Genomic DNA, 61,711 nt, shown 5'->3' with positions numbered 1-61,711 from the left:
GCGACAGCAAATGTTGCCACCGCCCGGAGGGGCCGCAACACCCAACGCCGCAGACGGGGCAGCGCCTGGCACCCTCCCGGGAGTCTGGTGTCCAGTTCCACACTGAGGCATCAGATGCGACACTCCTGACACCCGCATCTCAAGACCCGGGATGTGGTGTTCCTGACCTGGGACTCACCCTCTGACTCGGGTTGCAGTGCTCCAGCCCCGGGTTTACTCACAGTCTGAGGTCTGACTCAGGGTGGCCTCCATTCGGCATTAGAGGGATGTCCCGAAGTCACATGGGCCCCGCGGCTTGACCCTCATGGGTGTGGGCACACACACATGTACACGCGGATGTGTATGGGCACATGTGCACATATGTACGCGTGCACACGGGTGTATGGCCATGTGAGCACACAGGCACACATGGCGTGTATGGGCACACACACCCCTACATATTGCCGGGTATGCACTGGGAGGAAACTCCCCTAAGTTTCGAGTTGGACTGGGCGCTCAGGGAAGACGTGGCAGGTCCCAGGGCCGTGGGCGACTCTGGTGAAGCACGGAGGGGCACAGGCCGCTGCTCTGGGCTCAGGAAGTGCCCCAAGGCTGGGGGCCACAGCACCCGGGCCACTTCTGCAGGCAGCCGTGGGCACCGTGGGGTCACCGGCTGCCTCCAGTGGCTTCTGGGGCCTCCTGAGAAGGCGGGTTTGGAGCCCTGCAGGAAGCTCTGCTCTGTTCAGTACCGTCAGGGCTTCCGGTTCAGGAGTGTGGAACCCCTGCCTGGCATGGGCTGTGCGCTGGAAGTAACAGTGCACGCTGGGGCCCGATGGTAAGTGGGGAGGGCGTCTGCCCTGCATGTGGCCAACAGGTTCAACCCCCAGAACCCCATATGGTCCCCCCAGCACAGCCAAGAGTGCAGAGCCAGAAGTGCGCCCTGAGCACGCTGGTGTGGCCCCAACCCAAACATTCCACCACCCCCCACTTTAGGTCTGTGCCAGCTGGGCCTGGAGATGGAGGCCCAGGTCTCCATTGAGGGGGTGCACAGCGACCCCCTCAAGGGGCCCCGGCTTCTTGGGGACTCCAGGGACGTGCAGGCTGAGCTGCGCAGGGGTCCTACCGGAGGGGCATCCTACCCGGGCAGCTGTTGCCAGGGTCTTCCTGCTCTGGTTCCCAGCGGGGTCAGAGGCTGCTCGGCTGGCCTGGAGGTTCCGTCTGTCTGTCTGCGTCTGTATCCTTTGGGGAGAGAGAGGCAGGGCGGGCTCCCGGTGAGGGAGGGTCTCGTCAGGTGCCTGGCTGCGGGGAGGGGGCTGTGGGTTCCTGCCCGTGATCCGCCCTCCGCCCCCCAGCTCGCTTCTGTTCTTGGGTTGTAATTTCTCGCCACCGCCAAGGGCATTCGGGATCCAGGAGCAGCTGGGGCCAGCGAGACCTGTCAGACACGAGCATGCGTGTTTTGGGGGTGGGGGAGGGGAGATGACACGGGGGAAAGTTCACATTCTCAGAAAGAAAACCCAGGGCCCGAGGGTCAGACCCCAGGAAGACACGCCAGGATCAATGTCCATAATCTTTATAGCTTTTATTTACATATAGAAATTAGTAAAACTTAAAACCAATGCAACTTGTACAGAAATCCTTTAATTTCCTTTATTTCCACACATTAAAAAATGAAACACACTATACAAATGGTTTCTCATAGCAGATTACGCGTGGGTCCGCCTGGGCGCGCTCCCCGGCTCGGGGCCGCCGCAGACCGCGGGCCGGAGCCGGTGGGTGGGTTGGAATGCGGCCACATGCAGCCCCGCGGGCCAGGCCGGTCTGAGGGCTGCGCGGGGCGGCCCGACAGCCGGACACGGGCCCCGCTCGGCCAGTCTCTGCAGGAGCTAACGGGCACGGTCAGCGCCTCCGCCAGCGCTAAGCCAAGTAACTGTAGGTGTCCTTCTCGCCGTCCACACGCTCCAAGTACTCCTTCTCAATCAGAATGTCAATGCATTTCTGGGCGTTTTTAAAGAGAAAAGGGAGAGTGGTCAAAAGCCCAGCCAGCAGCTTCCTGGCCCGGCCTCCTGCCCGCGGACAGCCCAGCCGGGGTGGGGTTGACGGCGGCGATGCCAGACTCCGTCTCACTACGTGTGGCACTGGAGTGGCACGGCCTGTCTGCCAGGGGTCTCCGCCACTGCCCCCAGGGTCTGCACGGGCCGGGCTACACGGGGCAGTTGGCACGACCGCGTGCACAGGCGCCAACCAGCGACTCGGGAATACCAGCACAGCTCAGGGGTGGGTGCTATGCCCCAATGTCAGCCCAGAGCCCTGGAGAAGTCAGGGAACCTTCTAGAAGGTTGGTCCCATCTAACTCAGACTCTAGAGCTGTTACTCATCGTGGGGGTCCTATGTCAGCCACGTTAAAAAAATCACCCCCTTCGGGGACAGGAACCCACACATGAACCAGTCAGGCTGCTTTGCGTGATCAGCCTGCTGCTCTCGTCTTTCCTTGTTCTCTTTTTCTGACTTCTGAGCCACATCCGGCGACCCTCCGGGATGACTCCTGGCTCCGTGGTGCTCGGGGGACTGACTAGACGGCAGGCCGGGGGTGGAGCCTGGGTCTGCCGGATCAAGGCAGGCGCCCGCCCCACACACGATGGCTCTGACCGCCGAGGCGGTTCTGTACCTTAATGACAGGAACCCGAGGCTTGAATCTGGAGGACAGCTGAGTGAGCACTTCCCCGAGGAGTTGCTGGTGTTTGAGAACCTTCCTCATCTTCATGATTCGCACGATCGCGGCCTGTGTCGCCAAGGAGGAAAAACGGGCATGTTCATCGATTTATTGTTTGGGTCACACGCGGTGACGCTCGGGGGTCACTCCTGCAGGGCAAACGCCCTCCCCGCTGGACTATCATGGCCGGAAGGGCCCGCAGAGGGCAGACCCCACCCAGCGGGGACAGGAAGTGAGGGTCTGCAGGGCCGCCGGCACCTGGATTAGCAGCTTGCGGTCCTCCTCGATGTTCTTGTGGGTGGTCTCCTGCTCCTGCTTCTGCTCCGTTTTCATCGGCACGTTGATGTTAACCCTTAATTTCTTACTGTCGGGACAAGAGGGACGCCTGTCACCGTAGTTTCAGGAAACGCCGCGGACACCCCATCCCCTGCCCGCTCGCACATCTCCCAGACGCCCATTCGTGCATCTCCCAGGCGCCCACTCCTGCCGGGAGCCGTAATGCCAAGACCCCGATGGCACGGAGAAGCAGGACCCGCTCCGCACCACCCTGTGACAACACGGGCCAGGCCAGGGATCGGGGCCAGGCCAGGGATCGGGGCCAGGTGGGAGCCGGGGTCCCCTCCTGATTAGGGGCCTTACTTTTTATAACCGAGATATAATTTTATTAAAGTATCTGGCTTCAATTCCACCTCGTCCACATTTGCATTTTCGTCTTCCAAGACCTAGAAGGACACGGCCGTCAGCTGACCCTCGGGAAGAGGTGGCCCGCGCGTGAGGGGCCCCGCAAACCTACCAGCAACTTGGACTTCAGCAGAATCTGCAGGACTTGGGCCAAGATGTCCTGTGGGCAAGAGAAGGGGTGAGTGGGGGCGAATGGCACTTCCCGTGGCGACGTCCGTCCCCATTCCCAGAGCAAAACCAGGCGCCTGGGGGACTGTGCCCGCAGGGAAGAGGGAGGGCTCCAGAGGGTCCCCGAACTGCTGATCCCAAGTACAGGCAGTCCTCGGCCTGGTGGCTGGGAGGGAAACGGGTCCTTCATCTCCCCTCACCCCTACTGGGCTCACACCATGAGGCCACAAGGTCAGGCCAGCCTCAGACCCGGGATGCAGGACCCCGTGTGGACACGTGCCACAGCTGAGACTGGGCCACTCAACATGGGTCTGGTCACTCCAGCCTCCTGGTCCGGGCCCGATGGAGGGAGGTGCACCAAGGCCTGAAGGCAAGTTCAGGAAGGACCAAGGCAATAACCCGGGGTTCCTGCAGCCCCCTGACATCTAAGGCACAAGGGAAGGAAAAGGGACGCCAAGGGATCTGTCTGCGACCCTTGCGGGGCTCCACAGAGAGCGGCAAACCCAGACAAGGAGACAGAAGAGGGGAGACGCGTGAGATAAACTTAAAGCAAAAACACTTTCCACGTTTGTTTCTGGGCTGCACCCAGGGGGGGCTCAGGACTTACTCTTGGCTCTGAGCCCGGGGATTATTCCTGGCAGGGCTTGGGGGACCATATGGGGTGCCGGTGATTGAACCAGGGTCGGCTGCCAGTAAGCAAAAGCCCTGCCACTGGACCACTGTTCTGGTCTCTACGACTTTTTACCAATGTTCTACTTTAGGACACTGAGGAAACCCCCTGGTTAACAACACACTTTACAGTGATGGAAGTTTCTCCCGAGCTCACAAACAGGACAAACTTCTGCCCAGCACTGTATGAAATCACAAGAAACTCCTCAAGAAAGACCTGGAGCGATAGCACAGCGGTAGGGCATTTGCCTTGCACGCAGCCAACATGGCCGACCCGAGTTCGATTCCTCCGCCCCTCTCGGAGAGCCCGGCAAGCTACCGAGAGTACTTGATATGCCAGACACAGTAACCAGAAGAAAGACCATGCAAGCAAAATAAGGAAAAGGCATTCATCCACCAGGGGGGCAAGGCCTGGGTAAAACCCGGAATCTGCAGGTCACTGTACATTCAAACATCCCCGAGGAATCCAGACCCAGACCAGGGCGTCCTCAGGCTGCGAGATCAACGATCTCCACGCAGTGACCCCTCGGCTGAGTTTCCCCTACTGGCACCGGACAGACAACTCCATTCGCAACAGTGTCAAAGCAACAACACCTCGGAGCAGATTCATTTAGCGGCGGAAGACGAAGAGTCTGAAGGTTACACAATGGCCGAAAGGTGCAATGACCCACGTAACGGAAGACACCCCACCCCGGGCTCATGTGCTGATGATTTAGTATGAAGACACCAAACCACCACCCCAGGAATCTAGAAGCCCAGGGCAACCTCCACCCCATGCCCAGCGCCTCTGCCTACAAGGTGCAGTGAACCGGGGCTCACGGAGGATCTGGCCGCAGCAAAGGACAGACGCGCAGATTACAAGAAGGGAACTGGACAACTGACCTCTAACATGTCTGCCAGGGTCATTCGAAAGGCAAAGGACCTCTGACCCTGACTTATGCAATGTTTCCTCGGATCAAGTACAACGAAAGGGGGAAAAATCACAGAAAATGTGTGAGACTGGTGACCCAGAGAACGGGAGAAAGGATCCACACGGCGTGTCTGCCATGGGGCAAGGGAAGGACACGAGGGGCTCTTCCCACACGGTAAGGACAAATAACCCAATTTAAAAATGAGCCAAGGAGCCGGAGGGCTAGTATAGCAGGCAGGGCGTGTACCTGCACACAGCGGACCCAGGTTCAATCCCCAGCACCCCGTACGGTCCCTCTGACCCGCACCAGGAGTGACCTCCGAGTGCAGAGCCAGGGTAAGCCCTGGGCACTGCTGGTATGACCCAAACCAAACCGAGCAAGCCTATGAACTGGCTTGTCCTGCCTACTTTTTGGGGGCCACACCCCAGTGCTCCTGAGTCTGGAGGATCAGGCAGTGTGAGTGATTGAACCTGGGACCCCCTTATGCATGTGTGCACTCTGAGCTCTATTTTCCCACCCCCGCAAAGGACACTTCTCCAAAGCTGACAGGGAGGGGCCGGTCAGCACACGGAAGGTCCTTGGACACCACACACGGACACCACAGAGAGGCCCGGCCCCCAGGGCGGCTGTGATGGGGGAGGTGGAGACCCCACGAAGCCCACACGGACACCCTTCTTCAGAGCTCACGGGACGCAGCAAACCCACCCTCGGGTTCACCCAAGAAAACTGAAAATTCAAATTGAAAACTCATATAATTTAAGTTAATGTGCACAGCAGTATTGCTAAAAAAAAGAAAGTAAAGGTAGGAACAATTCAAAAGTTCTTCAAATAAAAGCTAATACTAAATCCCAAAGACCCGGAGCATATCTCAGCCGCAGGAGTCCGAGACACGCTCCAGGGAGCAGAGCTGAACCTGACAACGGCCCTGCCCGAGAAGAGGCAGCTGAGGCCCCACCCGGCCCCCATCAGAGGGGAGAGGGCGGGGAGGAAGGTGCAGGAAATGCCGTGACCCGGGAGAGAGAGAGAGAGAGAGAGAGAGAGAGAGACACACACACACACACACACACACAGACAGACGGACAATCCTGTGACTCTCTTAAAACCGAGGTGAGAGTCTGTTCACGAAACACCCCAACCCAACCCAGAGTGGGAGGAACAATGCCCAGAGCCCCAGGCCGGGCAACGAGCGTGAGGGCACCCCTGGCCCACAGAAGGGGGCGTCACCCCGACCATGCAGGGACCAGCACAGATGTGTGAGATGGGCAAGGGCAGAAGCCCCTCAAAGAGGCGACAGGCAAGGTGCTGTGGCTGTCCCAGAGACACAGCAGGTCGGTGCCGGGGACTGAGCTTGAGTCCCCGCGTGGGAACAGGACTGACACAGAAGAGTGGGGGGCGCAGGGTGCGCGGAAGCGTCCCCCTGAGGAAGCACCTACTGCCCCTTCCGCGGGGCGGCAGAGGTCCAGCTGAGAGGTGGCCCCAGGCGGCCGGGTCCAGCGAACTGCCGGGCAGGCTCAGAGAGCTGCCAACACTGGGGGGAAGGCCCGACTAGCGGGGGGATGGCTAGGTCGCCACACTCGGATCAGAGGGGCGCCGGGGGAAGCGGGAGGGGAACGTGTGTGCCAGTGTGCTGCAGATCTGAGCGTTTGAAAAAGTCCTATTGAAGCTGCGAGAGCGCGAATGTTTCTACTAGGCACTGGGGGGCGACTCTCGCCCCGCCCCGCCCACTCTCCAGACCACGCCTCTCGCCACGGCCCCGCCCACTCCCCAGACCACGCCTCTCACCACGGCCCCACCCACTCTCCAGACCACGCCCCTTTCCCAGCCCCCTACAACCCAGACCACGCCCCCACTCTCCAGGCCACGCCCCTCGCCCCGCCCCCTACAACCCAGACCACGCCCCCACCCTTCAGACCACGCCACGCCACGCCCACTCTGGCCCCGCCCCTACCATTTTGATCTGGGTGCTGTCCGTGAGCTGCTGCACGGCGTAGGCGTCCTCCGTGTTGTACTGGAGCAGGATGGCCATCTGGAAGGTGGACGCCTTTGAGGTCCCCCACATGAAAGAGAGAAGCCAGCGTGAAACGCGCGGCCGGTGGGGTGCTCGGGGGAAGCCCTGCACCAGCGCCCCGGCTCCCCAGCCCTCCTGGTTTTCCTTCTCGCATGCGGTAAACACAAACGCTGAGCCCTAACGCGCATAAGGACAGATGCCCTCTCCATGTCTCTTCCTTTTTCTTTCTTTCCTTTTCTTTGGGGTCAAACCAGGCGATGCTCAGGGGTTACTCCTGGCTCTGCACTCAGGAATTACTCCAGGCGGTGCTTGGGGGACCATATGGGATGCTGGGGACCAAACTCGGGGCGGCCCCGTGCAAGGCAAATCAAGGCAAACGCGCCCCCCCACCCCATGGCTCTGGCCCTGTCCCTTCCTTTTTCAAATCAAATTTCTACTGAGCTTGGGCACCTTAAAAAAAATCAAATAAATAAATAGGACCGGGTCACACCCAGCGGTGCTCAGGAGCTACTCCTGGCTCTGTGCTCGGGAACCATTCCCGGCAGTGCTCTGGGCACCACATGTGATGCCGAGGATGTGTGTGTGCCAGGCACGACCGCTCCGGCCAGTGTCCTCTGCTTCTGGGCCTGCCTGAACCCGCGCGCGCTCCAACTCCGAGACCTGGCGCCTGTGCCCTAATCGTCCGTGTGCGTGGAGAGCAGCCACGCTCCTCCCCACCGGGGTCAGGCCGGAACCTGCCAGCGGCACGAGGAGAACAATGGGGGCAGGGGAAGCAGCAGGCTCCGAGCCACCCGGCTCTTCCAGGCCTCCCCGGGCCTCCCCCTGTGAGCCGGGTCTCTCCAGAGCAGATGCGAGGCTGTGGGGTCCGGCCGGCCTGTGCCCCCAGAACCTGACTCTCAACTCCACGGCAGGAGCCGCTGGGTTCTGCCTCCTGAGTGGTGGCGCGTGCCCCTCGCGGGCGGGAGCGTGTCGGCCAACGCGAAGGGGCCCCTACCTGCAGAGTGTATCTGTTCTTGAAGCAGTTGGTGACCAGCTCCCCTTTCGACAGCTGGTACAGCCACGTCAGCTTCCGGCCGCTGTGCCGACTGGCGTAGAAAGCCGTGAAGCGCTGGTAACTCCGCTCCAGCTGGGGGCGAGGAGAGCGTCAGGGGCCCCGCGAACGGACCCAGTGGCGTGGGAGGCTCTTGCGGAGCCCGGCGGGGAGGAGCAGTGCCCAGACGCACCCTCCCGGCAGGCGGCCGGGGCTGAGCGGTGCCCCGGGCCCTGCACAGGGCAGCCTGGGCTCCATCCCACGGCCGGGGATACTCCCCATTTTTTTTTTTTTTTTTTTGCTTTTTGGGTCACACCAGCCAATGCTCAGGGTTTACTCCTGACTCTGCACTCAGGGATCACTCCTGGAGGTGCTCAGGGTACCCTATGGGATGCCAGGGATCGAACCCAGGTTGGCCATACGCAGGGCAAACGCCCTCCCTGCTTGTGCTATCGCTCCAGACCCTTGACTTCCTTCCCTCCCTCCCTTCCTTTCTTTTTTGGTCATACCCAGCCGATGCTCAGGGTTTACTCCTGACTCTGCACTCAGGAATCACTCCTAGCGGTGCTTGGGGGACCATATGGAATACTAGGAATCGAACCTGGGTCGGCTGCGTGCATGGCACATGCCCTACCCGCTGTGCTATTGCTCCAGCCCCTGCTCCCCTAATTTTTTTTTAATGTAGGAGTACTGCTAATTATTCAGCCACTGATTGCTCCCAAGATTTTACAGCAAGAAAAAGACGACAAGCGAGTCTTTTCCTGCTGCCCGTCTTGGAGCAGACTGACCCCCTCGCAACACCCCCCACAGCAGCGGTGCTGCCGTCTTACCTCTGACGGCAACGCAAAGGTGCAGGACTGCTGAAAGGGCCACGACCCGGAACTCAGGACCTGGATACTGAAATCCACTGGGGGAGATGTAGAGTGTCACCCCAAAGCGGCTGCGCGTGACGGGCGCCCCCCGCAAGCTACTCCCCTAATGAAACGACCCCATTCAATTAAACCCCGACAGTGGTCAGTGTCGGAACCTTCCTCCAGGATGACTTTCCCCGTTGCACTTCAGTCAGAATTCATGCCCTTCCTCCAGCCTGTCAAGCTGGTGATTCCCCCAAACTCAAAAAACCCAAAACACAGCCCCCTCCCTCCCGGATCCAGCGGACTTTGCTGTGCGAGGCGCCCGACAGGGTGAGCCCCCTGAGGCCCAGCCCGCGGCCCCAGGACGGGCTGCGGCGGATCGTGGCTGTCTCCCCAGAGGCGGGAACCCCACCTTCGCCCAAAGTCTGCTGTGTCTGGGCAGTGACGCCCACCATGGCGTCGCCTTCACCTGCCCCACGCGGGCCCCAGGGTCTAAGCCATCCCGGCATCACCCGGAAACCCCCTCCAGGGCGTCAAGCTGAGGCCGCGGAAACTGGAGCCGACTGTGGGCAGCCCAGGTGGCCAGGCCAGGGCTCCTGGGGGGGCCTGCGGTGTGGCCCCGGCTGACGGCAACCCTCGCTCTGCCCCTGCCCGCGCGGGTGGCACTGGCTCGAGGCGGTCACGCCGCGCGTGGTACTCACGGTCCAGGGGCTCGGAATTGCTCAGGTGCTTTTTGAACTGCTCGTTCAGGTCTTTGCTTACTCCGATGTCCTGGAACATCCGCTGGAGTTTGGAGGTATACTCGAAGCCGCACGCTTGCTGAAATGGACAAGCGGGGGGCTGGCTCACGGGCTTCCGCGGGCACAGACGCGCCCGCACAGAAATCCAGGGCGCAAGGCACGCGCTCCCTCCTCGGATGCCGCTCGAAGTCCCTTCCGCCCAGCGCCTGCACGCACACGAGCACGGCAGAGGGGTGACAGACTCTGCGTCCCCAAGCCAACTGCGGTGGGGGGGTCGTCACTGAGGACAGGGAGTCCAGAGGATGGCGGGGGTGTGGGCTTGGACGGGGCACGCGGGAGAAGCGCCCAGAGAGAACGCAGAGCGAGTGCAGCGCGGGGAGGGGAGCCGTCGGCAGGCCGGGCAAGAAGAGCCGGGAGCTGTGGGGCGCCACGCCCGAGACAGAGCTGAGAGCCGGGGGCTCCCCCAGGGCCTCGCTCGCCCACCTTGAGCTTGGAGATCATGCTGGCCTCCGCGTCGTCGCTCGCACTGTTCTGGTGCACCAGGCGCTTGGCCAGCATCTTGGCGTAGAACTTCTGGAACACGTCCTTATCCTCGATGTACTTGAAGACCACCATCTGCAAACCCAGGAGCGCACGGTAGGTGCCCTGTGTGTGGGGGCACCCAGCACCCCCAGGGCCTGGTGCTGGCGGCTCATAGTCCTGCCCAGCGCTGACCAGCCCCAGGCAGCGGCACGTGGCCGGCGGGCATGCGGGGAAACGGGCACCAGTAAGCACCTTACCACTTGATTGAGCGTATCTTCCAGTTCAGCTTCTTCTGGGTTCTTGGAACTGGAAAAAAATGTTTCAAAAGGCACAATGTTTACAAACACATCAGCCTCTTGGCTTCCAGACCTTGGAGTGGGGAGAGGGAGGCCGCACCCCCCCCCCCCCCCCCCAGCACACACAGACAGACAGACAGACTGCCAAGGGGCCACAGGCGCCACCAGGCAAAAGCAACAGCAGACGATCATTAGATGCCACCCAGAGAATTCTTGTTTTTTTTTCTTTTGTTTTTTTGGGTCACACCCGGTGATGCTCAGGGGCTACTCCTGGCTCTGCACTTAGGAATTACCCCTGGCGGTGCCCGGGGGACCAGATGGGATGCTGGGAATCGAACCCAGGTCGGCCGTGTACAAGGCAAATGCCCCACCCGCTGTGCTATCACTCCAGCCTCCAGAGAATTCTAAAGAAGTTTTCTACCAAGAGATCACATGAAATGTAGGCAAACAAGACTGACTTTTCTAATTGATTGACCGTGAAAAAATAAAAAGGCACCGAGTTTACCTTCTATGGTTCCAACAGTCACAGTAGCTTCGAGAGGGTTTAGTCTATTGCCAACCAGTTCTGTCCGCAGTCAGAATCAGGGGAAGTCATGCGATTCGGGGGTGAAGGACCTCAAGGGCCCCTCACAAAGGCCCTTAAAAACCCACCTACAATGCCCCCACAGCTGAGCGAGCTCTGGCCGGGACGGGTTCCAGGCATGTCAGCGCCCAGCCCTGCACACCCTCCCCACAGGCCTGGGAAGAGCAGACAGGCTGGCCATGCTGGTGTGAAGCCGGGAGCCAGGGGTCGACCCCGGGCGAGGGACAACCCTTCTGGCGAAGGCGATCACACTGACCACTACCGACCATGACCCATAGAAACCAACTCTGGATGGAATCCCGAGGGCGCCAGGTTCTCAGAGGACACTGAGGGGACGGCTATCGGTGGCCTCAGAGACGTGGGCAGACATGTCTCCAACAGCCAGGGAGCAAAAGCACAAAGAAGTGACCGGGGCGCCTCTGAAGAGCCCCACGGGCCCAGGGCAGGGCCCTCCCCCGGGCCGGTCACTGAGAGGGAGTTCGTGCCCAGCAGACAACCCGGGGCTAAGAACCAAACCCAGGTGTGGAAAGAACAAACTCGTGAAAGTGACCCACAGAAAAGCAAATCCCCCGATTAAACATCGGGTGCAGGAACCGGGACCCACTTGTCTGAAGCAGACAGCCGGCGGGCGGACACGGCTCACCCCGACAGTTGGGGAAACGTGACCGGAGACGCACCCCCAGTACGTGACACGGCGCAGACCGGGATTCCACACGGAACTCCCCTGGAGTTGTCACCCCACCGTTGAAGAAGACACAGAGACGCTAATGTACCCTCCAACTGATCATGGCATTAGTCACAAAACTCAGAGGCCAGACACGCGAGACACTGCCCGGCCCGGGGAAGGAAAGAGGGAGCCAGCAGGGGTGGGAAAAGTGCCTATCAGGGATGGGCAGCGGTGAACGCGGAACCTGACGATCAGTGGCCACATAAACCGACTCATGGCCCCGTGGAACAGACACTGCGTCCAATGACCATGTACACCAACTCATGGCCCCTGTGGAATGGACACTGTGTCCATCGGCCGCATATACCAACTCGTGGGCCCCGTGGAACAGATACTGCATCCAATGACCACGTACATTGACTCACGGCCCCTGTGGAATGGACACTGTGTCCATCGGCCGCATATACGAACTCGTGGGCCCTGTGGAATGGACACTGTGTCCATCGGCCACTTACACCGACTTAAGAGCCCCATGGAACAGACGCTGCGTCCAACGGCAGCATATACCCACTCATGGGCCCTGTGGAAAGAACACTGCATCCATCGGCTGCATCTACCAATTCATGAGCCCCGTGGAACAGACACACAAGTTTATTCAATAAGAACATTTAAAAAATATTTTAAAGAGAGAGTGATAGTACGGCAGGGAGGGCACTTGCCTTCATGTGGCCGACCCAGGTTTGATCCCTGGCAAACCATACAGTTCCCTAAGCTTGCCAGGAATAATTCCTGACCAGAGAGCCAGGATCTAGTTTTATGTTCCGCACCTTAGCACAGCCAGGTGTGACACATGATACCAAAATAAGATAAAACAAGCTCCGAGGTACATACAGCCTGAGGTAATTTGTAATCTAGTCCACCAGGGAGACTGAGTCACAGGAGCGAACCATACCTTTTCTTCAACAGGGAGTCACAGTAGCGGGCCAGCAGCTCGGGGGACTTGCTAGACGACTGGGCCATCTTGGTGACCGCGTTGTTGTTGATGAAGCGCCCACAAGCCTGCAGGGCCACAAGTGCCGTTTGGGGTCACGCGCTGCCCCCCCCAGCCCCCCAGAGCCATGGCACCCACACACCCACCTTGTCGAGCGCGGCCACGAAGCCGGCATCGTTGTTGAAGGCTGACATGACCAGGGCGTTGTACTTCTTGTGCACGTCCAGCACCGTCTGCACGTACATTTTGGGATCCTGCGTGTGGGAACAGAAGCGAGGTCGGTTACAGCAGGGACCCAACAGGCCGTGACGCGCCCAGGCCGAGCAGCCCCTAAAGATGTAGGACCAGTGGACAGCGCCGGGGCCAGCAGCAGGGCACACAGGCCGCCCGGTCTGGGGTTGTCGAGAAGCACACTCTCCGCCTGGGCACAGAAAATGGCCCTCAGGCTTCCGTGGAGAGAGCCCCACGCAGAGCCCAGCACGGGGCCGAGAACACACACACTCAAGCCTGGTCACTGCAGCTGAACTCCTACTTTTGGCTTTGCTGGCCCTCTGGCTCGGGCAGACGACGGCTGTCCTTCAGCCCCAGTGACCCGCCATCTGCCTCCTCCCTCTCCCCCTTTAACTCCTTTCCTTCCGTCTGTCCTTGGCTCTGAGGCCCCAGCTCAGGGTAGTCTAGGCCTTCCCGCCTCGAGGCCCGCTTCCCTTTGTGTTGCTAGAATAACTGTATTGAACTCAGTTCACTGCACTGCCTCCAGCTTCACATTCCAAATCAGCTGCCCCCATCGGTGCGCTAACCCCCGACCTCAAAGCCAGCGGGCCCCAAGAGCAGCCTTCACTCAGAGGCCCCTTTGGTCACCCCACTTCCCTGAACCCTGTTTCCCAATGAGACGATTACATCACGCCCCGCCCCTACCTCCTGTCCGTGAGATCCCAGCACCCACAGGTCCCCCAAGCACCACGAGGCAGAAAGTTTGAATTGGACGACAGATACCGCAATGGGGCCCCGGGGTGGGGGTGTGACAAATGCCTCCCCTACGGGTCCCTGCCAGCCAAGGCGGCCGCCAACCCACGGCCAGAGAATGGCAGAGGGAGAGGAAAAGGGGGCCAGCGGCCTCCCGAAGGGTCCCGGGCCAGCAGCAGCCAGGCCCCAGGTGGCCTGTACCTGCAGACTCTCGCCCGGCGCCCTCCCGAGGCCCGACTCACATTCAGCGCAGCTTCTCCGCACTTCTCGATGGCCGCGAGGCCCTGATTGTGGATGTGTGTCTCCAGGAGCTTCTTCAGCTCCCCCAGGCCGTCCTGGATTCTGGACACCAGATTGTACATGCGGCCCAAATCTGCAAGGAGAAGGTGCGCCCGTTACTGTGTGCGCCGAGACAAGTGGCCCCCGTTCTGTGACCCCCCCCCGCCGCCCCCGAGTCACTGCACTTTGTGACAACCCAAGGCACCGACGACCATCGAGCACTTCCTATTTCCGTAGGGATTCCCGAAAGAAAGTGCACTCATGCTGCTAGAGGAGCTACTTTCCAAGGGAGAAATCCCTTTTGCAGGACCTTCATCTGAGACGCCCGACATTCTCTTGGACGTCTTTTGGGGGAGAAGGCGGTACACCTGGCAGTGCTCAGGGCTTACTCTGGCTCTGCACTCAGGAACTACTCCTGGCAGTGCTCGGAGAACCAAATGGGCTGGTGGGCACTGAACCCGGGCTCAGCTGCACGCTAGGCAAAAGCCCTACCAGTTCCGCTATCATTCGGCCCCAGCGTTCTCAAAACGGAGACATTCCTTGTGCCTGACACACGGGCACGAGTGTTTTTTGGTGGGGAAGGAGACACCCAAGCAGGGGGCCGAGGTGCTGTTCCCAGCGACACTCAGCCCAGAGCTGGGCTGGGCCTTTCCGGGCTGGGGCCGGGGCTGCTGAGCCCCGCGCTTCCCAGGGGGAACGCCACTTCCCAGGGCAGGCCAGAGCGCCAAGCCAGGAGCCAGCAACTGGGCACTAAATATCTTTTAAAAAGGAATTTAAGGAGATGAGAAATATCTAACCTGGTAAAACAGATGGATTATAAAAGGTCCCCAAACTCTTCATTTAATCTCTGTATGGCATACAATTTACGAGAGCCAAAGAAGAAAAATGCCAAATCTAAACATCCGTCTCTGGGGGTATGATGCTGCTAGTAGGTCAACCTGTACTTACGGGGGGGATGCATTAGCAGCCTGATAGTGCCTTCAGGCTTCTTGACACCCCCAAATTGCCACTGTGCCTTTGGCTGGATCCCAACAACTTGGGGTCTGGCCAAGTTTACCAAAAAATTAAACAACCGAAAGTGAGGAATGTGGGAGCCACACCCACAAACCACCTCCAGCTCAGCTATACAAGCTCATTGACTGGCCTTTCCTCAGAGACCCATAAATAAATCTCAGAAGAGATCACAAGCTGCAGTTAATCTTAGACCCTCGCATAGCGGAACAGACCAGGGTAAACTGGAGGGGGGCGGGTCAGCCTGGTGCCCGCCCAAGCAGAGCCCCTGGCAGCCACTTGCTCCAAAATCGCCGCCATAATCCCTGACCTGACTCCACCATCTCAGGATGGACCTCACCGAGATCTAATCTGCTGAAAATTCAGGTAATTGGGGCTTTGTGACTGAGATCTCCAGGCTTTCTCGGGATCGGGATGGGCTACCTCCCCCCACCTCCCTGTACTCCGGAAGCCTTGGCAGTCACATCCACACCCCAAAGCTGCCACCCAGTTAAAAAGCTATTCCAGTCTTACTGTCCTGATAAAAATACTGAGTGACCTGAACAAACACCATGACCTCTTAGTACCTGTATTGCAAACCACAATGCACGAAAGGAAAAGGAAAAGAGATCAAGAAGGAAAATGTCTCTGACGGAGGGAGGCCGGGGGTGGGTGTTGGGGGGGAAACGAGGGACATGGTGGTGAGAGATGTGCCCCGGTGGGGGGATGGGTGCTGGGTCACTGTGCGACTGAAACCCAACTATGAACAGCTCTGTAATGGTCTATCTCATGGATATTCAATTAAAAAAATGTAAAAAATAAAAGAAACGTCAAGTTCATGACCGCTTCAGCCAGCTTAGTCAATGGCTGAATAAACAGCAGTACTCCTACATTTAAAGTTAAAAAACAAACAAAAAACAAACCCCAAACCACCAATCTTATTTTATTTTGGTTAGCTGGGGGCAGAGGAGAGGAGCTGTCACTCTGGGGAGTCTGAGGGGCCTGGGGCCACCTGAGTCACATTTCTGCCCCCAACCATCGACCTTTTCTTCATTTCTGGGTTACACCTGACAGTCCTCTGGGCTTCCTCCTCACTCCTGTTGGCACTCGGGGGTTCACGTCGGGTGCTGGGCAGAACCTGGGCGGGCTGTGTGCAAGGCAAGTGCCCTCCCGCTGTGCTCACACTCCAGCACCCACCAGTCCTCTCCTGGGCTCCTCACACGGCCCACTGAAATGTGTGCGAATAAGGGGAACTGCGTCACAAACAGCCGCACCTCCAAGAACTCACACAGGCAAAGTTCACCTCTGGACGCCTGAAGCTAAACGCTCTCAGGTCAAGGAGAAGAGCTGAGCTATTCTCTCCACACAAACGCGTACACCACACACGGCAACTCGGAGTCCAGAACTTCACCTCACAGCACACACACCCTCACATAACACACACCAACACACACACACACACACACACACACACACACACACACACCCTCACATAACACACACACACACACACACACACACACACACACCCAGCCCCCCTTGGAGTCTAGAGCTTCACACGCAGCCAGGCAGCCAGGGCCGGGCTCGGGTGGGCCCACCTTCGTTCTTGTCGGCATCTAGCAGGTTCTGGAACTCGGTGTGAAAGATCTCCAGGTGCTTCTCGATGAGCACCTGCTCGCACTTCCGGGCCAGCTCGTCCTGCGTGCTCTCGTGCAGGTACACCTGCACCCGCCGTTGCTCCTCCAGCAGCCGGGCCTCGGCCTGGGGGGGCGAGGGAGAGGGGGGAGGAGCCCTTTGATTCTGGGGACAGCAGATGCCACCACCGCGGGTTCTTGTCCCACGGTTCCTGCTGCACGGGGGTCAGTGGCCCACCCAGCAATGATCCTCAGGGGTCACTCCCAGCTCTGCACTCAGGAATCACTCTTGGTGCTTGGGGGACCACAGGGGGTGCCGGGAACGGGACCCGAGTCTGCTGCGTGCAAAGCAAGCACCTCCCCACTGTGCCAGCACTTCAGCTCCGGCATTCAGAGACCCAGAGACCCCACGGCGCCTCTCCCACACAACACAGCGCTCGACGAAGACCCACGCTGACTGCCGCTCCCGCAGCCAGGGGCGCTGCGGTCCCCAGGAAGGGCTGCGCGAAAAGGTCGGCCACTAGATTTAACGAAGAGTCCAGGAACAGCTCGGCTCTCCCTTGCCCATCACTGAGCACGCGCACGGAGGGGCGCAGACAGGACAGTGGCCTTCTCCGCTTCGATGTCCGGCCCCACAGGGCCCCCTGAGCCGCGCCAAAGTGATCCTGAGCATTGCTGGGTGCGACCCCAATCAGTGGGTCAATCGATGGCTGGGGGCGGAAGGCTGTCAGGACAGGACACTGCTGCCCACCAACAGCGCAAGAACAGAGCCCCCTGGACAGCACATTGGGTGCCCCGAGCACGCCAGGACACAGCTGTCCCCATGAGGCCGGGCATGGGCGGCCCCAGGGCCTGTGCGGAAGCCGCCAAGAGCAGCCCCACCCCAATGCTGGAATCCCGCCAGGAAGGGCTGGGGAAGAGGCGGGCCCGTAGCCCGGTGGTGCCCACGAGCGGGCAGCCGGGCACCCCACACCAAGAGCCTCCCCGGAAGCTGCCTCTGATGCTGTGCTCCCACCCAACTCCCTGTCCCCAGGACCCTCGTCCGGCCGCACCTTCTTCATGTACTCCGTGACCGGGTTTTGCTGCAAGAACTCGGTGCTCTCTCTGGTGTAGAATCTCTCGGTGTCAGCCAGGAACTGTGACTCAAAGGACTCCTTATACACCGTTAACGTGGGGCCCTTGGCAAAGGCGTCATCTTCATTCAGCCCCAGCTCCACTGCAAAGACACAGGCGCTATCTTTCCATGACCCGGCTCTCGAACCCGGTCAACGAGGGGCCGTGTTCATGGTGGGGGAAGCAAGCCCCTCGCCCTGCCCAGCCGCCGGACAGCAGGGAACTCGGAGCTATGGCCAGCATGGGCCATGGTCCCTGCGACGCTCACGGAGGCTGTTTCATTCCTACACGCTTAAGGGTAACAAAATGACTTCAACTGAACTTGGAAAGGTCCTGGGGGGTGGGGTGGGGGGAAATGTGGCACCTGGGGACACTGGTGGTAGGAAATATACACCGGTGGAGGGGTGGGTGTTTGGAACATTGTATGACTGAAACCCAATCATGAACAACTTTGTAACTGTGTTATGTTAGTGGTGATTCAATTTAAAATAAAAAAAAATTGGGGCCAGTGCAGAGGGTAGGGTGTTCGCCTTGCACATGGCAGACCAGGGGTTGATCTCCGGCATCCCATATGGTCCCTGGGCACTGCCAGGAGTAATTCCTGAGTGCAGAGTCAGGGGTAAATCCTGAGTATCACTGGTTCGACCAAAAAAGAAAAGAAAAAGAAAAAAGAAGAGAATTTAAAAATCCTTAAACTTATGAAGAATTATAATGTTACCTATGTTCTCAAAATGTATCATTTTAATCCCCCCCTTCAAGCTGATACAGTTTACTGCTTAGCATCTGTCTCCATTAATGATACGATTATATGCCCAGTCATTTGGCATGAGACCTGAAAATAGTTTGAATGTATCAAAATCTCCTCAAAGGCACAAGAATCAGGCAAATTTAAAAAAACACATGAATAAAATCAAGCAGCATCACATTAGTGTAAAGAAAACGGAGTACCACATAGACTGACTGCATTCATTTGTGGAACGTAAAATACATGAGACTGACATCCAAGGACAGTAGACACAAGGGCCAGGAGTGTTGCCCCATAGTTGACTGCCTGCCTCCTGAGCTGGGGAGAAGGCAGCTGGAACAGAGAAGGGATCACTGAGTCAAGGATGGCTGGAGGGATGGTTGGGGATGGGAGATGTGTGCTGAAAGTAGATCAAGGACCAAACGGGATAGCCTCTCAGCATCTGCACTGGAAACCATAATGCCCCAAAGTGGAGGGAGTATGGGGGGAGATTGTCTGCCACAGGGGCAGGGGGAGGAGGAGGATGCGGGAGAATACTGGGACATTGGTGGTAGAGAACAGGCACTGGTGGAGGGATGGGGGTTCGATTATTGAATGACTGAAACTCAAACACGAAACCTTTGTAACTGTGTCTCACGGTGATTAAATTAAAAAAAAAAAAAGAATCCTAAAAAAAAAAAAGAAGAGAGAGAACCTAGCAGCTTTGCCCACGTGGCCCCTCAGGCCGGGCTCCCAGCCCCGCTTACCGTAGGACTGTACCACGCCACTGATGAGCCTGGTGTTGATGGTCTCGCCATTCCTCTCCTTTTCGATCAGCTTTAAAACAGCATTTGTGACCTTCGGCAAGGACAGAGAGGGAAGGCACATGGGTTACAGGATGTAGGACGTGTCGGTCAAACCCTTTGAATGTCTGCCCGCAGCCAGGGAGAGACTCGAGGAGACCGGAGCCCGACAGTGGGGCCGCGGGGGACACACACGCGGACAGTACCTGCTTGTTCAACGGCCTGAACAGACAGTCCCTCCAGGTCACCAAGGCCAGCTGGAGGGGAGAGAGAGAGAGAGAGAGAAGGGTGAGACGCCCACACGCTCTGGCGTCAACACTTCAGAGGACAACTTGGAGAAGATCAAGCATCAGACGAAGAAATCAGGGTCACTCTGATGTAACTCAAGCAGGACCCCAACCGCCTATCAGGTGCCACGCTGGCGGCGAGATGAGAGCCACGTGCATCCAGAGCCTCGCTGGGGGGCAACATGGGCTCCATCTGCACAAACGCTCTGTGGGGCTCATGGAACGGGGGGGAGGCTCTGCGGGCCTCAGGAGGGGCCCGAGCACTGCCGGGGGTGGTCCCAAGGAAAAGACAAAACGCTCTGGGGTCAAACACAGTCCGAGTCGGGGCTTGCCTGGCACCGAGAGGATTCCTCCCACAGCGACAGGCTCCTGCCCGGCCCAGGGCCGCGTGCGAGTGTCCACGTGGCAGAGCCGACACGGGGCGTGGGCGCAGGGGTGTGTGTGTGTGTGTGGGGGCAGTTTCCCACACCGGGGGCAGGCCAGAAAGTCAACCGCAAGCACAAACGCCACTAAAGGAGAAACCGAGGACCCGCCCACCCCCGAGCTCCCGCCGTGTGTGGCCCACAGAAGCCACGGCCCCCGCTGCTGTGAGGGGACAGTGCTGGAGTGCGGGGGTGGCAGCAACACCTGTGTCACAGCCTCAGCCCCACCCTGTGATTCCTTTCTCAGGGGCGTGGCGGGGGTAGTCTGGGCCACACTGGCTGTGCTCAGGGATCAACCCGAGGGCGTGAGGCCTGGAGCCGCAAGTGACCTAGCTGCCCTCACTGTCGCTCTGGCGCCTCACCACAGATTTTTTTTTTTTTTTGCTTTTTGGGTCACAACTGGCAATGCACTCAGGAGTTACTCCTGGCAGTGCTCAGGGACCATATGGGATGCTGGGAATCGAACCCGGGTCAGCCGCGTGCCAGGCAAACGCCTTCCCGCTGTGCCGTCGCTGCAGCCTGTCAGCAGAGGCTCTGAACCAGCTCAGAGAGTGCTCTCTCACGGTCTACAGTCTGAAGCAAGCTGACACGTGCAGGGCGGGCCAGAGACAGTACAGCAGGCGGGACACTCGGCTCGCGCGCAGCCAAGCCAGGGTCCATCCTGGGGTCCCCTGTGCTCCTCCAGGAGTCAACTGAGCATCACCAGGTGCGGGCCCCGAACAAAAACTTGTACAAACAACCCCCAAATTGATATCTAAAAATTCAACACTCAACTGCCAACTGCTGAAAGTCTCCGTGCAACAGCCCGGCAGGTGGGCGCCCGCCCTCCACCCGGCACCGCCTGTAGCCCCCGAGCCCGGCCAGGGTGGCCCCCCCCGCGCTCACCGAGTAGATCTCGTAGATGCCCTTGCGGCCCTCGTCGCACTCGCGGCGCACCCAGTGGCGGTTGAGGTAGGCGCAGATGCCGTTGAGCACTTTGCTCGAGAACCGGTAGTCCTCCCACTGCTGTGTGTAGAACTTGAGGACGCTCTCGTCCATCAGGTCTTCTCCGTCCTAGGGCGCGTGGAACGGAATGGGAACAGGCCCGCGGTAAAACCCCGCGGGGCCGGGCTCAGGGGCACTGAGCCGCTACAGGAACTTGGATGAGGCTGAAACCGCTCAGCGTCCAGCTCACGAGGACCCAAGAGAGAATCTTCACAGAAATCAGTCTCAAACTGGAACTTTTCTCATCGTATTAAATACACACACGCATGCAGAGAAAGTCCCGTAAACTTTAAGAATACAAAGGAAATCCCTGCTTATTAGGATTTAAAGTTCTGCGTCCAAGGGGTCGGCGCAGTAGTCCAGCAGTCAGGGTGCTTGCCGTGCATCTGGCTGAACTTGGAGTCAAGCCCCAGCACATGTGGTCAGAGCACCAGCAGGACTGACCCCCGAGCACTGCCAGGCATGGCCAAAAAAAAAAAAAAAATCCTACCAAAAAAACCATTCCTCAAAAAATCTGATTCCCTGAATATTAATAATTTAGTCTCCAGGAGAGCGCACTATTCAATTTGTTCATGCGTCGCCTCCATCAGACCCAAGAGTCGTGAAATGCCCGGCTTACAAAGATCCCAGCAGCCCCGCTGGGGGAACAGAACTACAGCAGCCCAGGACTTGGGTGGGAAACGCGCAGTCAGGGTCGTGATTCCCGTGAGTGTGTAATTAAGGGAAACAACGGGAAACTCGTTCCCAGGTAAGGCGCGGGCAGCCGGGAGGGCAGTGGGAGAGGGAGAGACAGGGCACCGGGGGGGTGGGGGGGGTGGGAAGGGGCCAAACCCCATCCCCACCCCAGATGCCAGAGCACAGGGCTCCAACACGGCCAGGGGCGCCGCTCTCTGCGCCCCGAACTAGAGCAGGACAGCGCAGCAGTTTCAAACGTCAAATGCAAAATGGGGAATAACTCAAGTCCGAGGATCGGACACAGTTCTCGTAAAACTTCTAAAGAAATGAAGAAAGAGGACACGGCTTACAGAAGAAAAAAGAAAAGACAGAGACTCAGCACTTAAGCCGCTATTCCGCGACTCGGCCCGTGTCCGTACCAACGCTCCTGAGCGTTACCTGTGAAGCGCTTACCTTGAGAAGGTTTGTCAAGTAATTCTTCAGGAACTCTTTCAGCCGTTTGTACAACTCCAAGCCGACAAACTGAGCTCCCCCGGGCGTCTGGCCCTTCTTCGACTTGGAGGGGGGGACGCCGGCCCCCCGGGCTTGGCTGGACTGGTGGACGCTAGTGCAGTAGTTATACACGTGGCTGGGCAGGGGGTCAAGGAAAGCAGGTCCACGGGGACAGCGCACGCGTGGCCCCCCAACAAGCTGGCGGGGGCCGGGTCCCGCTGCAGCCAGAGAGCAAGGGGGGCCCCGGGAAGGAGGCCCCGCCTCGGAGACGGACGGGGGCAACGCGCCCAAGAACGAACAGGCGCGCAGTCCGAGGCCAGGCCGCAGACGAGGGCAAGCGTCGCCCCAGGAAAAAGCCGCCTCCACCCACCCTCCCTCACGAGGCAGGCGAGGAAGCACACGGCTGGTCAGCGGGCAGACGGACGCCGGGACAGAGACGCGCGCCGACCAAGAGACGTCACCGTACCGGGACCCGTCACAGGCGGACAGTGTGTGGGGACGGGCAGGGGCGGGAGGGAACCAGGCTCGTTGCCGTGACCTGCGACAGCACCCTGGTTTATCTGCACATGTGGAGTAAAATTAAAAAGGAAATCAGCAGTATTCTGGGGGGCCTCAGGACTTATTACTGACAGACTTTAACTCAGCGAGCGAAGATTCATTTAGGGGCAAGTGGCCGTTTCTAGGAGAGATTCCATATTCCCAGCTCTAGTACAAGTGTATGGAAAATTAAAATACATTAAGAGTAACTACAGAGCCAAATACACAAATTTCCTCAATCTCAGGTTGGAGAAGGCTTTCCTAATCAAAGAAAAAACAAAACACTTCATTTGGAAAGATCTTCAATTTTAAAATAAAAACCAAACATATCAAAGTCACAATGAGCTACTATCTTTGTTTTTTGGGACACACCCAGTGATGCTCAGGGGTTACTCCTGGCTCTGCACTCAGGAATTACTCCTGGCAGGGGACCCGGGAAGATCGAACCCGGGTCGGACACCCTCCCCGCTGTAACTCTCGCTCCGGCCCCCAACTACTATCTTTAATTCAGGTATTCCATAGCAATCTCTACTAGAAAAATAAAAAAAATCTCTATTTAGAAGCACGGACAAAACATTCCAAGGGAGAATCCAAAAGCTAAAAGACCTTATTCACGGTCAAAACCCGAAAATAAACCCTCGACGTCAGAAGCAACCAAGAAACAATGGCTCAGAACAACCAGCAGTCTCCCGAAACGCTTCAACAGCAGAGTCCCGGGCGACAAAGGCCCATCTGTCACCTCCTGCCCGAGCCTGGACACACCTCACCACAGTCCCGCACTCGTCCTGAGTCTCGGGCCCCCGCAGGGCCCTCTTTGAGCTGTCCCCCCACCACACGGGGGGGGGGCAGGGGGAGCATTTCCGGGAGGGGGCGGGTGCCGCTGCCCTTCACTGCTGGACCCTAGGGAATTGTCGTTTCCCACCTTTCCCAGTTGTGGTCCTGCGAATCCGAGTCCATGGCAGGCAGCTTCCAGACTCCGGCACGGGCGCCCCAGGCCGGCTGCCGGGAACACACGCCAAAGACGCGCCGAGTCCCGGGACCAGAGCCCGCAGAGACCCACCCCGAACGCTGTCCCGCCACACCAGCGCCGGGCCTCTTCTTTACAGGCACTTCCGCCCTCCGCTCTTTTTGCTTTGCTTGGTTTTGGGGATCTTATGGGGTGATGGGAATCAAACCCGGGTCGGCCGCAGGCAAGGCAAGCACTCCACGTGCTGAACTGTCACACGTACAATAGAGGGAAAAAATTCAAAGGACCACTCACTTCCCCCGTCCCCCGCAAAATGATGAAGGCCAGAAGACAGCAGGATATCTTTAACTGTTGCTAACTGTTGCTGATGGCGGTGGGGGAAACCCACCCCACCAATCTCAAGTTCTTTGTCTCCCCAACAAAGGTATTTCCGGGCAGAATGAAGCGGGGCACACGCTCTGCCCGCAGAAGGCCACACTCTGCACCTGTCACCGCATGGGACCCCCAAACCAACAAACTGAAAATACCGTATTTCAAAACTACCCGGCTACACCCCCGAGGCAGAGCTCAGAGCACTGAGACGCATCTTCAGCAAACGCGAGTCTCTGGGTTCACACCCTCTGGCGTAAACCAACAACCAGCCACAGAAAAGACAACCCCAAACAGATAACGGCGTGTGCGCGATAAATGACAGCTACGCTACAGGTTTCTGCACGGCTGGGATGCGACATCAGGAACTGCCGAGGGCTGAGCACAGGCTTCGTTCGAGCAGGAGGCCGGGTGACCGGGATCCCCGCATGGGCCCCAGGAGTGGCTCCGGAGCACTGAGTCACGTGATCCCCCAAACAAACAAGATTAACTCCGAAAAGGGGTCCACGTTACAGTGCCGAGAGCGCCCACACACAGGCAGGTACAGCTAAGAACCAAGGCGGGGGGGACTCAAAAGAAACCCCCGGGATTCAAGGGCCAGGAAGACGACTCGGAAGGGCTGGTGAGCATGCCGTGTGCGGGAGGCCCCTGGTCTCACCCCCAGGGCCACCCGCTCCTCCAGGCACTGCCAGGCATGTCACGCCCCCAAAGTCTCCAAAAAAGCACCAAGAAGCAGGAACAGAAAAATACCTTGAGAGGGTGGAAGCACCTGACAACGGAAGACTTAACACCAACACTTCAATACTACGAGAACCTGCAACCAAAGGCTCGGGTGAGGAGCAGGGCCGAGAAGACGCGCTCCTCTGTGGCTCACACTCATCCTGAAGACAGGGGTGGGCAGAAGGGTGAGGAGGATGAGGGCTGGAGATGGAGGAGACCCCAACACCACCCGGGAGGACAGCGGGAACAGAACCCCACGGCGGGAAACGGCGGAAACCCCAGGGCCACCAGGGCCCAAAGCACCCACCGGGCTAGCGAGCACAGCCTGGTGTGGTCCCCAAATCAAACCCAACTAAGCAAAACAACATCACCGAAGACGAGAGGAGCCTTCACAACAATAAAAGTGTCAACGTACTCGAGAAACCGCGCTGCTCACGCAAATGCTCCGAATAACGGCGCTTCACAGAAGGAACCGGCCACGGAGGTGAAGGATCGCGCCCCCCCCCCGAGGGGACTTGGGGACTGTCCCCGGCAGCCGCTACCGCACACCCCACACCCACACGCTTGAGCATGCGGGCAGAAGGGTTCTGTGGGGGAGTGAAGGGGACCGCGCCTCTAGCTAAGAGACACGCAGCCGAGAGGATGCTCAGAGGCTCCTGCACTTCCCGAGAGCGTGAAGGACGCGTCCCGCAGGGAGGGCGCTGGCATCACACACAGCTGACCCAGGCTCAATCCCCAGAACCTCACAGGGGGCCCTGGCCCACCAGGAGTCATCCCTGAGCACCACCAGGGAGAGCCCCCAAACAGAACAAAACCAAGAGACAAAAAGACGAGCCCAGCCCTCCCATGACTGCGCCCAGTGGCCACCGAGGCAACGGGGCACGGATGAGAGACTGGCGGCACAGCTTGGGGGTCATGTGCCGAGAGTTGCACTGATCTGAGGGGGCAGCAGCCGACACACTAAGGTGCATGAGCAGACGCGCAGCACCACGCAGCCGATGTTCCTAGGCCCTCACGGCCGCCTGCCGTCCCTGCCTGCTCCTGCCGGGGCGCCTTGCGTCCTGGCTGCCCAACACAGCCCAGCTCTGTCATGAGCCATGGACACGCCGAGGAGGAAAGCCCGACAATCACCAGCAGCGGTCACGGACCGTCTCGATCTGCGTCCTGGTGGCGGTGCCGGGGGCGGCTCTGAGCAGTGCCCAGGCCAGGGGGTGGGGTGGGGGGAGGGCCCGACCCTCAAGTGGCCCCGAGGACCCCTTACCCGCCAAGGCCTGCGCCAGCTGGACAGGAAGGGTCACGGCCCTGCTGGGTGGACACAGGGCTGGTCCCGAGGCGGCTCTTCCCGGCACACACCGCGCCTCCCTCCCACCCACAGTGGCCTCCATCTCCTACGCCAGGGCTGGAGGGACAGTTCTGGGCCAGGGCGCTGGCCCTGCATGCCACCGACCCCACTCTGGTCACCAGTACCCTGGGAAAGACCGCCGAGCCCCCAAGCACTGCCAAGGGTGGCGCCAAGCGCACAGAGTCAGCTTCGACCACCACTTCCTTCCGGGCTGGAAATTGGAACATTGAAGCAATCATCTTCAAGACGAATGAATGCATGTCCTAGCATCCTTCGCGGAGACCCCACACTGGCCTCGGGAGCAGCAGAAACAGCCTCTCAGTGCTCTTGGGCCCCGGGGGGGCGGCGGGACAGAACAGATGCACAAGGCGAAGTAACTGCCTTCTCTCTCAGAAGCAAAGGCGGTGTGTGAACTAGCAGTGACGAACCACGATCAACACTGCTACAAGACGCGCAGACTGCTGAGTACAATATGCCAAGAGTCAACTTTAAAGGACCGAAACGAAAACCCCGAGCGCACCACATTTACACTGCAAACCAAAAGTCACTTGAAGAGGCGAGTATGAAGTATTACAATTTATCTATCTTGGGTCACAGCCCTTGGTGCACAGAGATAAGTCCTGGTGGGGTCCACATGGGGCGCTGGGATCAAACCTGCGCCAGGTCTATGCAAGGCAAGCGCCCTCTCCGCTCTACTACTGCTCCGGCCCCTGGTCTATTACAATATTATGATGTCTGGGTTTTCTTTCAAAGTTGCCTACATTTCCCTGACGCTAACGATCACGATCATCCTGTTTTTCGTCGATTGCCTCGAGCAGGCACCAGTAACATCTCCTTCTTCCTAGCCCTGAGATTTTAGAAGAACCATTTCAATGCTCTTTCAGGGTTAGGAGAATGAGACCCATCATTGTCACTGGTATTTGGCATATTGAGTACGACATGGGAAGTTTGCCAGATTCTGCCGTGCAGGCAGGATACTTTTGGTAGCCTGTCAGGTTCTCCAAAGGAAAAATGAAATAATAAGATGTCGCGTGGCCGCATTTGCGGCCGTGCGCTTCCAGGAGCTGGGTTTTATAGCCTCTGTGTCTTGGCCATTGATGGGACCAACCTGGCGCTGACAGCAGCTGGTGGGTGTGATGCCTACCTACTGGAAGATGGGGGGTCTGGGTGGAGAAGGCTTGGAGATCTCAGCCCGAGCAGGCTTGGAGATCTCAGCCCCGGGACCCACATGCCTGGTTCCTCTGCCAGTTCTTTCATGCATGAGGCTTGTCTGGACATGTGGAGAGTGGTCCTAGCATGGCCGTGGCTGGCTCCGGAGGTCCTCAGCTGCTGGGGCTCTGCTTGGGGTGGGGGGAGGGAAACTCAACCCACCCCCCTCCAAGGGGCCCCGGTGAGGATAGCCAGGCGCAGGGGCAGGAGACGCTAACATGAGGTTAAAAACCGGTTTCAGTTTCTTCAATTTCCTGGAAAAGCTTGAGAAGAGCTGGCAACAGGTTCTCTTTGAGAGTGTGGAAGAATTTGCTAGTAAATCCATCTGGACCTGGGCTTGTTTTTGGGAAGACTTTTGATTACAGTTTCAATTTCCTTGATATTAATGATTCTACTGAAATATTCCAAGTCTTCTTGGTTCAATCTTGGGAGGTTATAGGAATCCAGGAAATTTATCCACTTTTTCTAGGTTCTCTTGTTTTGTGGCATACAGACTTTCACGGATGTGAAGATCCTCAACAAAATATTAGCAAGTAGAATCCAACAACTCATCAAAAAGATACACCACGACCAAGTGGGATTCATCCCGGGGATGCAAGGATGGTTTAACATTCGGAAATCAATCAACATAATCCACCATTAAGTTAAAGTTAAGGCCCTCCCGTTGATCATCGATTTGCTCGAGCGGGCCCAGTAACGTCTCCATTGGAGACTTTGTTGTTACTGGGTCTGGCATATCGAATACGTCATGGGGAGCTTGCCAGGCCCTGCCGTGTGGGCGAGATACTCTCGGTAGCTTGCCGGGCTCTCCGAGAGGGGCGGAGGAATCGAACTCGGGTCGGCCATGTTGGCCGCTTGTAAGGCGAACGCCCTACCACTGTGCTATCACTCCAGCCCTTATCAACAAAAAATAAAAACCATATGATCATATCAATAGATGCAGAGAAAGCATTTGACAAGATCCAGCACCCGTTTATGATGAAACCTCTCTCACCAAAATGGGTTCTGAAGGAACCTTCCTCAAGATAGTCAAAGCCACCTACCACAAACCTATCGCAAGCATTGTCCTCAATGGGGAAAAAACCAAAGGCTTTCCCACTAAGATCAGGGACAAGACAAAGTTGCCCACTTTCACCACTTCTGTTCAATTAGTACTTGCAATAGCAGTTAGGCAAGAAAAAGTTATTAAGGGTGGGGCTCAAGCAATAGCACAGCGTTTGCCTTGCACATGGCCGACGGGGTTCGATTCCTAGTGTCCCATATGGTCCCCCGAGCACTGCCAGGAGTAATTCCTGAGTGAAGAGCCAGGAATAACCCCTGTGCATCACTGGGTGTGACCTAAAAGGCAAAAAAAAAAAAAAAAGATATTAAGGGCATCTAGATAGGAAAGAAAGAAATCAAGCTCTCATTATTCATAGATGATATACTATACCTAGAGAATCCTAAATTCTCTACGAAGAAACACCTAGAAACAATAGATCTGTAAAGTCACAGGCTAGAAAATCAACACCCAAAAGTCCATGGCTTTCCTATATGCAAATAATGAGAGAGAAGAAAGCTACATGAAAAAAACAATCCCGTTCACAATCGTGCCCCAGAAAATCAAGTACCTCGGAATCAGCTTAACTAAGGAGGTAAAGGACCTGTACAAAGAAAACCACAAAACGCTACTACAAGGAATAAAAGAGGACGTGAGGAAATGGAAACATATTCCTTGCTCATGGATTGGGAGAATTTACACAGTCAAAATGGCAATACTCCCCAAAGCATTATACAGATTCAACGCAATCCCTCCGCCCCTCTCGGAGAGCCCAGCAAGCTACCGAGAGTATCTGGCCCACACAGCAAAGCCTGGCAAGCTACCTGTGATGTATACAATATGCCAAACACAGTAACAAGTTTCACAATGTTACTGGGCCTGCTCCAACAAATTGATGAACAACAGGAGAAAAGTGCTGCAGTGCTACCCTACAAGGATACCCATGACATTCTTCAAAGAAATGGATCAAACATTCCTGAAATTCATAAGGAACGACAAACCCCCACGAATAGCCAGAGCAATTCTTGGGAGAAAGAAGATGGGAGGTATCATCCTCTCCAACTTCAAACTCTACTACAAAGCAGTAACAATTAAAACAGCATGGTACTGGAACAAAGGCAGAGCTGCAGACCTATGGAACAGGGTGGAACATCCTTACACACAACCAGATATATGAACACTTAATCTTGACAAGAGAGCAAGAAATGTGACGTGTAGCAAGGAAAGCCTCTTTAACAAATGGTGCTGTCATAACTGGACAACGACTAGCAAAAAAACGGGCTTAGACCTCGTCCTAACACCATGTACAAAAGTCAGATCCAAATGGATTAAAGACCTCAGGGGGTATGGTGCCGCCAGCAGGTCAATCTGTACCTGTAAGACAAGTGCGTCAGCAGCCTAATGGCACCGTCAGGCCTCAGATACCCCAAAATTGCTACTTTGCCTTTGGTCAGACCCCAAAAACTTGGGGCAAAGTTTACCATAAAGTAAACGGCCAAAAGTTAGGTATGTGGGAAACATACCCACAAACCACCTCCGGCTCAGCTATATAATTGGAGGCATGGCCTCTCTGGTTCCTGATCGAACTGCTTAAGAGCCATGATCCCAGAGGCTCAGAAACGAATCTCGGAACCCAAAAGCTTTAGGCAGAAATGCATCCTGTTCCTGCAGTAGGTGACTGGGGCTGGGCCACTCCAGGTGGGAACAGGTTTCATGCCTTGGCCTGTTCCTCTTGTCAGCCTGGTGACCGTCATCCTCCAGAGGTCACAGGACAGTCAGGTTTGGGCCTGCAGTGATGAGACATGTGGGGCCTCACCAGATGAGGGTGGAACCGGCCCTTTCCTCCCCATTCCAGCAAGACCTCGAGTCGCCGCCTACAAACGGCCTGTCTGGCTCCTGATCAAGCTGATTAATGGCCATGATCCCAGAGACTCAGAAACAAATCTCAAAACCCAGTGGCGTTTGGCAGAAATGCATCTGGACTGCATACACGGCCATGGCTTCAGAGGCAAAAGGACTTAATCCAGAGCCCGGCAGCTTACGGCAGAAAAGTGAATGGACCATGGGTTAAACTACAGCACCATGTCTCCCAGGGAGGGAAAGGGTGTTGCTCCCTTCCACCTTTCTCCCCACTGGCAGCAAGGTGGCCACCGCCTCAGATCTTACTGGAAAGCAGGTATGAGCCAGTGGTGACGGGGCAACTGCAAGTCTCATGGGAAGGGGGGCTGTACCGGCTCGTCCTTCACGCCCTACCGAAGTCCTGAGTTAACCCCCACAAGTGGCTCTCTGGCACAGCCATAACACCAGAAGCACAGAAACCAATCTATCTCTAAATTATCTTTGCAGAAATCCAAAATTGCGTGGCCGCAATAGCGGCCGTGCAACATTATATGATTTTCATAACCAGCTATAGAAAACAAAGTACTTCACAATGCCTTTTCAGCAATTCTGATTGTCGAGAGGGAAATTCTAAACAATAGTGGTGCATCTTTTGTCAAAACGATGAATGTAATCAATGTAGAGAAGAGTTAAGCAGAAATCATCTGCCTCACAGGCATTGGGTGGGGTGGGAGGGGGGTATATTGGGGTTCTTGGTGGTGAAATGTCAGTACTGGTGAAGGGAAAGGTGTTTGATCATTGTATGCCCGAGACTTAAACCTGAAAGCTTAGTAACTTTTCCCACAGTGATTCAATAAATAAATATAAGACAAAAAATATATACATATATATATATATAAATGGATTAAAGACCTCAACATCAGACCAGAATCTTTAAGGTACATTGAAGACAAGGTTGACAAAATCCACCACGACACTGAAGCTAAAAGTATCTTCAAAGATGACAAGCCATTCGCCAAGCAAGTGAAAACAGAGATAAACAAATGGGACTATCTGAAACTAAGAAGCTTCTGCACCTCAAAAGAAACAGTGAACAAAATACAAAGTCTACAGAATGGGAAAGGATATTCACCCAATACCCATCTGATAAGGGGTTGATATCAGGGATATACAAAGCGCTGGTTGATCTCCACAAGAAGAAAACATGCAACCCCATCAAAAAATGGGGTGATGACCCTAAAGGAAAGAGAGCAAAAGGGAATGCCCTGCCACAAAGGTGGGGCGGGGTGGGGGTGGGTGGGAAGGCTACTGGGTTCATTGGTGGTAGAGAATGGGTCCTGGTGGAGGGTACTTGATCATTGTAGAATTGAAACCCAAGCGCAAAAGCTTGTAAGTCGTGTACCTCATGGTGCTTCACTAATTAAAAATAAAAGGGGGGGGGGTGACAAAATGAACAAAAACTTTCTCAAAGAAGAAATCCGAATGGCTAAAAGGCACATAAGGAAATGCTCTACATCACTAATCACTAGGGAGATGCAGATCAAAACAACAGTGAGATATCATCTCACACCAGAGACTGGCCCACATCCAAAAGAACAAAAGCAACCGGTGTTGGCGTGGATGTGGAGAGAAAGGAACTCTCCTTAACTGCTCGGGGGAATGCTGACTGGTTCAGCCCATTTGGAAAAGAGTCTGGACGATTCTCAAAAAATTAGAAATTGAGCTCCCATTTGACCCAGCAATATCACTCCTGGGATCATATCCCAGAGAGGCAAAAAGGTACAGTAGAAATGATATTTGCACTTATATATTCATTGGTGCACTGTTTACAATAGCCAAAATCTGGGGAAAAAAACCCGAATGCCAAGAACAGATGACTGTTTAAAAAACTTTGGTATATCTACACAATGGAATACTATGCAGCTATTAGAAAAGATGAAGTCATGAAATTTGCAAACAAGTGGTTCTACATGGAAAGTATCATGCTTAGTGAAATGAGTCAGAAAGAGAGGGACAGACACAGAAAGACTGCATTCATCTGTGGAATATAAACTAACAGAATGGAAGACGAACACCTAGGAATAGTTAAGTACCAGGAGGTTTGCTCCACGGCTTGGAAGCCGGCAGCACTTGCTGGGGGAAAAGGCAGCTCAGGTAGAGAAGGGAACACCAAGTAAAGGGTGTTGGGAGGACTCGCTCAGGATTCAGGAGACTACAGACTGAACACAATGGCCATTCAATATCTCTACTGCAAAGCACAATACCCTAAAGGAAAGAGCGGGCAAAAGGGAATGCGCTGCCACAGAGACAGGGTGGGTGGGGGGAGAGGGGCGGGAATGGGAGGGCTACTGGGATCACTGGTGGTGGAGAACAGGCACTGGTCGGGGGATGGGCACTTGATCATTGTATAACTGAAACCCACGCACGGAAGTCTGTAAGTCTCCAACTGTACCTCATGGTGTTTCACTAATAAAAATTAAAAACACACAAACAGAAAAAACCGTTTTCATAGTGAAAATGGGCAGTGACGGGGGAGAGGGGCAGGACTTTGCAATGGACGCCGAGACTAGTACTGGCCGAAGGAAGGCCAGTAAACAGCACCTGAACAGGCACTTTCTCGACTGAGACGCTAAGAAAACGCAGCCGAGCATTTCCGAATGGCAGCCCAGGCTGACGCCCGAGGTGGCTGCGTCCCCCAAGACGCAAGTGTGCGCCTCACGACGGGACTCAAAGGTCTCGGAATCTGTGTTTGCTCTCTGTGGGGAGGGGCCTCCTGGTGCCAGGGTCCCCTCTGGGGTTGGACACATGCCAGGACCATACCGAGTGTTTGGGGGGCTCACACTGCCAGCAGCAGTGGCCGAGGCCCCTCTCGCCCGCTGACGCCCGGATCTGCGTTTCCTGGGTCAGCGACGCCCGCATCTCTCCCTGCACCTTCGACGACATGTGTGCTTTCTTCGAGGAAGTGTCTGTTCGCCTCCTCTCCCTGCATTCTGACGGGCTGTTTTCGCTTGTTTGACAGGTTCCCTCTGTATCCTGGATATTGACCCTTTATCAGACGAATGGTGAGCAAATCCTCTCTCCCGGTCCGTGTCCTTTTATTCCGGTCGTAGTTTATTCTGCAGCGTGGAAGCAAAGTCTTTGTTTGGTGTGGCCCCATTCGCTGGTCTTTGCTCCCATATGCTGGGTTGTTGCTACCGATGAGTCACTGGTGATTCTTCCCTCGAGATTATGTCCTGAAGGGCGCCACGTTTTCCTCAATACAACTGATATATCTGGGTCTCATAAGAGGTTTTTAATCCACTTTCAACGGACTTTTGTGTGCGGGAGAGACAGGAGGCCGAGTTCATTTCTTCGCGGGTGGTGGCCACTTGCCGGGCACCTTTCCTGTCCACTCTGCTCTGGGTTTCTCAGGCAGAAATTAGCTGAGAGTCCGTCTCTGGGCCGAGAGCCTGCCCGTTTCCAGAAGATGCTGTTCTGATGACCATGGCTTCGTGGTCTAACTGAACGTGGGGAAGGAGAAACCCCCATCTTCTTTGATCCCGAGGACTGTTTAGGCTATTCAAGGGGTTTTATTTACTCTATTTCAGCAGCATTTTGGTCCACGCCTTTAAATAAATGTCATGGGTATTTTTACAGCAACTGCACTAAATTTATAGTGTGCTTGGGGTACGGCTGTCATTTTGACAACATTAATTCTTCCAACCCATGGACAGGGGATGCGCTTCTGTTTCCTTGGGTCTTGCGTTCTTTGTATAAGTCTTGCCCTTCTTTCTTTTGTTAAGCTGATTCCCAGGGTGGTCCCTGCCTCGGGGCAACTTCATTTTTTTAAGGTGCAACGGAGAATGGGATTAAAAAAAGTTTTCTCTCTTGTATTTTTCACTGTTTGCATACAAGGATGCCAAGGACTTCTGCCTGTTGATTTTGCAGACTGCCACATTACAGTACACATTTGTTTTTTCAAGGAGTTTTTGGGTGGTCTTTAGGGGAATCTTTAAGGTATTAATGGCAGTTTATAGCCATTCGATAGCAAATCCTCGGTGTGCAAGACTGAGGCTTGCGTTCTAACTAGGGTTTCCTACCCTTAAGTTACGGAGAACAGCCTACGCACACAACTTGCAGACAACTATTTCCTTAGCACAGGTAAAAGCTAAACAAAAAACCGGGGAACCAAGACCCCCGAGCTCGCCCAGGAGTCCGGCAGAAGCCCTCAGCTCCGCCAGGTGTGTCCCCCCTCAGCCCCAGCAAGAAGAATTCCAGTGGTGGGCTCCTCCAGTATCGGTGGGCATGCTAACCACTCAGCCACTCAGTGGAGCGTTTGGAAACCAACCTAGAAGGGCCGTGACCTTGAGTAAGGAGGGGACAGTTCCCAGCACAGAATCCTACGCCCAGAACTCCCACGGGAGCTCTGAGCTCCCCGGGGACCCGAGATTTCCCACTGGACATCGCAGACAGATCCAAGAATCCAGTAACTGCTGCGAGCAGACAAGGGTTCACCTTTTCGAAATCTCATTTGCTTGGGGCCCTACATAGCAGGGCCCGGGGGAAACTCCTGGCTCTGTACTCGGGGAGCTCCCATATTGATGTTCAGGGCCCAGACGGGGTGCTGAGCTGGGCTGGCCACATGCAAAGCGAATGCCTCACCCACGAACCACCTCTGGTTCCTTCCCCGAGTTTTTAAGCGCCAAAGAGCCTCTAGTCAAAAATAACACGTGGGGAAATTTCCTGGCCTGTTCTGAGTCTTCACGTAGTCTCCGCCTCACCACTGATCACCACACACTGCGCGATCAAAAACAAGGCTTCCGGGATCAGAGGGATGGTATAGGGGCCAGCTGAGGGCCTGGAGCAGTGCCAGGGTGCTCCGGGATGGCCGGGTGTTCCCTGGAATGGCCAGTGTGGACAGCCTGGGGTTTCCAGGAGGGGCCCAGGCAAAAGTGACTTTTGTGCTTTTAGTGATCAAACCTATCTACTGATCCCCTGGCCGTGTGGGGCGGTGGCTCACGGAGCCAGGGCTTTCCAAGCAGAGGTGCTGCCTGGCCTGGCTCGTGGGCACTGTGCCGAGGAGCCCAGAACAGCGTGGGACGTGGCCCACGAAAGCAGAAAAATAATTCAAGACGTAGCAGGACACACGTCAATCCCACGAAGCTCCTGACAGCGCTGTCCAAGCCAAAGTCGGGAAACTCTTGGGTTTCACACGCAAAGGAGAATCGAAAACGGAGCCCTGCAGCCGGCCCTGCCCCCTGCAGACCCCCCCGGAACTGGCCACGGAACCCAGAGCCCCCAACAGCTGCCCCTGCAGAAGGAAGCTGGGAGGCAGGACACCGCATCCTCACCGAGCAGATGCGGTTGCACAGGCCGACCCAAGAGGAGGCAGGTGAGTGGCCACGGGCACAGAAGGGCTGCCCAGGGGACAGTCTCCCTGGTGGCTAAAGGCATGACTAAAGACTGCCCTGCCGTGGGTGGCCACTGCACTGGGCAACGTGTCCACACCCCCAGCCTGGACTCTGGAGACCCGGTTCCGCATTTCGATCCAGGCCAATCTAAGGGTCTAAAACACCAGCAATGGGTGGGGGTGGGGGGACAGCACATGACCTAAGGGCCAGCAACTGGCCCTTTACAGCTTTACATGATGCTCCCTGGAGAACCGGTTTCACTTTCGTTTGCTGTCGTGGAGCTTAAGATGATGAACGCGGTGAACGAACTCACATCACACACAGTGAAAACATGGAGGAAGTGGTCCTGACTCTGGTCTCTCTACCTCAGTAAGATCCAAACGGCCTGAGCGAACGCGAACGCCAACAGGAGCCTCCGCGCCCCGATGCCCCGGGCCCCAGCCCTGGCCGGCCCTGCGTCCGGGTCGCAGCAGACGGACGCGCGCGAGCCGATGTCCCAGGGCCCAACCTGGGCTCTCTGACCGCCCTGGGACACGGCCCGCGCACCTTCCCAACTCTGCCCCCACGGCCCGGCTGTCCAGCGGGAGGGGGATTCTGAGCGATCGTCCACCACCGCTCCGGCCCACGCAAAGATACGTGTAGAGCTCCATGTATCTGGACTTGGCCATGCTCTGGCGCGTGTACACCTGCTGGATGCCGGCGCGGAGGTCATCCCAGATCTGGTCCAGGCCGATCTGCTTCAGTCCGTGCGGGTTCTGACTCCGGCTCGAGGACATGGTGAGACAGTCCCGCGGTCGCCCGGCCAGCAGCCCCGAGGAAGGTCAGCTACTTCTCCACGCGACGGGCAGGCACAGGCTCATGCCAGGTTCCTTCCCAGGAGCTCCGCGACGGTGGCCTCGAGGCGGAGAGAAGGAAATCTCATCGCAGGCAAACCTGGACGAGAAAGGAAGGCACGGTCAGTTCTCGGCGGGCAGGACAGGCAGCCCCTGGCACGAGCGGGGATCCCGCTGGTCCGGGCGGCAGAGAAAGCCTGCGACTGTTCAAGTGTCACCGCGGGATCTGATCCACAGAACAAAGCAAGCAAGGTGCTCACGGAGTCTCGGGACACACATGAACAGCCTCTGAACGGGGAAAGCCAGTCACCGCACTGAACTCCCAGTTCATCTCGCTCGGGACACCCGTGGGCCAGATTAGGGGCTAAAGGCAGCTGCCGGGGGAGCGTGAGGCCACGAACGCCACGCGCCAGCAAGGGGGGGGGGCAGGGTGGTGAGACTACCCCCCACCCCGCCCCGCAAGCACAGCGCAGGCACCCACCCAGCCCCATCATAAAGAATTTCCATTAGCTCCTGGTAAACACACAAATACCGCAAGAGCACGGCTGGACGGCAGGGCCAGAGGGAGGAGGGGCAGGGACGGCTTCAGCCCCACAGCAGAGCCAGCCGCGGCCCCCCACTCCCAAACCCAACCCAGAGGCGCCCTGAATGCAGACAGGCCGGGCTGACACCCCACTGGGGAAAGCCCCGACTTCCTAGTCTGCAAAATGGGGGCATTGACGATCCTCCAAGATCGGCGGGCAGGTGGGCTGGGAGCCCCCGCAGGGGATGGCACTGAACGTCTGAGTGTGAGGCCCACGGCGGCCGTCACTGCCATGTTCTGAGTCACGCACATGCCTGGGTCACATCAAATGGGAACTTTCCTCAGTATTCCCAGTGATAAATTAAGAAGCCTTGAGGGAGTTTATTTTTTTGGCTTGTTGGGTCACACCTGGCGATCCGGCGACAATCAGGGCTTACTCCTGGCTCTGCACCCAGGAATCACTCCTGGCGGTGCTCGGGGACCCTATGGGATGCCGGGGATCAAACCTGGTCGGCCGTGTGCAAAGCAGACGCTCTCACTTGGTCCCCAAATGCCCCCCCAACCCCCGGCTCCAGGTGATTTCAGTGGCGCCATGAGTCAGGAGTCGTGGGAAAGCTGCCCGAGTGGTGAGACGGGGCTGGACACGGTCAGGCCACCTTCCCAGAGCAGGTGGGCTTTCCCGGCCAGGTCATCTCCAACCCACGTGCTCGCCTCCACTTCCTCTTCCTGCGCTCGCACTCCTCTGTCCCCCCGCCCTCAGCAGCCCCCCAGTGTCGGACTGCCTCAGCCGCGCCCCCCCCCCGGAGATGGCGAGGAGCCCCGCTCTGACCCGTCACCCCGGCCCTTGGGTCCCAGCCCTCGCTCTAGAGCCGGGACGACCCATGGGAAACGCAGCTACACGCTTATTCACAAACACACCACGGGAGCCCCCACGGACACCCCTCGACACACACCAGACAGCAGAGCCAGGGAGCTGACACACCCTGTGCGCCCAGGAGCCACCCGCAGACCGGAAACGCTCGGAGCCGCCGGGCCCCGCAGGCGCTGAGGCTGACCTCGGGGACCCCGACCTCTCTGAGATCTGGGTCCTCTGGCTAGCACCCCAATACTGGTGCCTGAAATCTACAGGGAACACACCCTCCCTTTAAGCACCCCTAATGCTACAGTCTAAAACTTGCAGGAAATGAGGTGCCGGGTGCCACAAACCAGATTCACGACCTGCCTCGGAGACCTGGCCGCTCAGCGTCAGGAGAAGCCAACAAGTCCTCTGGGCTGAACCTACCCAAACAGGCCTGGAGACGGTACTGAGGGGGGGGGGGGAGGGAGGGAGGGCGCTCGCCAGGGGGTCCCCAAGCACCATGAGAAGCGGTTCTTGAGCACAGGGCGAGGAGTCACTGCAGGTGTGACTCAACAGCCCCCCCCCCCGCCCATCTTTCAAATAACTTGAGATCTATGAGAGCTGGAAACAGCTGCAGTCAGACATTTCCAAACCCAGGCAAAGCCTGCAGGTACCGAGGAGCCCAACGCAGCTCTTCCCCGCCTCACGCCGAAGGGCAGAGTCCAGGAGGAGCAGGGGCCACCCGCTGGCCCTTCCCTGCCTTAGCTTGGACACAGCCCCCCCCCCCCTCCCCCAGCAGCAGGAGGCCGGGCGGCCCACTCCAGGGGGAGAGGAGAGACAGGAACAGGAGTGTGTGAGAGAGAAGAGAGGGAGGGAATGGAGGATGGACATGGGGAGATGGAGGACAGAGGGGGACAGGAGCATGTGAAAGAGAGGGGGAGAGGAGAGAGAAGGAGAGAGAAAGGGGGAGGGGGAGAGAAAGGGGAGGGGTGGGGGGGTAGACGGGGAGGGCGGGGTGGGCACGCCCAGCTGCTCCGAGGAGCCCGTCTGAGCACGCGCAGAGGTGCCCACATGGACCGGCCGACAGTCTGTGCTGCCCACAGCCAGGTCCCGGCACCAGCTGGATTTAAGGCGCGAAAACGTTTTCCTGACGCATCACAGGGTCAAGACCCCGAGGAGGGCCGGCACAAGGCAAAACCAAGCCAGACAGACGGGCCTGCTCCCCACTCTCCCCGGGAGTGTCCTTGGGCGGGGACCCCCAGGCAAAGGCAGCAGGAAGCTCTGGCCAAGGGAGCTCGGACCCACACATGGACTGGGGAGATGGGGAAGCCACAGGCGCAGGACACTGGCCACCCCGAGTGCCACAGCTCCCAGGAGCGTGGGGAAACGCGTTTGCCCTCGTGGGAAGGCCCCCACACCCTCCCCCAGGTCCAGCCCGCAGGCGCTGCTGTGGAACAGAGTTTCTGAGGAGAGAGGACCCTCCCATCCAACCCTCCCGGGTCACAGCCGGGAACGGAATCTGCCGTGATTCACAGGGGGACGCATCAGTCTGTCCCGCCAGGGGGTCTGCAGGACAAGCACAGACACGAGTGATCAGCAACAGCCCCTGTCCCCACTCACATCATGGCCCAAGAGAGGGCCGCCGGGGCCACCACGGGACTCCCACAATCTTCTTTGTGCGGGACGGATCACTCAGTCTGAACAATCACAGTGAACGTTCTAAACTGCACAAAGATAGCACAATGGGTAGCACAATGGGTAGGGCGCTTGCCTTGCACACAAGTACCGCCGGGTGTGACCCAGAAACAAAAAACAGAAAGGAAAGAAAACGGAATGAGTATCCTAGCAGAAGGCTTTCCAAAGGCATTAGCTGACTCTCAGCCCTCTTCAGTCACTCAAAGCCCTAAACTGCCGGCTCTCGAGAGACAAGACCGAGCTCCAAAGCCCCGGATCCAAATATTGCATAGTCGCGTCCAGTGCTCGGTTCGGGCCTGACCTTGGCAGGGGTCCACGGCATCAGTGCAGAGACCACCACCCGACACCTCGATCCCCGCAGGCCTCCAGCTGACACTAACACACACAGCGGTTCCTCCCCCGCCCCCAACAGGCCCCATTGCTCATCGAAGTTGCTCATCAAAGTCCTGCCGCACCTCGGCGGGGCTCGTCTCCAAGGGCCGCCGCCGCCAGGGGAGCAGCAGAGCGGCCGAGAGGCGAGGCACTCTTCTGGGGGTTGCCACATGCTCCAACTAGGCACGGAGTGACCACGGCCTGCGAGGGCACATCCACATCCCAGCACGGGACTCAGACCTCAGGAGAGTGGGGGGAGGGGAGGGAGGGAGCGAGAGGGAGAGAGAAAAGAGGGAGGGGGAGGGGAGGGAGGGAGGAGGGACCCTGTGCTTCTCCAGTGTGGTGGCGCTCTGCCTGAGGGCCTGGCCCAGCCCATGGACAGGCTGCAGCCGATGCGCTGCCCAACATGAGTTGCCCAGTGCGTGTGGCACCGCTCGAAGATTTGTCACGGACAGTTCGAAGGTTTACCAGCAGTGCAGCGGCCCTTGTCCCTGGGAGGCGGGCAGGGCGAGAGGGAGGGCGGCGGGGCCAGCCACTGACAAGCCCTGCCTCAGGCCCCGGGTGGGCGCAGGGGCCCAGACCGCCCCGTTTCCGCGCGGATCAGCCTGTGCTTCTCAGCCCCTCGGACCAGGGGTGCAGGATGCAGGGAGGAAACGGCCGGTGGGGAGGGAGGAGGGTCCGAGACTAGAACTCGGGGCGCTGTCACTGCGGCCCGGGGGGACGCCCGGCAGACCCTTTCCCCAGGACACCCAGGGAAGGATCAAGGATGGGGGGCTGGCAGCGCACACTGGCCGGACAGCAGCCCCAGGCGGGAAGGCTGTGCGGGGGAGCCCCGAGACGGGAAAGGCTGACCCCCGGGGGGACGGAGCAAGGCTAACCCGCAAACAGCTCCAAGCTCCTGGCCATCGACTTAGCAATGGACGTGGGGGTGGGGGGGGGAGGAGTTCGGGGAAACACAGTGAATCCAAACCAAGCAGGCAGAGAAGAGGTGCGCGTGCTCCCACATCTCTGCCGGAAACGTGTTATTATTACACGTTGTTTCACTTTACGGCGCGGGCACCTCCCCTCTGGCTCAGGCCCGGGCTGCAGACTCGAGGAGCCCTGCTCGCTCTCCCCGCAGAGCCCCACCCCCACCCCGTCTGGCCGCCCTGCGAGTCTGCTTCTAGGCGCCTCAGTGCAGGAAGGTGACACACCTTCCCTCCTGCCACGCGGGAATCCTCGCTCCAGCCCCTTCCGGGCCCGTCTAGTGGGACTCGGGTGCAGCTTGAGAGACGTGGGGCTCAGAGAGACCCTCCTCAGTCCTAGATTCCCCAGGGTGAAGAGGCGGCGGCGACAGGGCCCCCGGGCAGCTGACCTGGGTTCCATCCCTGCATGCAGCCCCACCGGAGACTCCCGAGCACTGCCAGGTGCGGCCCCAGAATCCAGAGGGGCTGTGGGAAGCACAAGGTCGAGCACTGGGCCTGAGAAGCAGCGTGAGGCTCGCGGGCCACGGCCTTGCAAGCGCCCAGGGACAAGTTTAAATCCTGGGAGCCCTAAGTTCACGCACAGGGCCACTCGGGCTCTCAGCCGCACACAGTTCTGCGGAAGAGAAGCAGCCTGGGTGCGTGTCCAGTCCAGCGAAAGGAGCACACATCTTCTGAGCACCACGGCCCTGCGTGAGCGTGCGTGCACACGTGTGTGTGTGTGTGTGTGTGTGTGTGTGAGGGAGAGAGAGACTGCCTGTCACAGTAACAGCAACAAGGAGCAAGAGAAGGAAGGGACACTACAGGGCTGGGGGGGTGGGCACAGCAGGGAGGGCGTCTGCCTTGCATGCAGCTGATCCGGGTTCGATCCCCGGCATCCCACACGGCGTCCTGAGCACCAGCGGGAGCAATTCCTGAGTGCAGAGCCAGGTGCAACCCCTGAGCACAGCCAGGTATGTGTGTGGCCCCCAAACAAACAAAAACTCCCCCCAAATGCCCACAGGACACACAGCCCTTCCCCAAAGGCCGAGGAGTTGTTCTGAAAAGGGTCTGACTGCTGCCATGGCAGTGGGCGTCGCGAGGAGGATGCCAGCCAGAGGCAAAGGGTGGGAACCTGGGACAGAGAGAAGGCAGAGGGCGAGCCGGAGTCGCGGCCTTCCAGCGGCCAGTGTGGGGTCCAGCCCCCAAAACAGTGGGCGACGCTGGGTCCCGGGAATGCGGGAAACGGCCCCGCCGCCTTCCAGTCCTGGGGACCCCGCTGCAAGTCTGAGGGAGCCGCGACGGTCCCAGAGCCACAGACAAGCACAATTCTGGGCACCTGCCCCACGTCCGGGCCACAGGGCAGAGAGCCACGCGGCAGAATCCACCTCGTATGTGCAGGAACCGGAACCCTCACCTGGCGGAGAGCCGACTCGGGTCGGCTCCGCTGCTCTCGACCCGGGGTGGATCAGGATAACCCCCACTCAGATCGATGCCAGGCGAGTCAGAGCCGACTCTGAGCCTGTGGGCAGGGCCTGCAACTGTGCAGCTGGTCCGGCCGGGACCCCGGGGCAGAGGGGAAGGAGAATCCCCGCAGGGCGGATTCTGCCGGCGCAGGGAGCGGGCGCCCCTTTCGGAAATGCTCCCATGCCAGTGGAGGGCTCTCATGTTCTTCCTTGGGCAGGGAATGACCGGGACCGCTCAAGTGCAAAGGGCATCGCTCCGAGCCGCCGGACACTCGCTCGACAGTCGCCCAGACCCTCCAACGAGAAGAGCAGAAGCCACCGGGGGAGGGAACTGGTGACGGGGTCGGCGATGCTCAGACGCAAAACACCTGTGAGCGCTGGGACACAGCGGTGGGGGGAGGGGGAGGCGGACCAAGACCCCTGGGAACCAGTGTCACTGAGGGGCCAGAGGGCTGCGGAAGCCAGGCGGGGAAAGGCACACCAAGGCCCCACAGCAAGCGAACTCCAAAGGCAAAGCCCTGCGCCAGGGCTCACAGGGCCCGGCCCGTGCTAGGGAGGGAGCCCCAAGCCAGGCCGGCGGGACTGGGTCTGGACAGGCGCAAGGGACTGGAGCCGCCCGAGCAAAAACCAGACCTGTGAACGCTCCTGCGAGGCCCACGCAGATGCCGGACGCCCCTGACCATCATATTCCGGGTGGCCCCGACGGGGGGTGGGGGAGGTGGGGGCTTCAGTGCCCGACTTGGTGCCAGCCCGGCCCGGGGAGGCCGCAGGGACAGAGGGCGGCTGAGCGGGCACCTCCCTGTGTGCACAGCAGGGGCAGCTGGCGTCACTCCACGCCCGCCCGCACCCACAGGACGGACCCCACCCCGGCCACCTCCTCGGAAGTGAGCTGGGACTCAGGGCAATTACGACATGTCACCGCGGGTCACGCTGATTGCAGGGAGGCTTATCTGAGGGGGCAGGACACTTCACTGGGTCCCAGGCCCCGAGCCTCTGGCTGCTCCCGAGTCCGTTTATTAAGTTACAAGCCCAAGCGACAGCACAGAGTGGAGGGCGCTCGCCTCACCCGGGGCCTACCCGGGTCCAATCCCCAGCACCCCACAGGGTCCCCTGAGCCCACGGTGAGTGTCCCTGAGTGCAGAGCCAGGAGTAAAGCCCAGAGCACTGCTGGGTGCACCCTCCTACAAAAACTAAACAAAATAACCACTGCCCCCCCCCCCAAAAAAAAACCCAATTCCAAAACAACAGAAAAGTATGTTTGGGCCACATGCCCAGGGATAACTCCTGGCTCTGTGCTCAGGAATCACTTCTGGTGGTACTGGGGGGACCACAAGGGACGCCAGGGATGGAACAGGGCTGGCCACGCGCCAGGCAAACACCCCAGTCGCTGTATACACTGTCTCTCCAGCCTCCTCACTTTTGATTTTCAAAATCACTCATGAAATCGAGCTGCAATTTATAATCCAGAAACGTGGGTGAGTCAATGAGCCATTTCCCTTGGTGTCCTTGGTTAGGCATTTGGGGCTGGGTGGCCCAGTGGGTGTCTCGCCAGCAGCCTGGTGGGGTTTGATCCCTGGCACCACATGTGGCCCCCAAACAAAAAACTACAGTAAAGAAGTGACAGAGACCAGGACCCAGCAGTGCAGGGCTGGGGGGAGCAAACGCTCCCCCCCCCCCCAAGCCCACAGGGTTCATCAATTAATCCGTCGCCGGTCCGGGCGCAGGCCCTCCCTGCCCTCTGCAAAGAACATTCCTAGGGAAGCTTCCCTGCCAGTGGCGTGGAGAGAGGCGGCAATTACCACCAACTCATCCAGAGAAGAGCTGGGCCTTCCCAGAGCCAAAAATAACCCGCCCAATCAGACCGACCAACACACGCCCTAGCACAAGGGCGTGGGGAGCAGGCGGGGAGCCCCGGCACGCCCTGGGCCTCACCTGCGCCACACCAGCAAAGCTCTTCGAGCTGCAGTTGCCGAGAGCTAGAACGCGGACAACGCGAAAACAACATCATGCCACGTGGACCTTGACAGAGGCGGCAGCTGCCCGCACACGGCTCTCGGCACACACCGGCCGCACTTACTCTTCCAAACACACACACACGGGTATTTCATAATTACGGGAAACTGCAGTTGGCATTAAGTGAAAATTCGCAATTTTCTGCTGCGAACATCTTAAGAACTAGGAAACAATCTGTTCTCTTGGACTTGGTGCTTGTCAATTAAGAGGGTCCATTTAAATCCTAAAAATCCATCACCAGCACTTCAAGTCCTAAATACTGTTAATTCGTTAACTGAATTTTAATTCACTGTAGTTTTCCCCATGCAGACACCATGTGATTTACAAAATTTGGTGTCTCAGACACTCCTGATATAGACTGCTTTAAAAACCTCAGGAACTTGGGCCAGGGAGCTAGTACAGTGGTTACGACGCTCTGCCCGGCACACAGCTGAGCAGGTCCAAACCCTGGCACCCCACAGCGTCCCCCACCAGAAGTGATCCCCGCGTGCCGTGCCAGGACTACCTCCCCCCCCCCAAGAAAAACCCCTCAAAAACTTGCTGGTGACTAAACACTTAATGTTTAACAGGTGCCAACTGAGGCCACTTGCCCATGGCAGCTAGCTCTCAGTGCGCAGGGCTGGATTCCTGCATGGTGTCGCCCCTGGGAAAATGGTCCAAGGCTCTGAGACGGACCCCCGGGTGGGTGGGGCCGGGGAGACAGACCGAGCGGCCAGAACTGTGAGTGGGACAAAACCCAACTGCCGAGGAACCAGACCAAGGAGGCACATCAGGTCAGCTGTCGAAGGGCAGGAAGACGGAAGCAGGGCAAAGTGTGCGCCACGGGCACCCAGCCAGGAGCTCACTCGCCACAGGCCCGCGCCCGGGAATAGCCCTTGTTGCGGCTGTCCGGCAACGGACTGGCCCACATCTCCCAAACTCCCCGGGCCACGCTCTGGGCTGCGGAGCCAGGAAGGCGGGACGCGCGGACCCAGACCCGGCGCACTCGGGAGAAGCTTCAAGGGCACCCAGAGGACCGGCTGGACGGAAACCCCGCCAGGGTCTGGGAGAGAAGAGAGATGCCCGCTGACACCTCCCAGCCCACGCGGAACCACACTCGAGGGCACCAGAGAACCTGCAAAAAGCGCGACAAACACGACGCCTCGGCTAGGAACTCGGAGCGCAGCTGGAGGGACCAGCGGCCAGAGATCCAGGAGTCAGGGAGAGGCAGAGCACCAGCGAGGCATCACCTCACAGCCGGGGCCAGCCAGTGACACTGGGCCAGCCGCTCTGGTGCGCAGGGCACTGGTCTTGCACACGGCTGACCCAGTTCCATTCCTGACCCCCAAATGGTCCCCTGAGCCCAACCAGGAGTGATCCCCAAGCACTGCCCCGTGTGGCCCCAAACAGCCCACCCCAAATGGACGCACCAGAGCCTCGAGCCCCCACTCCTTGGCATCGCACCCACGTGTGTAATTAACCCGCAAGGAGAAACGCACATCCGTGCTTGCGGAGACGCTTTCCACCCCAGCCGGGAGATGAGATCACCCCGGACACCTGCACCAGACAGAACGACGACACGGCACATCTCCCAGCACGAGGACAGATGCTGGACGCCGCCACTCACACCGGCCCGTGAGGAGCTAAAGGGCACGGCAGGCGCGGGGAGGAGGAACCCTTGGACTCTGGCAGCAGAGCCGGGGTCACGGGCAGCCGGCAACGCGGCTATACAAAATCAAAACAAAGAAAAAGATGGCAAAAAAAAGAAAAAAAAATTCCAAGAGGAAGAATTTGAAATTTCTTCGCAGACAGTGCTGGGAGTCAGTATTTTCGCGGGCTGAAGTCCCGAGAGCAGAGGGCGGCTAGCTGCGCTCACAGTGCCCGGGGTAGGCTCCAGCCCCGAGGTCCCAGGGTCAGGTGCCCTCTCCCGAAGGCTGCCGCGTTCCTTCCTTCCTGCAACTCTAAAGCACGCGAGTGCCCGCGTTCCGGAAGGCAGGCAAGAGCCCATCCCGTACACGAATGGTGCCTGGACACAGCCACTGCCCGGACACCCGCCCACCCTCCGGGCGCCGTCCTCTTGCAGGTGAGAGGTCCCGGCAGCCCCCCGCTCCCCAGGGGGCTCTAACCAACTCTGGTTCACACGAGGGGCTCATGAGATCATGGACCGTCCTAAAACGCCGGGGGACAGGGGTGGGGGCAGAAACCTCGGAGGGGTTTTTCGCCTTGGCCCCTTCCCCACAGTGAACGCACCTGCACCCCACGGTTCAGAGGGGCGGAGAGGCCCACCACACACACCGGCCTTGGTCGCTCACTTCTGGACGCAGGGGGCTGTGGGAGCCCCGTGTCCCCTGGCGTCCGTGCCACCGCCTGCTTCTGTTTCCTCATTTCGGGACGTCGCAGTTCCTGTCACTTGGCGCCCACTTCTGAAATCCAAACTTTCAGTTTTTTCCAGGCCCAGCACAAACAGAAAAGTCGACTTACGCCTTTTCGGTCCGTCCCCACCAACAGGCCCAATGCCAGGTGCCAGCAATCACCTGGGCCCGGCCGGCGATTCCCAGGGGACTCACGGGGCCACCCCCCCCATCCAGGGTGACCCTGGCGCCCCCCCTAGAGGAGTGCCTCTCAGACTGACGTCAGTGGGGGGTTGGTGTCTGGGGCCTTGTACGCTGGAAACCACTGCGAGCAACTCAGGGCCGGACAGTGCAGCAGGCAGGGCACTTGCCTTGCCCGCGGGCAGCCGGGCTTGCTGCGGGCACCCCACGACCCCCAAGGCCGCCAGGAGTGATGGCTGAGGGCAGGGTCAGGAGAAAGCCCCGAGCTCAGCTGGGTATGCCCCCCCAAAGACAACAACAACAAATAGCTTGGTACATCGCTGTGCCTTAATTTTTAAAACTAAGCGCGACAAAGGATGGCAAAGCCTACAGTGTGACCAAGAACAGTCCCCGCCCGCCACCCGCCATCAACGCATCCTCTAGATCCTCTAAGCCGAGCTTCATGAGATCTCGGAGAATTTCACAAGGGGCTTGAGGAGACCTGGAGGCACCTGGGTGGGGCGGAGACCCCAGGCCCACAGCCAGCAGACTGCACACCCAGGGGACCCCGCGAGGCCAGGCCCAGTGCCTGGAGCTCTCGGCCACTCTTCTGGGCTTTTCTGAAGGGAGGTGCCGGACTGGAGAAAATCAAAGGGAAAAACGAAGCCCCAGAAGGAACACACGAACCATCGCCACCCGCCACTGCTCAGGTGGTCGCTATTAGCGCTGTAGTTGCTTTTCTCACACGTGTACCCACACCAAACTTGAAAATTTTAGCCGTTCTATCCATTTTACAGCCTTTCCGCCCCTTGTCATTTAATATTCACGGGGTGACCATTAAATACAGAATTTCAGGAGTGCAGTAAGTTCACTAAAAAGTGTGAATTCTTTTTTTCTTTTTGGGTCACACCCGGCGATGCTCAGGGGTTACTCCTGGCTCATGCACTCAGGAACTGCTCCTGGAGGTGCTCGGGGGGCCGTATGGGATGCTGGGAATCGAACCTGTGTTGGCCATGTTGGCTGTGTGCAAGGCAAACGCCCTACCCGCTGTGCTATTGCTCCAGCCCCCAAAAAGGTAAAGGTAAAAAAGGTAAAGGCCCTCCCGTTGATTGTCGATTTGCTCGAGCGGGCCCAGTAACGTCTCCATTGGAGACTTTGTTGTTACTGTGTCTGGCATATCGAATACTCTCGGTAGCTTGCCGGGCTCTCCGAGAGGGGCGGAGGAATCGAACTCGGGTTGGCCATGTTGGCTGCGTGTAAGGCGAACGCCCTACCCACTGTGCTATCTTAAAGGTGAAATTTTTAAAATATTTTTTTATTAGTGAGACACCATGAGGTACAGTTGTAGACTTACAAATTTTTGTGCTTGGGTTTCAATTATACAATGATCAAATGCCCATCCCTCCACTGGTGCCCATTTCCCACCACCAAGAATCCCAGTATCCCACCCTGCCTCTGTGGCAGGGCATTCCCTTTTGTTCTCTCTCTCTTATTGGGTGTTGTGGTTTGCAAAAGAGGCATTGAGTGGCAATCATGTTTGGTCTATAGTCTACTTTCAGCATGCTTCTCCCATCCTGGGAGGATCCTCCCAACACCTTTATTTGGTGCTCCCTTCTCTATCTGAGCTCCCTTTCCCCCTGGCGTGTGTGGTTGGCCTCCAAGCCATGGAGCAAAATTCCTGGTACTAATCTCTGCCACTCTTGGGTGTTAGTCTCCTATTTTGTTACTTTATGTTCCCCAGATGAATGCAATCTTTCTGTGTCTGTCCCTTTCTTTCTGAGTCATTTCGCGTAACGCAAAAGGGTGAAATTTTTAAGGGCCAGAGAGAGTGTGCAGCGGTTAAGGTCTCTGCCTTGACCCCATATGGGCCCAAGTAGCCCCAGGAGTGATCCCTGAGCACAGCCGGGCGGGGCCCCCAAGCCAAAAATAAAAATACTCATCCTTAATAGCAAAGGACCACAACAAATGCTCAAGCAAGAAGAGGGTGTTAGCTAAACAGTGTACTCGGGACACCACATTAATCTGTCCATCAATTTCTGTATTTCCTTTGACTAAATCCTCACACGTGGATTAGCTTATTTCAAAGCGCACATGTGTTTGCTAAGCTTTTGTTGCAGATTTCCCTCGAAAAAATCATCATGAAATTATGCTCTTTCTAGCAACTGTATTAATGGGCTCACTTCTCCACACTTTGACTTCAAGTGGTTTGTTTTAGAACCCAGGCCCACACTGAAATGCCACTGGTAGGAGGACAGCGAGCAAAGCTGATCTTGCTCTCACGCGCAGCCCCTTGAGAAGAGGCTACCAGCCTGCCCACCTGTTTCCCCCTGAGGAGGAAGGAGGTCATCTTTTTTTTCTTTTTTACAAGGTGAATATGCTTGCCAGTCACAATTATTTCTCTCCATTTGTCACTCACCTTTTAAATTTCTCTTTATGCATACATGACATTATTACGCTGAAGTAATCAAACAACTCGTTCTCCTTTACAGTTCCTACGCATGGTCTTAAGCTTGGGGGCGGTCTCCGTTCTGAGACTCCTGACCATCGGTCAGTTCATATCTAAACATATAAGCCTCAACGTCTATTTAAAGGCAAGCCAGTACCAACTCATCCTACTCATGCACACCCACCTGGAAATCCCTTCTTCCTAGTCTGAAGGGGCATCACCTTTTGGTTCCTGTGTTTGGTTCTCTGTTAAATACACACACCTAAATGTATTTTAAAAGCCAGTCACTTCGCACCCCCCAAGAACCCCTTTCCCGCATCCACTGGAATCCCACCAGCACGGATCCATTCGGCGCTTCCTTTAAACACGCATCTACCAGAAACTTTCCCAAGGAGTTTCTGACAAAGGCCTTAAAAAAAAAAATGCAGGTGAGGGCCAGAGGGCCAGCACAGCAGGGAGGGCACTGACCTTGCATGCCACCAGCCCAGGTTCAATCCCCGGCACCCCACATGGTCCCCCAAACCTGCCAGGAGTGACCCTAGGAGTAAGCCCTGAGCACTGCCAGGTGTGGCGCACCCAAAACCCTCAGAACAGAAAACAGGCAAGCTTGTTTGACCCCAGAGTTTTCAAGGCTGCACACATTTCTGGAAGCCCAAGAGTCACAAAGTCACATCCAATCTGACAACCCAGTGGTTCCGAGTTCCCGGAAGCCTGGGGCGAGGGCCACTTACAGGGGACCAGCCCCTCTCTTCTCCGCAGGGTTCGGGGGAGCAGGAGGCAGTTCAAGAAGCAAGTGGGGGTTCAGCCAGGCCCTGGGGGCTGCAGCGGCCGGCACCAGGCCCCAAGGTCCCTTCCAAGTGCAGGAGCCTGGCGGGGCGACAGGGGGACTCAGCCAGGTGTGGGCCTGTTCCGGGGTGGGGGCACGCCAAACTGGTGACCTCTGCCCCAGCCGAAAGGAGGAACACCCCCCTCCTGGGGAGGAGAGAACTGTGGCACCCCCAAGGAAGCCATGGTCGCCCGCTGAGAGCCCCTTCCCCGGGGCCACCCAAACCACAGTCCAGGCAGAGACAAAAGGCCACACTCGTGTTTCGGAGCCAGCAAGTCTCTCCCTGCGAACAGACACGTCCGAGGCATGTCCGAGGCCGCCAGCGTCCCGCCAACCCAGCCCTGCTGGACGGAGCAGACCGTCGAGGGGGAGGGAATCAACTTCTGGGCCGGGTTTCTCAGCATGCGAAACAAACACAAGATACAACGCACCGGCCACCCCAGCTGCCCGGGGCCAGAGGGAACCCCTTCCGCCTGCGAGACAGACCCACAGCCACGCCAGGGGTCCGTCGGAACTGGGACATGACCAGCCAGGCCTGAGAGCGTGACCTTGGGCCCCTGCAGGCAGGATCAGCACCAGACACACACAGACACAGACACACACCCCAACCACACGGTCCTGAGGGTTGGGGCCTGACTGCTTCCGCAGAGAATGTACAGTTGCCAATCTCTCACACACACAGAAGCCTGCACACACTTCCGTCGACCCGGGTCCGAGTACTACCTAAGCACATACAGCAACCAGCAACACACACACACACACACCCAACTGAGTACAGGAACCAGTGAGACAGACACACACGAGGGTATAGTAGCGACTCTCTTACCCACTCTCCTGAGACAGGGCCTGAGCCCTCCCCAGTGGCCACCGCACCCTCTGACCCACCCACTGCAGCCCCTGACCCACCGAGAGAGAGGGTCTGCGGGAAGGGCCACGGTCCGGGCAGGCCTCCTCTCCCCCAGCACACATCCCACAACCAGCCACCTAAAAGGCCCCAATAGTGGGGGGGGGGGGGTGATGGGGGGCACTGGAGACCCCGCTCTCTGCCCGGATCACGAGGCCTGCAGCGCAGTCCAGCCTACTCCTCGGAACTCCGTGGGAAGGGACAAGGGCCGCGGCTCAAATGTCACCCCTTTCCCCCACGCTCTCCCGCAGGCTTCCCGGAGGAGGCCCCGTCCTTGATACCGCAGAAACAGGGAGAGAGGCTGGCCGGCCCCAGGCATGCCCTGTCCACCCCCAGCCTCCCACGGCTCCAGGCAGAAACATTCCAAAACCCACAGCGCGGGAGCCGGGACCCGAGGACCCCAGAACTCCTATTCCTAGAAGCTGGGTATTTAGCAAGAGGCTGAAAAGTGTGTGCGTATGTGTGCAGGGGGTGCCCTGGCCCGCGGGAACAGCGCTGGGTGGCCCGGGTGACAGTGCCCAGGACTCTAGGAACGGGGGTGCGTGGGGGTGGGGGGGAGACAGTCCTGCAAGAACAAAAAAAAAAGCAGGTTAACAAATTTCTATTTTTTTTTGCACAAGGGTAATAACCCCGGCAACGTGCACGGCCTGTTTGGAGCTGCTTCTGGGGGGAAAAAAATGAAAAAATATATATATACACACACACACACACACACGGGGAGAGGGTGGGGGCGATTATTAACCAGGGGGAGGGGGGTGGAGCGCTCGGCACCGCACGCAGCAGACGGTTCCCCCCCAACACACCAAGTGGGACCCCCGCGACCGTTGGGGGAAAAAAAAGAAACAACAAAAAAAAAAGTTTACGGCTTTTCTCCCAAGTCGCGCGGCGGCCGCTCGGGCCTGCCGGGGTCCCCGCGCCCTCCCGGAACGGGCAGGCCCGAGGCGCGGCGGCGGCGGCGGCCCCGGCGCGACCCCCGACCCCCGAGCCCGGCCCCGACCCGCGCCGGCCGCCAAACGGCGCCAAGTCGCGGGGGCGGGTTCTCTTGGTACGAAAATCATCATCCTCCTCCTCCTCGTGAGGCAAAGAAAGGCGTTTTCCGGCGCGCGTGGGGGCGGGGCGGCGGGGCCGGGCGCGCGGGCGCGTCGCCCCCCGCCCCGGCCGCGGCCCCCGGCCCCGCGCTCGGCCCCGCTCGGCCCCGCTCGGCCGCCGCCGCCCGCGCCCCCGCCCCCCGCGCCCCCGCCCGGCGCGGCGACGCCACGCGGGGCCCAGGCGCCCTCCCCCTGCGCCTGCCCCCGCCGGGCCCGCCCGCGCCCACCTGCCGCCCCCGCCGCCGGCCCGCGCCGGCCGCGAACAATGCGGGCCGGAAGCCGCCCGCGCGATGAATGGCGCCCGCCCGCCCGCCCGCCCGGCCGCCGTGACTCAGGCCGCCGCCATGCCGCGCCGCCGCCATCGCCGCCGCCGCCGCCATCGCCGCGCCGCCGCCCCCGCCCGCCCGCCCGCCCGGCCCGCGCCCCCCCGCCCCCGCCCGCCCGGCCCGGCCCGCACTCACCGCCGCCGCCGCCGCCGCTGCGCGCCCGGCCCGGCCCGCGCCCGCGCCCGTCCCGCCGCCCTGGCCGCGTCCTGCGCCGGGGCCGCCCCGCCCGCAGCTGCGTGCGCCGCCCGCGCGCCCGCGCCCCGCCCCCGCCTCACCCGCCGGCCCGCGGGGGGCAGGGCCCGACGGACGGACGCACGCGCGCGCCCCCGGAAGCCCCGAGCACGCGCGCGAGAGCGAGCCCGCCCGCCCGCGGACGCGCGCGCGGGCACGGGCACGCGCACGGCGGGCGGACACGCGCGGACGGACAGGCGGACGCGCGGGCACACACCCCACTCAGAGATATATATATATATAGACACAGCACACACGCCACACAGGCACAGGCACACCACGCAGCACGCAAACCACGCACAAACATATATACACATAGACACACAGAGAGACACACAGGCACACACAGATACACACCACAGACACACACAGACACATGCGTGCCGCACACACAGAAACACACACCACACAAAGACACACACCACACACAGATGCACACAGACACACGCACACACACCACACACACATACACATAGATACACACGCCACACAAAGACACACACCACACATAGATACACACAGGCACAGGCACACACACCACACACACACATACACATAAATACATACACCACACACAGAGACAGACACCACACAGAGACACACACCACACAGACACACACACCACACACATACACATACATACACACCCCACGCATACCACACGCAGACACACACTACACACTGAGACACACACCCCACATACACACCCCACACACTACACACAGACAGAGACACACACCCCACACACACACCACACACGCAGACACACACACACGGGTTCAGAGAGGGGGTCGCGCCTGCTGGGGAACAGCCACTCAGGCCTGCTCACAGCCCCCCACCCCCAACCCATGCACCCACCCAGCAGGGCGACCCTCCCCCCTACACACAGATGCAGCGTGGACCTTCCACCCCCACCCCGGCGCGGGCCCCCACCTCCCCTTCTCTCGAGGGGCTGAGATTCCCCTCTCCAAACTAGTTAGACAACTTGTTTGAGGGGGCGGGTGGGGCAGATGTTGCCAGAGAAAGCCTTGGCGGTGAGGCTTGGGGGACAAAGCCGGAGATCTCCCAGGGGGATTGGTGGGGCTGGCCGAGGCCCCCCCAAAATAAAGATAGTTTGGCCCCGAGTCGGGGAGTTCGTTTGACCGCGTCACCCTGGGAGGTGGTGACCCCCCACCTGGCCCTTCACTGACCTTAGCCACTTGCCCCACCTGCTGAGGGGGCCCCAGTTTATCATCCGCTTCCCCCACAGCTCACACAGAGCCCGCCCAAGTCCCAGCAAGGATTCAGAGGAACCTTCCAGGCCCCAAGCATCAGAGCGGCTGGTTTGCCGCAGTCAGGAAGACGCCCCTGAAGGTCTGGGCCAGCGACCGAGGCCCGGGACAGGCCCAGTGTGCAAAGTCAGGCCCGGCCTGACGCCTGCTAGTCAGACTTGATGGGTGTCCATCAAAAGTCCCAGTTGTCGCCCTTTGAGAATATTGGACCCAAAACAATGACGCAGGGCCTCGGGGTTGAGGCTGAGCCACGGGGCGTGTGCTCGGCAGGTGTGAGGCCCGGAGGTTCAGTCCTGCACTGCAAATGAATAAAAACAATAACAACAAATAAAAGTAAATAATTGAGGCCAGAACGAAAGGAGGACAGTGGGTATGCGTTTGTTTGCCTTGCATGCAGCCTACTGGGGTCGATTCCCGGCATCACATAGGGTCCCACAAGCACCGCTAGGAGCGATTCCTGAGTGCAGAGCCAGGTGTAACCCCTGAGCTTCATCGGATATGACTGAAAAAAAAAATTATTTATTTATTTATTTTGCAAGAGCAATGATATAAAAGTGTAAAGTTTACCAGCCTAAAGACAAGGTGAAGTTCAAGAAAAGGCTCGTCTTCTAGAATGAAGTGGCCCTCGGCTTATATCCAGACCCCTAAGCTACCTACGGCTCTCCTTCACTGCCAAGCGGGCGTCACGGTGACATGAGCTTGTGAAGGGTTCTGGAAACACTGTGCATTTCCTCCTGGCCATCTTCTAAGTGTGTGTTGGGGGAGGGGGTCCATGGGCTCTCTAATCCCTTTGATTTCACTGTAGGGGGCCTGAGAAATCGCTGAGCATGGGGTCGTGTTTGTGGCGGCCCAGAGCTAAATTGCCATGGGAGAATTTGGGGGACATTTATTTTATTTTTTTTATTTATTTTTGCTTTTTGGGTCACACCCGGCGGTTAGTCGGGTCACACTAGCTCGGGGTGAGTCCTGACTCTGCACTCAGGAATTACTCCTGATGGGGGACCCTATGGGATGCCGGGGATCGAACCCAGGTCGGCCGCATGCAAGGCAAACCGCCCTCCCCACTGTACTATCACTCCGGCCCCTGGGGGGACAGTTTCAAGCCCATCGTCCTCGAGGTCACTTCCCTGGGCCTGCGTCCTGCCTCCACTGCCCCTTCCCACACAGGTGCCGGCCTTGAGCTTTCTCAATTGTGTTCCAGTGGCTGCAGGTGATTCGCTCCAAGCCCCCCTCACAGTCCTGTCCTGTGCTCCCACGCTCTGCCAGAACTCCCTCATTTCGACACTTGTGTGTACTGCAACCTCGTCCTGTCTGGCCATTGCCCTGGCCCCAAAGAATCCACCTAGGCCTGCTGGGCCTTCTCGCTGCCCACAGGTCCCTGCATGGAACCCCATTTGTGAAACCCTACTCCCACTCGTTTCTGCAGCTGAAACCGTTCCTCCCTCCTGGGCCCCGCAAATCCTTCTCACATGCCCTCCCGGGAAGCTAACGGTGCAACGTCCACCCAACCTGTTGGTCCCGCGCCCAGACGGCCAGCTTATTCCGTGGAACTTTAATGGGATCAGTGTTGGTTAAACCACCATCTAATTGGGGGCTGGAGCGATAGCTCAGCAGGTAGGGCGGTTCGCCTTGTACGCGACTGACTTGGGTTCGATTCCCAGTGTCCCATATATGGTCCCTTGAGTACCGCCAGGAGTAATTCCTGAGTGCATGAGCCAGGAGTAACTTCTGAGCATCGCTGGGTGTGACCCAAGAAGCAAAAAAAAAAAACAAAACAAAACAAAACCCCCCCAACAAAACCCCCACCATCTAGTGAATGCCAGTGGTACATTAAATGTTAATCACTGGGCAGCGCCCTGGGGTTCGAGGCTACTTCCTGAATTAGGAAATCCCTCAATTAGGCCTCAAGACCACTGGGAAGGGTCCAAAATATATTTGCTCACTAAACAAACGAGAGGGTGATCCCCAAGTGGTGGGGCTGAGTTTAAGAGCTCCCATCTCACTCTGGTGGAGTCCTGCTCAGTTCAATCAGCTTAATCAATGGCCAAATAAATTAGTAGCAGTACTCTTACGTTAGCAGGGTAGCACTGTCCTCCCGTTGTTCATCGATTTGCTCAAGCGGGCACCAGTAACGTCTCCATCGTGAGACTTGTTGTTACTGTTCTTGGCATAAAGAATACGCCACGGGGAGCTTGCCAGGCTCTGCTAATACTCAGAACAACAAAAAAAATACCACCTGAATCTGCTTCAGAATCACCAGGGAGCTTAAATACTGGCACTGGGGCCCGTTCCCAAACTATGGAGGCAAAACTGGGCAGGAAGGAAATTTGAAATTTGCTGGAGTTTATTTTCTGGCGTCCCTACTTATTATTTGGGCAGCTTTCAACAGCATCTTCACGTTTTAATTTTTTTTATATTTATTTTTAAACCTTAACACTGCTGTGGTTTACAAAGTTGTTCATGATACAGTTATTTCAGGCAGCCAATGTTCCAACACCCATCCTACTGCCGGCGTGACCTTCCTTCTGTCATTACCCCCAATTTCCCACCCGTTCCCCACTGCCAAGCCTACCCCATGGCCAGGCACAAAATATTTTATTTAATGTTGCTCGTTACGATACAATGGCAAATGGAATTATTGAAAAATCACTGTCACTGTCACTGTCCTCCCGTTGTTCATCGATTTACTCCAGCGGGCCCAGTAATGTCTCCATCATGAGACTTGTTGTTTCTGTGTATGGCATATCGAATATGTCATGGGGAGCTTGCCAAGCTTTGCCGTGCGGGCGACATACTCTTGGTAGCTGGCCGGGCTCTCCGAGAGGGGTGGAGGAATTGATCCAGGCTCACTCAGGCCGGCCTTGTGCAAGGCAAATGCCCTACCACTGTGCTATCACTCCAGGAAATTTGTGAAAATTGTATCTCACAATGGGGTTATTAAAGTAATTGAGTGTTTACTGAGCTGTTTGCTGCTAGGTGAGCCTTCTACTTTTTTTTTTAGTTAAAATTTTATTTTATTTTATTTTGTTTTTTAGGTCACACCCGGCGATGCTCAAGGGTTACTCTTGGCTCTACACTCAGGAATTACTCCTGGCGGGACTCAGGGAACCCTATGGGATGCCAGGGATTGAACCTGGGTCGGCCGTGTGCAAGGCAAATGCCCTCCCCGCTGTACTATCACTCCGGCACTCTGCGATGTTTCCTTTTGTTTTGTTTATTGATCTCATTTGCTTCCATGGGCTTTCCCATCTAATCTGCTGTGCTACTACTGGGCTGTCAGTAGTGTGGAACGTGGAGGTGTTGCAGCCGCACACGTGGCCTTGTGCTCCGGGGGCTCCTGGATCTGTGGAACTAGGATGCTTCTCAGCCTGACCCCTGCTTGGGGGCCACCCGAGTCTTTAGCCCAAAGACATGTACTCATGAGTGGCATTAGCGTGGCACCTCTTCTGGGATTAGTTCTGATTGGGTCATTGCTTCCAGGGTGGGAGGATAAGTCACTTTTCTTGGAGATGGGGGTGATAAAACGTTTCCAAAGAGACGATTGAAAGGGGCTGCAGCAATAGCACAGCGGGGAGGGCGTTTGCCTTGCACGCGGCCGACCCAGGTTCGATTCCCAGCATCCCATATGGTCCCCTGAGCACCGCCAGGAGTAATTCCTGAGAGCAGAGCCAGGAGTAACCTCTGAGCATCACCGGGTGTGACCCAAAGAGTGGGGGAGGGAGGGGGGAGAGACCATTGAAAGATAAATATGCCTAAATAGAACCAATGTCAATGATTCCCAACATCACTCTGGTGATGTGACTTTGGAAACCACCAATGGAATGAGCCATTTCCTTCTAAGTTTAAGTTTCCAATCTTTGGAATCTGAAACTTCTGAAGTTTACAAGCTGTATTTGTTTTGGAAATCATGTGTTTTAAGGAAGAGGCGCCTAATTAAAAATCCTATACCAAGGGCTGGAGCAATAGCACAGCAGGTAGGGCGTTTGCCTTGCATGCGGCTGAACTGAGTTCGATTCCCAGCATCCCATATGGTCCCCTGAGTGCTGCCAGGAGTGATTCCTGAGTTCAGAGCAAGGAATAACCCCTGTGCATTGCTGGGTGTGACCCAAAAAGCAAAAAAAAAAAATTCCTATACCAAATGTCCTTGGACCCAAAAGTCAGAAAATACTGTTGCAAGAATTATGAATTAGGTAGGATTTTGAGGTCTTACCTGGGGTCATCACCTTGGATTGGGTTCTATGAAATTTCAATTCATTTTCAAAGGCTTCAACTTCCTTCGATCAGAAAAGTATTCAGTGGGGCTGGAGAGATAGTACAGTGGGTAGGACACTTGTCTTGCATGCAACCCATTTGGGTTTGATCCCCAGTACTGTATAGAGTTCTGCCAAGAGTTCTGAGCACAGAGCCAGGAGTAATGCTTCTAGTTGGTCTCACCTAAAAGCGTCAACAATAAAAAAGTATCCAGAGTTACAGAAAACGCTCCTCATATCCTCCCCTACCTTTTTGGGCAGTGTTGGGGATTGAATCTGGGGGTACCACAAGGCATGTGCTCTCCCACTGAACCACGTCCCCGGCCTGCACTCTGGTTTCTCAGACATACCCAGGAAGAACTGATTTTGTTTGGTGTCATCCCTTGCAGGGCTCAGGGGCTGCTTTAGGCTCTTGCGTTTCATAGTTGCGCCCGGCAGCACTTGGGGGACGCCATGGTGACGGGTTGAATCCACTGAATGTTCTTCCCAGCCCTTGGCCCCTCCTGTGGCCTCCTCTTCCTCTCCTGTGGCCAGTCATTCGCAGGCCTCAGCTCCCACACTCTCACTCTGCTCACCTGGTGGACTCCTTCCCCTCCTGGCTCTTTGTCGCTCTTTTTATTTTTATTTTTTGCTTTTTGGGTCACACCTGGAGATGCTCAGGGCTTACTTCTGGCTTTGCTCTCAGAAATTACTCCTGGAGGTTCCCGGGGGACCCTATGGGATGCTGGGACTCGAACCCCGGGTCGGCTGCGTGCAAGGCAAACGCCCTCCCTGCTGTGCTATGGCTCCAGCCCCTCTTTGCAGAAACTTCCTTTCTTGGAAACCATTCCTTGCTCTTGTTACTCCACGGCTCCTGCTGTCAGCCGGACACCTTGTTACCTCCAGTTCACTCCAGGGACACCTGTTGGCTTTCTGATGCCTCCTGTTTACACAACCTTTTTCTTTTTTAATCATTCATATGATTTGGGGGAAGGGTGTTCTTTAAGAAAATGTCATTTTGGGGCCAGAAAGATAGTGCAGCCGGTAAGGTGCTTGCCTTGCCCGTGGCCAGCCTGGGTTCGATCCCCCGCATCCCATATGGTCCCTCGAGCACTGTCGGGAGTGATTCCTGAGTGCAGAGCCAGGAGTCACCCGTGAGCATCACCGGGGGTGGCCCCAAACACAAACTAAACCAACTGACCAAATGAAAAATCAGGAAAATGTCTCTTGGGGAGTCATTTTCACTGGATCTCCACAATGGCCTCGAGGCAGTTTTCTTGTCTCTGGTCCCTTGCCTTGACCCCAACTAGCTGGGCCTAACCTGGGGCTCCCTCCTGGATAACCCTCATCCCAGGCACCACTCCTTCCCCCGTCTGCTGCCTCCCTGGTCTGGGCTAACTGCCCCTGGTAGCGTTTGCTCTGTCCCCATTAAGCAGTCACACGGTTTCCCGCTCGCTCATAAAGCCTCCTCCACAGCCGGACTCAGTTTCTCTTCTGATTCCCTTCCCTGCAGGCCCCGTCCCCACCCTGAGGCGCCACTGCTTGGTACCCCATGCGGGGTGTCTCCCTCGGGAGGTGTGGGGACTCCTAGGAGCTGCCTCGATGGGGGAACGGCTTTCCCTGAAGACAAGTGGATCGTTGGCCAAGGGACCTTCCCACAAATGCTCCCACCACCTCTCCTCGGCTCTGCGGACTTTGGTTTTTGCTTCACGTGGGCCAAAGTTCTCTCAGGATCCCTCCTCACCTCGAACTTGCTTTTCTTTTCTTTTTTTTTCTTTATTATTTATGTGGGCTGGAGCGATAGCACAGCGGTAGGGCGTTTGCCTTGCACGCAGCCGGCCCAGCTAAGCCGGGTTCGATTCCTCCGCCCCTCTCGGAGAGCCTGGCAAGCTACCGAAAATATCTCGCCCGCACGGCAAAGCCTGGCAAGCTACCTGTGATGTATTCAATATGCCAAACACAGTAACAACAAGTCTCACGATGGAGACGTTACTGGGCCCGCTCGAGCAAAATGGTGAATAATGGGAGGACTCTACCGGTATAAAGGTTATTTATTTATTTTTTAAAAATTGGATCAGCGTCAGCTACAGTGACAAGAACTTTCATGATTGAGTTTCGGTCATACAATGATTGAACACCCATCCCTCCACCAGTGCCGTTCTCCACCACCAATGTCCCCAGTATCTCTCTTTCCCCTGCCTCTTTGGTAGACAATTGCTCTCTCTCTCTCTCTCTCTCTCTCTCTCTCTCTCTCTGTATCTCTCTCTCTCTCTCTCGTGTGTGTGTGTGTGTGTGTGTGTGTGTGTGTGTGTGTGATGCAGGAACACGTATATTCTATCTTGGTCCCTCCACATGTTTTTGTCGGCTGTCCTGGGAAAGAACATTCCAGCCAGGAGTGATGGAGTGCATTTTCCAGGTCGTATGACATTTGTTCCAGGAAAAGCTTTCTAGCCCGTCAACACCATTTGTTGATAGGATGTGTCCGAAGGAACAGTTATAGTATTTAGAAAATGTGCGCAGGGAATTTAAGACACTCTAGGAACGTTAGCACTCGGTTTTCTTGCTTAGGAGGTTAGTTACTTTTTGACTCAATATTCACTTAGGGGATAAGGCAATGGATGAAGGGGCCAGAGAGACCGAGCTCAGTGGACCAGGGTGCGTGCTCTGTTTGCAGGAGGCCTGGGTTCGATCACCGTAGGGCATGGACCCCAGAGCACCAACCCTTGAGCACCAAGCTAGGAGTAACTTCTGAGCATCTCCAAGTGTGGCTCAAAAACTGGAAAAAAAAAGAAGAAAAAAAGGAGGGAAGGGGGAGGGAGGGAGGGAGGGAAGGAGGGAGGGAGGAAGGAAGGAAGGAAGGAAGGAAGGAAGGAAGCTAAGAAAATAGGCAGGTCTAAACCACAATGCTCTGGGGGCTGGAGCAATAGCAGAGCAGGTAGGGCATTTGCCTTGCACGCAACCGACCCAGGTTCGATTCCCAGCATCCCATATGGTCCCCTGAGCACTGCCAGGGGTGATTCCTGAGTGCAGAGCCAGGAGTAACACCTGTGCATCGCCGGGTGTGGCCCAAAAAGCCAAAAAAAACCCCCACAATGCCCAATGGGGGGGGGAGAGAGAGAGAGAGAGAGAGAGAGAGAGAGAGAGAGAGAGAGAGAGAGAAGCAGAAAAACTCCTGCCATAGAGGCATGCAGAGGGTGTGGTGGGCATGATGGGAGGGAATCTGGGGACCCTGGTGCTGGGAAATGTACACTGTGGAGGGATGGGTGTTGGAATACTGTATGACTGAAATTCTATCACGAACAATTTTGTAAGGATTTATTTCACAGTGATTCAATTAAAAAGTTAAAAAAATTTAAAAAAATTTAACAAAAGGCAGCTCTGAGTTTTGTTTTTTTTTTTTTTTTTGTGCAGATGAGTCCAAAGAGCTAGAACCAGAGAGATAACAAGCTCTTGCCTTGCATATGCCAACTCTGGTTTGATCCTTCATTCTGGTTCCCTGAGCACCACCAAGAGTGACTCCTGAGCACAGAACCAGCTGGATGTGAGCCCTCAAAATTCCCCCACCCCAAAACAGAGAAAAATCTCCTCCCTAGTTATCTCTGCCCTGGTGCA

The 61,711-nt window shown here is 57.3% G+C and overlaps 1 protein-coding gene across 1 annotated transcript; it reads right to left on the bottom strand.

Moving 5' to 3' along the window:
* Positions 1 to 1,539: 1,539 nt before the first annotated feature.
* On the bottom strand, positions 1,540 to 36,511 carry CUL1 (cullin 1). The gene is made up of 21 exons (XM_056106795.1): positions 36,224 to 36,511; positions 22,137 to 22,311; positions 20,910 to 21,077; positions 19,522 to 19,572; positions 19,280 to 19,370; positions 17,728 to 17,891; positions 16,640 to 16,802; positions 14,015 to 14,145; positions 12,956 to 13,063; positions 12,771 to 12,877; positions 10,530 to 10,578; positions 10,234 to 10,365; positions 9,712 to 9,829; positions 8,987 to 9,063; positions 8,121 to 8,252; positions 7,067 to 7,159; positions 3,483 to 3,530; positions 3,329 to 3,411; positions 2,948 to 3,053; positions 2,645 to 2,758; positions 1,540 to 1,974 (listed from the first exon to the last, which is right to left on the bottom strand). The coding sequence occupies exons 1-21, from the start codon at positions 36,361 to 36,363 to the stop codon at positions 1,894 to 1,896; spliced, it is 2,331 nt and encodes a 776-aa protein (XP_055962770.1). The 5' UTR covers positions 36,364 to 36,511; the 3' UTR covers positions 1,540 to 1,893.
* Between the last annotated feature and the right edge of the window lie 25,200 nt (positions 36,512 to 61,711).

This window comes from Sorex fumeus, unplaced genomic scaffold, assembly GCF_029834395.1.
Source record: "Sorex fumeus unplaced genomic scaffold, SorFum_2.1 ptg000143l, whole genome shotgun sequence".
In the NCBI taxonomy this organism is placed as follows: domain Eukaryota; kingdom Metazoa; phylum Chordata; class Mammalia; order Eulipotyphla; family Soricidae; genus Sorex; species Sorex fumeus.
Note: the sequence above shows the minus strand (reverse complement) of the source record. Positions and strands in the feature narration are given on the sequence as shown.

Bases quoted from the DNA above. Each gene is read 5' to 3' on its own strand.
- CUL1 (XM_056106795.1), bottom strand. From the start codon at position 36,363: ATGTCCTCGAGCCGGAGTCAGAACCCGCACGGACTGAAGCAGATCGGC. The intron at 14,146-16,639 runs GTGGGCCCACCC...TTCTCCTTGCAG, and splicing joins AGATGCCGACAAGAACGAAG to ATTTGGGCCGCATGTACAAT. The intron at 9,830-10,233 runs GTGGGCGAGCGA...TGTCCATTTCAG, and splicing joins GCATGATCTCCAAGCTCAAG to CAAGCGTGCGGCTTCGAGTA.